Source organism: Benincasa hispida, chromosome 8 (assembly GCF_009727055.1).
Source record: "Benincasa hispida cultivar B227 chromosome 8, ASM972705v1, whole genome shotgun sequence".
Classification (NCBI taxonomy): Eukaryota; Viridiplantae; Streptophyta; class Magnoliopsida; order Cucurbitales; family Cucurbitaceae; genus Benincasa; species Benincasa hispida.
Window position 1 is genome coordinate 22,111,197 of NC_052356.1, and position 72,089 is coordinate 22,183,285.

The 72,089-nt window shown below is 36.1% G+C and overlaps 4 protein-coding genes across 4 annotated transcripts; 1 reads left to right on the forward strand and 3 right to left on the reverse strand.

Moving 5' to 3' along the window:
- Window positions 1-16,665: 16,665 nt before the first annotated feature.
- On the forward strand, window positions 16,666-16,980 carry LOC120083977. Its single transcript, XM_039039883.1, has one exon. The coding sequence runs from the start codon at window positions 16,666-16,668 to the stop codon at window positions 16,978-16,980; it is 315 nt and encodes a 104-aa protein (XP_038895811.1).
- Window positions 16,981-27,468: 10,488 nt separating this feature from the next.
- LOC120083978 lies at window positions 27,469-28,960 on the reverse strand. The gene is made up of 2 exons (XM_039039884.1): window positions 28,612-28,960; window positions 27,469-27,653 (listed from the first exon to the last, which is right to left on the reverse strand). The coding sequence occupies exons 1-2, from the start codon at window positions 28,958-28,960 to the stop codon at window positions 27,469-27,471; spliced, it is 534 nt and encodes a 177-aa protein (XP_038895812.1).
- Window positions 28,961-30,398: 1,438 nt separating this feature from the next.
- Window positions 30,399-30,998, reverse strand: LOC120083980. The gene has a single exon (XM_039039885.1). It carries the CDS (start codon window positions 30,996-30,998, stop codon window positions 30,399-30,401), a length of 600 nt encoding a protein of 199 aa, XP_038895813.1.
- Window positions 30,999-54,473: 23,475 nt separating this feature from the next.
- LOC120083449 (zinc finger protein CONSTANS-LIKE 5-like) lies at window positions 54,474-58,737 on the reverse strand. Its single transcript, XM_039039218.1, has 3 exons — window positions 58,036-58,737; window positions 57,460-57,609; window positions 54,474-54,927 (listed from the first exon to the last, which is right to left on the reverse strand). Exons 1-3 carry the CDS (start codon window positions 58,444-58,446, stop codon window positions 54,730-54,732), a joined length of 759 nt encoding a protein of 252 aa, XP_038895146.1. The 5' UTR covers window positions 58,447-58,737; the 3' UTR covers window positions 54,474-54,729.
- Window positions 58,738-72,089: the final 13,352 nt, after the last annotated feature.

A 72,089-nucleotide genomic window follows, 5' to 3' on the forward strand; every position in this document is an offset into this window, starting at 1 on the left:
CAAAATTTAGACATGCTTAACATCCACGAAAAACAACGAAGGTATCTAATATAACTATTATATTAAACAAAAGAAACCCTAGCATGCATACTATATATCATAACAATTATAACATACTGTCAATGCATGTAACATACTTCCTGCGGTGGGGTTTTAAATCTACATGGCATACTAAATGCATATACATGTATTTATTTAATTATCACATACATCTCATGCATAAACAATTAAATACTAACTATTATGGTTTTCATTTTGGCATAAATAAGTAAACAGATAGCTAACTATTACAAACAGATCATAACCATATTTGAACCACTCAAACCGCTCCAAACCGAACCCAAACAACTTGAACCAGGATGGACGAATCTGAATCGGACCAACCACGACCATTTGAGGTTGAACCAGATTGAACCTTGAGTAAACCGGTCGAACCGGTTGCTCTCAGTCCAACCCCAATATGCTGCTAAGGCCGATTGTGTAACGCCTAAAGATAATCGTCTAGCGTCGTTGCCTTGGGTTGAGAGGAAGTACACAATTGCATAGTGTTTGCTGAAAGCTAGACGATCGTTTAGCTCTATTGCATAGGACTAGACGATCGCTTAGTTCCATCGCAGTGCAATCGATTAGCTCCATCACATAGTACTAAGCGATCGCATAACACCATCGCCCAGTGCATTCAAGTAATCGTTTAGTATCCGCCGCAGCTAAACGATCGCATAGCTCCATCGTATAGAACTTCAGCGTGTCGTATAGCATTTATCTATACGATCGCTTAGCTCCGCGACCAAACGATCGCTCAATGCTATCGTGTAGCACTTCATCGCATCTTTAGCACGCATCGTTGCTAAACGATCGTATAACGTCATCGTTTAGCAAAATCAACTTATCGTTTAGTTCCCATGACTAAAACTAAAAGATTGCATAATGCTATCGTATAGCAAATGAATGCATCGTTTAGCTCCCGCAGGTACACGATCGTTTAGCATTTTTCATCACAACGACCAACGCATATTACTAAACGATCATCTATATTTTCTTCTCATCGTGTAACGTCTGGAGCTAAATGGTCGTTTAGCAATTGGACCTCAGCAACAAATTTAAGCAGAAGCTGAAAACTCTAGAACAGCAGCTCGACCTCCTTCACTTGTTTCTTCAATTACATCTTAATTTCAACTCTAATGACTCCAAATAAATTATAGACTCGGCAATTACAAATTTAATTAAGAAATTAAAGAGAATTAAAATGCCAAAACAAAGAAAACCATAGCAGTGCATCAGTTTCATATATCTCATGAAAAAACACCCACCTTGCCAAAATTAGACCAAATTGAAAGCTTAAACAACATGAAGTAGAAGTATCTAGAATCCATAAGCATTCTAATTCACTAATTTTGGCAAAAAACTAAAGCATGCTCTTCATAAAAAAATGAGATTTCAGAACATACCTTTGATGAACTCTCTAAGAAAATGTCTGTTCAGCTACTGTCTTCCCTTGAGATCAACATGAACCATCTCAAAGCCTTTCCTACTATGCTCTTGGCTTTAGGTAGAGTTGTGGGACTCAAGAACAACTTAAAGATGTAAAGAAACAAGAAAATCTCAAAACAACAAATTGAAGAAGACAATTTCTTCTTCACCGTGATTTTTCTCTTCGAATTCTGTATTCTCTTCTTCTCCAACAACTCCAATCTTCTTTATATATTTAGAAGAACATGAAAAGCAATGGACCATGGCTTACAGCTCATGCTTGGAGAATCAAAGTAGAGAAGATAATGGTTTGTGTGTGAGCATAATGATGATGGTAATGGAGAAAATCCATTTTCCATTTTGTGCAACCATGCAAAACATTTTTCCATTTTCTTTTTAAAATACAAAATTACTTTTAAATCATTTGAATTCAAAATTGATTTTCTTAAATTAATTTTAAAAAATTAATTAATTTATATCAAATATTAAATTAATTTTTGTACAATAATCATCTTCATATATTTAAATCATATTTAAATATTTATTCTCTTGTTCTGTTTAATTTGAATGTTTCAAATTAATTTATCAAGCTTACCCATTTATGAGCTAGTAGGTGGACCTCGTGGACCTACGAATCATGGGCTCCAATGATCCGAGATTAATCGACTAAACTCATTAGACAAATCTAACCCCCATTTGTTAACTAATGGGTGATTCCACTAAAGCCCATAGCTGGACTCCCTCATTGTAGATATATTATGTCCACTCGATATAACCATGATTAGTAAGTTAACCCTTCACAAGTTGCTCGTAATAACGGCTGGGTCGAATCTCTATTTTACCCCCGAAATTACCTCTTGTTCCTTAAGTTCCACTGATCCCCTAATGAACAACTGATTTCTGATCCATTCAATAAATCGAATCCCTCTCAGCCCATGAAAGGGTGAGGCCTCTTATCCAAGTCCCAGGATTAGCACTTGAAGGGAACAACCTCTCTTCTAACCCTAATCGGATAGGAGTGGATTCCCTCTTGCACCTTATGTTCCCAGCTATTCATCCGATCTTATCCCCAAAATAGTAAGCTTATTGAGTAGAGGAAATTGGTCTACTCTCACCGTTTACATATCAAAAGATAATCCCGAATAAATAGGAGTTCATAGTTAGCTCAAGATTAAGGTTAAGTTACCTAGGTCATCGCTTTGAAATAGTCAATCTTAAACCGTAAACAACGTTATAAAGAAAGAGTGACAGGTTTCGTGGTCCGATCTTGTATAAAATTTGCATAGGACACCCCCACTTCTCATGTCTAAACATGCACGAATTAGGATCACTTCCTATGTAGCACTTTACAACACTTTGTAACAACTATGGAGTAGGCCACATCCAATAGTGTTACTAGAATAAGGTACCCAATCTTATTCATATACTATAGATCATTTTGACTATTTACTCGAACCTAATCCACTTGTATGTCTCCACATAAAGTTCAAGTACTCATATAATAGTCAAGGAACCTAGGTTTATTGGATTTCTAAAAAACAATATATTCAACTACAACTTTATTGAATTCTCAAAACAAGTTCTAATGTTTACAAACTACGAGTTTTAGGACATAAAACCCAACATGGGGACGTCCTATGCAAAAGGGTTTGTACAAGATCGAACCATGAAATCAGTCACTTTTACTAACGTTGTTTACTGTTTAAGACTGACTATTTCAAAGTGATGACCTAGGTAACTTGACCTTAATCCTAAGCTAACTATGAACTCCTGTTTATTCGTGATTATCCTTCGATTTGCATAGGTGAGGGTTGGCTCAACACCGCTAGCTCTAAGGGACATAGATAGATAGCTAGGGACATAGGATGCAAGAAGGAATTCACTCCTACCCACTTCAAGGGATAATAGAGATATTGTTCTCTTAAATGTTGATTCTGGGTCTTGAACAAGGGGCCTCGTCCTCTTTCATTGGCCCGAATTGTTAATTAGAAGATCAGTGGGACTTAACGAACAAGAGGTAATCTCAGGGGCAAAACAGAAATTTGACTCAACCGTTATCTTGAACAACTTGTGAAGGGTTAACTTACTAGTGACGGGAGTTCAACTATGGGCTTTAGTAGTTAACGAATGAAGGTTAAATTCAGTGTAATGAGATTAGCCATTAAATCTCGGATCGTTGGAGCCTATGATTTGTAGGTTCGCGAGGTCCCCCTTCTAGCTCGTAAATGGATTAGCTTTAGAGTAGCATGATAAGTTAATTTGAAACCTTCAAATTAGAATTAAACGAATCAGTAATTATATGAGATATAATTACACGTTTAATTTCAAGAATTAAACGGAATTGGAGAATTAATATTTAAATATGATTTAAATATATGAAGGTGGATTTGTCTCAAATTAATTTAATATTTGATATTAAATTAATTAGAATTGTTTAAATTGTTTAAATAATTATTTATTAATTTTATTAAAAAAATCAATTTATGAAATTAACTTTAGAAAATTAATAATATTTTCAATTTTAGAAAACTAATTTACTTTTGAAATCATTTGAAAAATTAAAAAAGATTTATTAAACACAAAATGGATTTTCGATTTTTTCCATTACAGCTTCATAGTTACTCACGCAAAACCCATTACTTAGACTTCAATTACTCCAAGCATGAGCTACATCTCATGCAACCATCTTCTTTGCATGATAGTCTGCAATATATTGAGAAGATTGGACTGAAATTGAGCCGCTGAGAAATTCGTGGTGAAGAAGGTGTTCTTCAAGTGAGTTGCTACTGTGAGTTCTTCTCCAAGTTCCCTTAATTCAAGCTTATTTTGAGTCCCACAACTTAATCTAAAGCTCTAAGAGGATAGTGGGGAAGATCTTGAGGTGTTCTACAACAAGATTTGGAGAAATCTGCAGCTGGAATTGAGCTTCGAAGAAGTTCTACAAATGTATGACCTGAAACCCACTTGTTTCTATAAGAGCATGCTTTAGTTTCTGCCAAAATTAATGAATTAGAGTGCTTAATTATCCTAGTACTTCCGCTGCTTGCTGATACAATCCAACACATATGTTTCTTTATGAAGAAATAGAAAAATATTCAAATATAGTTATTTTAAAATTCATGGATTTCAATGAAATAAATGGATCCAAGTCACAATAACTTACTCTATATATGGTTGCATATCAATTGTATTCTCTAAGACATATCGATGAGCTTTGTATAAGAGTTCTTGTTCAGATATGTACAGAACTCGACTTGACAATGGTCTACAAATTTATGAATTGCCTGAATTGTCTCTTAACTTTTGACACCCAAGTCCGATAAGATCTACTCCCATAAAAAATCTGAACAAAATTCAACAGCTTCTTCTAATATAAATCTTTCAACAATACAACATTTCTGACGATGTCTATTCCTCATAGAGTTTTTAATCACTTTCATGAACCTTTCAAAGGGATGTTGGGATTGGTGTCCTAATTCTCCTAGAGTCTCGTTGTTTTGTAAAGATACACATTGTTCAATGAATAAAATAATTGTTATTTAATTCTGGTATTTACTTATATCCAATAAACAAAGCTCCTTGGTTATCTTATGTTAACTTAAGCATGTATATGTGATATACAAGTAGATCATGCCTTAAGTGTTAACCAAAATCGATCTGTAGTATAAGGATTAAGGTGGGATACCTAGTCCTGGTGACACTACGGATATGACCTGCTTTGTAGAGGTTTGCAAGTGTTGTAAACTACTACAAATGGTAGATCCTGACCATTCATGTGGAGACGTGGAGCGGGGATGTCCTATACAAAGAGTTTGTATAAGATCTGGACCACGAGATGACTAGAATCTGTATATAACGCCGTTGATACTAGAGACTTGCATATCACCTAAACAACCATAGGTGATATGACCTCAATCCTGAGTGTTTTGTGAACTCCTGCCTTTGAGGGCGGTCCTTTGATTAGTATGGGTGAGAGTGGCCAGATTGCCAATTCAACATGCCAACTGATAACTTGTAGAAATACAAGTTATTTATGCTGTTTTATTTAGATTATGTGGCAAAAAGAAGGAAAAGTTGCGTCGATAGTATAAGAATTGGCTTAGAAATACGAAAATTATAAAGTGTCGTGATTTGATGCTTGTATTTATGAAGTGGAAATATGGATGTTATACGTTGATGGAATTGGGTTGTGCACTCAAGTTTTCCCAGCAGAATCCAAGTGTAAATTCCTCTGAGTTTCCTGTTAAGTTCAGGGCTGAACACAGGGACTTGTGAAAACAGTATGCATTGGTAATTTTTATGAACTTTGCAGTAACCATGTAAATAAATAAGTGTTGGATTTGTTGTTTGCGTTGATGAAAAAGAAATAAATAAAGGCGGAAGATTTGAGAAAAGACAACTGTGTTGATAGATGCAATGAGTATGCGATGAATGGGTTGAGAAGATCTTTAGCTAGCGTTACTTGGGAATGCGTCAGACTATGCGATCATGTTACTACAATGCACAGCAAGTAATTTTCCAATGTAAATGCGATGCTCCTAAACCTAGGACACATGTGTTGAATGCAAAATGTCCATAGAGCTCATCCCTAAGTCTCTACTCTTGTCTTATGCGATGATGCAAAATGCATGAAAGCAAGGTGACCGCATACAATCATATCCTTTCTCTAGGATGCATGTGATGCATTGATAACAAATAGTGCTCATTCCTAGATTCAAACCTGACCTTTCTAAGTCTAGATCCTATCCTTAGACTACCCTCCGAAGTATCTCTAATGGACGTATGAAGCATACATAAAAAAGATAATCACAAAGAGTGAAGATTCCCTAGTTGTGCTAGCTAAACGCTTCTCAGCCCATTCAACTGATTTAGATACTCGTGCGTGAATAACAGAGAGTGAATAGATATAGAGAAAGAAATTACATTCTTATAAATGAGTTGAGTACAAAATGACAATGGAAGTTAAAGGTAGAAAGCCTGGTAGCAATTTCTTGCTGACAAAGGCTTTTTACACTGAAAGCTCTATTCTGATCTAAAGATGTTCCTGCTTCCGCAGGCGTTGGCCCTTTCTCTGTCCTTGGAACTTCCGGCACTCTCCCAGCTTACTAGAATGATCTACCGGCACAAATTTCTCCCTCGCGTCCGCCTTAAAATGAAAGAAAACTAAGAACAAAGACGTGCGAACTGAACAACTTATTGTAAAAACGGTGAACCCCTTTTCTGAAGAATGCATTTGGTATTTATAGGGCATCAATGGTGAAAATAGGCTTCTCTCTCCAAATTGTACAGATGGGATAGTTTTAATTTCTGATTGACGCGTCGAATAATTATCACCGATAAAGATTAATGTACTTTGTGACTGTAAGCAGCCACTATTGCGATATTTTCTTCCTCAATTTGTTCCTCTTTCAATCTTTGTGGAGTTACTGGTGGTTGAACTTCTTCTGTCTCAAGATCTAGAGGCTTAAGGGTGGACGCAACTTCAGGGTCTATTTTCTTGGGCTTCTCCAAACTAAAGGTCAGCAGGTCTTCAGTTATCACCGCATTCAAGTTGGTCGCAATGTTCTTCTCCCCTACTTTCGCAATCATGTCATCACTTAGCAAGGAGACTGCTAAGCATTGTTCCTTCTATTACACCCAACATTGCGAGGGAGCTCAGTTGAGCTGGGCAGCATTCCTAGCGGTTTATTTTTCAGCTCGCCCGCAATTTGTCCCATTTGGATTTCGAGATTTCTAATGGATGTAGCTTGGTTCTGAAGCACTAATTTGTTTTTCTCAATATATTGCTTTAGCAAGCTCTCTAAGGACGAAGATTGCGGTGGTTGTGAGCTGCTAGCTTGGCTTTGCGTTGGACCGTTGTTTGCGGGAAAAATCCGGGTGGCCCTCTTTTTTGTACCACAGGTTGAAAGCTTTATTGTTGATTTTTCCACACAAAATTTGGGTGATTTTGCCACCCGGGGTTATATCTATTGGAGTAGGGATTATCTCTCATGAAGTATACCGACTACGGGTTTGTTGGGCATTCCTCGATCGGGTGAGCATCAACACAAATGACACAACTTGCAGTCGTTTGAGTGATTACACTGACCTGCCCTTTCTTTGCTCCCATATTATTAATTGTGATGCCTTGTATTAAACTCATCATCGCAGTCATTTGATTTTGCAGGGATGCGATGGCCCCATTGTTTGCGTCATTATCTTTAATTCTTAATCTCTGATCGCTTTCCCTCCAATTCTCGTGATTTTTGAAAATCTGACCAAGTATACTCTTAGCCTCCTTATATGTTTTGTCGAGTAAACTACTAGCGACTGCTGCATTGGTAACGGTCTACGAATAGGGGTTTAATCCTTGGTAGAAAATTTCCATTTGCAGGCAATCTGGTAAGCCATTGTGTGGACAGTCTCTTACCAGCCACTTAAACCTTGCCCAAGCATCACTGAGCGATTCGCAATCTTCTTGTTCAAAATTTGTTATTAATTTCCTTCTCCTGGCATTCTCAGTTGGTAGGAAATACTTCATAACTTTTCCACCACCTATTCCCACGAAGTTACCTCCCCCGGTTCAAGAGAATATGCCCAATTCCTCGCCTGATCACACAAAGAAAAGAGAAACAGAGTTAGTCGAACATCCTCGGTTGAGATATTCAGGAACACAAAAGTGTTGCAGATTTCTATGAAGCTCCGGAGGTGGGCGTGCGAGTCTTCGCCACGCCTTCCTTCAAACTGCCCAACAGCCTGGATCATCTGCAACATTACTGCCTTCATTTCAAACCTTGATCCATCTAATGCCGGCCTCATGATTCCTGGAGAGAAATCATAGAGGTTAGGTGACGCATAGTCCCAGATCGGTCTATTGCGGTCATTTGCCAGAAGGATAGGATTGGCTATTATATTATTCGCGTTAGTGACCCTTACGTCCGGTTGCTCCGCCATTCTTGGTGTTCCTTCTTGTTGTTGGGCGGTCTCTTAATCTTCTTCTAAATGTCCTCTCAATCTCTGGGTCGTAATTCGCCAATGATTAAGAGTTCTGCAAAGAAATCAAAAAATTATCGTTAGAAAACTATTTTGCCGAAGTCCCCAACAACGGCACCAAAAACTTGATGCTTGTATTTATGAAGTGGAAATATGGATGTTATGCATTGATGGAATTTCATTGTGCACTTAAGTTTCCCCAGCGAAATCCAAGTGTAAATTCCTCTGAGTTTCCTAGTAAGTCTAGGGTCGAACACAGGGACTTGTGAAAACAGTATGCGTTGGTAATTTTTATGACAACTTTGCAGTAACCAAGCAAGTAAATAAGTGTTGGGTTTGTTGTTTGCATTGATGAAAAAGAAATAAATAAAGGCGCAGGATTTGAGAAAAGACAGTTGTGTTTATAGATGCAATGAGTATGCGATGAACGGGTTGAGAAAATCTTTAGCTAGCGTTACTTAGGAATGCATCATACTATGCGATCATGTTACTACCATGCACAGCAAGTCATTTTAATGTAAATGCGATGCTCCTAAATCTAGCACGCATGTGTTGAATGAAAAATGTCCATAGAGCTCATTCATAAGTCTCTACTCTTGTCCTATGCGATGATGCAAAAATGCATGAAAGCAAGGTGACTGCATACAATCATATCCTATCTCTAGGATGCATGCGATGCATTGATAACAAATAGTGCTCATTATTAAGTGCCTATCTCTTGTATTATGCATTCTAATTTGACTCTCCCGAGCCTAGATTCTATCCTGACCTTCCCAAATCTAGATCCTATCCTTAGACTACCCTCCCGAGTATCTCTAATGGACGAATGAAGAACACATAAACAAGATAATCGCAAAGAGACAAGATTCCCTAGTTGTGCTAGCTAAATGCTTCTCAACCCATTCAACTGATTTAGCTACTCATGCGTGAATAATAGAGAGTGAACAGATATACAGAAAGAAATTCCATTCTTATAAATGAGTTGAGTACAAAATGACAATAGAAGTTAAAGTTAGAGAGCTTGGTAGCAATTTATTATTGACCGAGGCTTTTTACACTGAAAGCTCTATTCTGATCTAAAGATGTTCCGCTTCCACAGGCGTCGGCCCTCACTCTATTCTTGGAGCTTTCGGCACTCTCCCAAGCTTACCGAAATGATCTACTGGCACAACTTTCTCCCTCGCGTCCACCTTAAAATGAAAGAAAACTAAGAACAAAGACGTGCGAACTGAACAACTTGTTGTAAAAATGGTGAACCCCTTTTCTGAAGAATGCACTTGGTATTTATAGAGCATCCATGGTGAAAATAGGTTTCTCTCTCCAAATTGTACAGATGGGATAGCTTTAATTTCTGATTGACACGTCGAATAATTATCACCGATAAAGATTAATGTACTTTGTGACTGTTATCGGCTGTCAACTTAATTTGGATTCGACTGTCATCAGCTTTCTATCTCATCGCTCTTAATTGGCCTTTCACCCAGATGCGCCTACCATGTTACGCTGACCAAGTTGCGGCGATCCTTCTTAGGCGAATGTTTGCGAGCACGATCAACACAAAGCCTTGCGGTGAAGTTGCGCTCGATCAAGAATGAAAAGATCAAGGCAAATGCAGCGCATGGGATGAATCGATCATGGATTCAAGAGATCAATGGATTTCCACCGCATGTGGCGATCAACAATAGATCAAAACAACTACACCGCATGCAGTGATCGATCGAAGATGTGAAGAGCAACGCATTCGCGGAGAATTTTGACAAGTGTACAACTTTTCTGTTGTACGATTCTGACAAATTGATCGTGGAACAGAGCGGACTTTTCATTACGCCATGGCAGGAATTATCGGAATTACATAGTGGGACCACCAACATAAAGAGTCAAGGTTTATAAATAGCTTCCTCGAATTCATTATTAAGGAGGATGGTCTGAAGAGACATTATAGATAAAATCCGGGAGAATGATGAGACAAGGCTGAAAGGTGATTCTCTAAGCAAGAAATTCTTTCCATTCCCGAAGAAGAAGCTCTATGCAAGAGGTCACTTCTACAAAGAAAGCAAGCCTGAGAGGGAAGCTTTCCACTCCATTTCATCCACACGCCAGCAAGCATAACGTCTCCGATTGGGATCTGTACCAAGACATTGGCACTCTTTCCGTGTTTTTTTCTATTCTTTCATTCATCTACTGTGTTCATCTTCTTTAATCTTTCATTCACAAATCATGTAACAAACGTTGATCTTTAGATTTAAATATCATTATCGTAATCATTATCATCTCTCTGTTCCTTTCCACACATTTATCATCCATTTTCTCCATCATGTGTCATTAATCCCCCAGGAAAAGGGGAAGGATTAAGCGAGTGAGTTAATCCTTGTTAAGGTAATCAGCTAAGTTTAGCTAAAGCATGCTCGACGACATATTCACCTGTAAAAGCATAAGTGAAGATGTTATTCTACCTATCGAGAGAAGGTTGGAAGAATGCGTTAACTAAAGCAAGAAGTATTTTCAGAGACGGAAACATCCTTGAATTCATTACGTTCTTCTCTGTTTCACCATAGATGTATGGGAACACAGCCGATCACTGAAAGGTGTAAGCCAAGGGAAAGCGGAACCTCAGTTGCATCCTTAACAGGATTGACGAACTTGCGATGTCCTCCCCCTCAACTCATTCTTTTTTTGATTCATTCACAAGACTTGCCACCGCATTCATTAGATTCTTTTGTACAACTTCACAGCCAGTCTTCACCCTGTATCATTAGTATTTTAGTCATTTATTTTATCATCGCAATTTACTTTAACACAATTTATTTTCATCGCAATTTACATTTCTACATAAACAAAATTCTTTATTCTTTATGATAAACCGGTCGCATTTACCACACTAGTATCACATCTAAACAACAATAATCCCCGTGTTCGACCTCAGGTCATTCTGAGAAACTTGTGTTCAAATTATACTTGGTTCTAGCGTAAGAAAACTTGTGACACGCACTACACGAACACATACTACGAAGCATTTAAGCATCATCGCATACACCTAGAACGTAGTATCGCAACAATATCTTTATCACAAAGCACTTTAGCGCATACAGCATCATCATATTCATTCATAAGCAATGCATTAGATAAAGATAAAGACTATATAAACTTAATATTACAATTTTTTGGCGCCGTTGCCGGGGACAAGAACTTGAATCATCATTCATCATAGTGCAACATATGCTTTCATAACAACATCACATTTTTATCGTTACCAAGTTTTTGATGCCATTGTCGGAGATTGGTTACGATTAGTGATAACGAGCAGAAATGCACGTTATCATAGTGCTAAGTTATTAAAAAAAAATGTTGGATTGCGTTGATAAAATATGTTAAATTGCATCCATTAAGCATAAATTCTATAATATTGCGGTCGCATGCGTTCAGCGCATTAGAACTATTGATTTTTGTGTTTTTGTGCAGAATATGCGATAACGCAAGGCGAAAATTGCGATCATAGGAAATCATTGGTTGAGCGCAACATCACCGCAAGGCCTGTCTCTTATACACATCTAGATGTGTATAAGAGACAGACTTGGTCAGCGCAACATGGTGGGCGCATCTGGGTGAAAGGCCAATTACGAGCGATGGGACAGAAAATTGATGACAGTCAAATCCAAATTAAGTTGATAGTCGATAACGGTCACAAAGTATATTCATCTTTATCGGTAACAATCATTCGGCACGTCAATCAGGAATTAAAGTTGTCCCATCTGTACAATCGGGAGAGAGAAGCCACCTTTCATCATTGATGCCCTATAAATACCAAGTGCATTCTTTAGAAAAGGAGTTGATCGGTTGATGGGTTAACCAGTTGCTTCTGTTCATAGTTTTCTTTTCCATTTTATGGCGGAGCAAGAGAAGAGTGGTGGTGCCGGAGATCACCGAGTGCAACTTGAGAGAGAACCTTAGGGCGTAAGAGCAGAGAGCGGCCGACTCTCGCGAGAGCGAGAATATCTTTAGAGCACAAGTAGAAACAGTGTAAATGCCTGGCAGCAAGAAATTGCTACCAGGCTCTTTATTATACTTGCATTGTTATTTATACTTTATCTTTGTATCTATTCAATGGAAGTTCTATTTCTACATCTGCTCACTCTCTTAATATGCATGAGTAGCTAAACTAGTTGAATGGGTTGAGAAGAACTAAGCTAACATGACCTAGGAAGTTCATTGCTTACGATTGTCTTGTTTTATGCTGTGCAAAATACTCTTTAGAGTTACTCGAGAGAGAGTCTAAAGAAAGAACCTAATGTCTCGAGAGAACTAGTTTAAAATCTGGACTCAAAAGAGCAAGATTAGGCTTGCATAAACAAGAGATAGGGACTTAGAGATAAGCTCTGTTTGTCAACTTGCATCGCATGCATCCTAAGAATAGGAATGATATTATGTGGTCGAATGTTTGTGTGGATGTCATCTTGTCATCGCATAAATAGGAAAAGAGGTTTATGTGTAAACCCTGTAGACTTATCGCATATTTATCGCATGCGTTCTAGCCTTAGAAGTCGTGGTATTCGCATCGAGAGGTGGTTTACTGTTGTATGCATGTTGCGTGATTGCATGTATGAACGCATTCTAGGGAGTGTTAGCCGAAATCTTTCTCAACCCGTTCACTACATATTCATTGCATTTCCCGTTTACCAACTCTTTTCAAACTCTGCCGCATTTGTTATATATTTTTAATCAACGCAATCAACAACCAAACACTTTATTTATTTTCCCAATTACTGCAAAGTTTTCATAAAACATTATCAACGCAATCTATTTTCACAAGTCCCTGTGCTCGACTCTGGACTTACCAGGAAACTCAGAGGAATTTACACTTGAATTCCGCTGGGGAAACTTGAGTGCACAATGCAATTCTATCAACGCATATCATCCATATTTCCATTCAACAAAATAACGCATCAATTAGTGTTGAATATTTTTGTGGTATTTTGCAAGACAGATCTCTATTGTACTGTCTGTTTATCGCGAAGAGCAGGCTAACGATTTATGAGTACTAGGATTGATCCAAAATTCTAGGCTGACCCAGAGATCGAGTGTACTTTTTGCGCAAGAGCACGCCAGAACCGAATTAGGCGAAGAAGAGCACACATGGCTAATAATGAGAGGCCCAATAGGAACCAAGGGGTAAATCGGCCAGTGTAAGACCCTATTTTTCTTGCTGCCAACCGCAATATCCTAATGAGGAACTATGCGGCGCCGAATCTATATGACTTCTCGCCCGAAATCGCAAGACCCGCGGTTGAGGAGAATGAAAGGTTTGAGATAAAGCCAGTCATGCTAGAAATGATCTAAAATGCAGGACAATCCGGAGGTCTACAAGGAGAAGACCCGCATGCTCACTTGACAACTTCGTAGAAATACGCAACACATTCTCCATACCTGGTGTGACTCCTGAAGGAATTAGGTTGTATCTCTTCCCACATACACTGCGGGATGAGGCTAAGATATGGGCTCATTCACTAGAGCCAAATGAAATAAACTCATGGGACCAGTTGGTTGCGAGGTTTGTGAAGAAATTTTTCCTGCCCGCCGTCAACACAAGAAGAGAGAGGGATCTGTTAAATTTTGAACAGATGGAATATGAAACTTTGAGCACCGCTTGGGTGTGATTCAGACAATTAGTGAAAAACTGTCTGCACATCAGATTCCTGATTGTGTTCTGATGGAGACTTTTTATAACGACTTGGATCGCTCAACACAAGCAGTTCTTGACACCTCTGCAGTAGGAGGGTTAATGGACAAGACGTATACGGAGCGAAGATCATCTTAGATCGCATTTCGTGAAATACAGATGATTGGATAGATAATGGGTATGGGGGAAGAGGCTCGAAATGAAGAAGAGCAAAATTGCCATTGTACCAGCTGATACAATAACCACCCTGGTCGCCCAGATGGCCACAGTAACCTCGCTCCTCCAGACTATGGTTTAATCAAGGACATCTCTCTCAAAGTGCAGCACAAGCTAATGCACTGATGCAAGTGGCAACAGTAAGTTGCATCCAATGCGGAGAGGGGCACTCAGTGGAAGTCTGCATGTTAAATCCACAATCCGTATACTCTATTCACAATGAACCATTCAGCAACACCTACAACCTTGGTTGGCAGAATCACCCAAATTTCAGTTGGGGAAGGAATCACAACCAGGGGGGCCAAAGGAATCATCAGAACAGTCATCTTGGGAATCGAGGTAATCCTCCGGTTTTCCATCATCAGAATCAAAGCCAAGGTAATTTTTAGAGTAGACGGCCACATGACCAATCATCCTCTTCTAACACCTCTTCTAGTACCTCGTCTTTGGAAACACTATTGAAACAATATATTGAGCAGAATGAGGCAATCATGCAGTCGCAATCTTCCTCCATTAGAAATTTGGAGGCGTAGGTTGGACAGCTTGCGATCGAGCTTAAAAGTAGAGCACCTGGTACACTGCCCAGCAGCTCGAAAGCATCGGGACCGAACGGCAAAGAACGATGTCAATCAGTGACATTGAGAAGTGGTAAGAAGACGGTCCCTGTGCCACCAGTACCAGATCCAGTAAAACGACCAGAGGACTCAATCACCAATAATGACCACTCAATCGTAAACAACAGATCTACCAGTTCAGAAGAAACTACCTCTACAAAGAATGAATCTCAACAAGCCTCAGAATCAAAGTCACCACAACCTCCAGCTCCTAAAACACTGCAAGCAAGGGACCTCAATGAACAGTCAAGTGATCAACAAGTACGACGGGATCCTCCACCTTTCCCGTCTAGGCTGAAAAAGAAAGATGATAGCAAACAATTCAAGAGGTTCCTAGATGTTCTCCGACAGCTACATATCAACATCCCCTTAGTAGAAGCATTGGAAGAAATGTCGAGCTATGTGAAATTCCTCTAGGACATACTCGCCAACAAGAGGAAGATCGGGGAAAATGAAACAGTCGCACTAACATATGAGTGTAGTGCACTCTTTCAGAAGTACATCCCCACTAAAATGAAAGATCCAGGGAGTTTCACGTTGCCATACTTAATAGGGGGTAAGGAAGTGAGAAATGTGTTGTGACTTAGGGGTAAGTATAAACCTGATGCCCTTGTCAGTCTTCAAGAAGTTAAACATCAGCAATACAAGACCAACCACAGTTACGTTGCGGTTGGCTGATGGATCAATAACGCATCCAGAGGGCAAGATAGAAGACGTACTTGTGCAAGTGGATAAATTCATCTTTCTTGCTAACTTTATTATATTGGATTACGAAGCTGACACTGAGGTGTCGATCAACTTGGGTCGCCCATTTCTTGCAACAGGGCGAGCGCTGATCAACGTACAGAAAGGAGAACTCACCATAAGAGTTGACGACCAGCAAGTAAAGTTCAACGTTCTCAATGCTTTGAAATACTCAGGTGATATGGAAAACTGTCAGTATGTTGGAGAACTACAAGAAGAACATTGGCACGAGTTTCGAGATTGGCACAATGTTGGAGGAGAATTGCGCCATAATACACACTGAACCAGAATTTGAAACAATAAAGTTATCTAAATGAGCAATGCAACGAACTAAGCCATCTCTGGAAGAACCACCCATGTTAGAGTTGAAGGCGCTACCAGTGCACCTCAAATATGTTTATTTAGGAGGCAACAACACTCTACCAGTTATTATCTCTTCCTCACTAAGCAAAGAAAAGAAGGAAGAACTTATTCAGATCCTTAAGAAATATGCAAAAGCCTTGGGATGGACCTTAGGGGACATTCAAGGGATCAGTCCCTCGTATTGCATTAACAAGATCCGTCTTAAAGAGGAAAAAACAGGATCCATAGAGAGGCAACGCCATTTAAACCCTGCCATGAGGGAGGTTGTAAAGAAAGAGACTGTGAAGGGGGCATGACAGTCGTCACCAACAGCAAAAATGAATTAATTCCTACCAGAACATCCACGGGGTGGAGAATATGAATAGATTACTGCAAGTTAAATTTGGCCACAAAGAAGGACCATTTCCCACTCCCGCTTATTGATCAAATGTTAGATCGACTTGCGGGAAATGAATTCTTTTGCTTTTTGGATGGCTATTTGGGGTATAACCAGATCCCGATTGCGCCGAAAGATCAAGACAAAACAACTTTCATGTGCCCATTCGACACATTTGCATTCCGTTGCATGCCATTTGGACTCTGTAACGCACCGGCACCTTCCAAAGGTGTATAATGGCCATATTTTCAGATTTCTTGAAGGAGTCAATCAAGGTGTTCATGGATGACTTTTCGGTTTTTGGAAACACCTATGACTCTTGTTTATCAAATCTGAAATTTTTTTTGAAGAGATACGTTGAAATCAATTTGTTTCTGAACTGGGAGAAATGTCGTTTAATGGTAGAAGAAGGAATTGTGCTAGGTCACAATATATCAAAGGCATGGTTGGAAGTTTATCAAGCAAAAATTGACGCAATATCCAAGTTACCACCACCAATCAATGCGAAAACACTTAGGATTTTTCTGAGACATGTGGAGTTCTATCGATGATTCATCCGCAACTTTTCTCATATCGCAAGACCCTTAAGTGCGCTCCTCAAAATTGACCGCGAATATGATTTTAATGACGCATGTGCCGAAGCGTTCCACACGCTGAAAAATGCGCTCATCACCGCACCTATTCTGGTTGCGCCCGATTGGATGCAACCATTTGCGTTGATGTGTGATGCCAGTGGATATGCAGTGGGTGCAGTCTTGAGTCAGCGCAAAGAGAAGATTTTTCACCCTATCTACTATGCCAGCAAGACGCTGAATGATTCACAAGAAAATTATACAACCACAGAGAAAGAAATGCTCGCAGTGGTGTTTGCACTGGAGAAATTTCGGAAGTACTTGATTAGATCAAATGTGGTGGTGTATATTGATCATTCTGCGATCAAATACCTCATGACGAAAAATGATACAAAACCAAGACTGATAAAGTGGGTATTACTCCTGCAAGAATTTGACCTAGAGATCAAAGATCGAAAGGGCACTGAGAACCAAGTCGAAGATCATTTATCACGGTTAGAAAATTGCGAGGTTCAGAAGAAAGAGAAAGAAATTGAAGAGAGATTCCCTGACGAGCAACTTATGACGATATGCGTTAATGTCCCATGGTATGCAGATATTGTGAACTTCATAGTTTGTTGCCAAGTACCACAAGACTATTCATACTAGCAGAAGAAGAAGTTGACACGAAGTCAAATTTTATTTTTGGGATGACCCTTTCTTGTATCAACTCAGACATGATCATATTCTGCGTCGATGCGTGCCTGAGCACGAAACCAAGCACATTTTAGAACTTTTTCATGAGTCCCCTTATGGAGGACATTTTGGGGGGTAGCGGACCGCCGCAAAAGTCCTATAGAGCGGCTATTTTTGGCCAATGCTATTCAAGGACGCCCATGACCATGTTGTGCAATGCGACAGATGCCAAAGAACAAGGAACATGTCCAGACGAGATGAAATGCCTTTGACTTCGATCTTAGAAATTGAATTGTTTGATGTATAGAGAATTGACTTCATGGGCCCATTTCTGCCTTCTGAGGGTCATCAATATATTCTGATTGCGGTTGATTATGTATCAAAGTGGGCTGAGGGCATCGCATGCGCTAAAAACAATGCGGCCATGATGGAAAAATTTCTCAAGAAAAATATCTTCACGCGATATGGAACACCCCGTGCCCTAATCAGCGATAGAGGCACACATTTCATCAACCACATCATCACCAACCTGTTGATCAAATTTAATGTCAGCCATAGAGTTGCAACTACATATCACCCACAAACTAATGGGCAGGCAGAAATCTCCAACAGAGAAATCAAGACCATATTGGAGAAGGTAGTTAGTACCTCCAGGAAAGATTGGTCACCCAAGCTTAATGAAGCACATGGGCATACATGACTGCCTTCAAAACTCCAATCGATATGTCCCCATATTCCCTGGTCTTCAGAAAAGCTTGTCATCTGCCTCTCGTGTTGGAACACAAAGCATTGTGGGCAAGTAAGAAGCTAAATTTTGATTTGTGAAGTGCGGGGGAAGTCCGAAAGTTGCAGTTGAACGAGCTGGTCGAGTGGCAAATGAATGCCTACGAAAATGCCAAGCTTTATAAAGAACAAACCAAGAAGTGGCATGACGACTGCACAAGCAAAAGAACTTTCTTCGTGGGTCAACAGGTACTTTTATTTAACGCACGTTTGCGATTGTTTCCAGGAAAGTGGAAGTCCCACTGGTCTGGCCCATTCTGCATCAACACTATCCTTCCCTATGGCGCAGTGGAGCTAACAACTGAGGATGGAAGTAGTGCATTAAAAGTCAATGGTCAAAGAATTAAGCCCTTCTATGGAGGCAATGTCGAACGACGCATGGAGACCATCGACTTAGGCAAGTAAGATTGACCTCTTGCAGGGATGCTATTGCGGTAACCCTGAAGAACCTCGTTCAATCAGCATCTCTACATCTATCTTTATCGCTTTCTTACCGCTTTCTTTACTACTTTCTTTATCGCTTTCTTTAATGCTTTCTTTACTGCTTTCATACATTAGTTTATTGCTTTAGTATTGTGTTATTCAACTTAGTTTATTACTTGCGTTAGTTAATTTCATGCTTTGTTGAATTGATTTACATTCATGCCTTAGCTTGCCTTAAACCTAATTGCTGTGAATGATTAATAAAAAGAAAATGAACACCGCAACATATTGTCAACTTGGTCTTTGGGGATAAGCGTTGCGTTGTTGATGAAAATATATAAAAATAATAATAATAATAATAAACTTTAATAACATCTGGTATGCATTGCGATAACGGGTGTATCTTGCGTTTATAGATACATTTTGCGCCCATCTTTCACAAATGCCTTGCATTGAGGGGTGTGTTGCGCATGTATGTACACTGTGCCCATCCTCAACAAAAACGCACTATGTCGAGGTAGTGTTGTGCTAGTAGAAATACTGTGCGTTCGTCCTCCAGAAATGCGTTGAGTTGAGGAGTATGTTATGCTAATGCATGCGTTGTGCCCGTCCTTCGCAAATAAGCATTTGCGGTAACGGATGCATTGCGTTAATCCTTAACATTGCACCCGTCCGATTAAAGAGAAATAAAACAAAAAGATAAAATCTTCGCATAGAGAGTAGTCGAATCGTTTAAGCTTTCGAGGGAATTATGATTTATCAGACGAAAGGACGTCCTTCCTACTAAATCATAAATGGGAGGAGTGCGGCGATAAGCTTTTTGAGAATTTCGAAGCCTGCCATGCAAAAATTGCATTGGGCCCATTAAGGCTCAACCTATAAATCTCACCCTCCTTCAACCAAGGAGCTTATTTGAATCTCTCACGAAAGAAACCCTAAGAATGTTCTCTGTATACCAGACCTTCTAATTCCCTTCCTTAGATAAAAAATTTTCCTAACTCTTCCACTCAACTGAAACCATGGCCGGACAATCTTCACACTCATCTTCCCTACCATCATCGCCTTCCCAAGCCCCCATCCCTACACGGGAGGCGACTTTCCTCATTGCTAGCCACCGCCTCGCCGCCCAGCCCAAGCCTGCCCAAAGAATTACCGAAAAACCTCGGTGAAAGTCCTCTGTAGCCAAACCACTCACCATCCTAGAGGGGCAAGCACAGAGAGTGCCCCTGCCACCGGAACTGAGGTGGCACTCTCATTACCGTCAACAGAAAATGAACTGAAGAGAAGAGACGATAAAGAGGTATTTGGGAGCATTTTGAATAATATGGAAAGAGGGGGGTGCTACCAGAAGCTAGAGTTGTAAACCAGCCCTTGCCTTCAGAGGAAGAAATGGTAAAAGCTTCGCAGAGAAGGGCTCTAGTTGTTGCGGATCCTAAGGACTCTATTCCAATAGACTCCAATGAGGGACCCATCAGGGACGTTTTGGAGGAAGTAGGAGCAAAGAACTAGTCGGAGACGACCGAGGGGAAGAAGAAGAGAAAAAGCAAAGAAAAAGGGTAGAAGAAGGTGAAGCTGCCCGACCGAAGAAGGAGAAGAAAGAGAAGAAGACGAGTCGAAAGAGACAATGCAGGCGAGAAGAGAAATGCCTGAAGAAGGAAGAGAAGAGGAAGAGGGTGGAAAGCCCAGATTTTGATGGAGAATCAACCATCGCAAGGGTGGAAGAGGGGGTGTCAATGCAAGCCAAAGCATCAGTGCAACCTTAAGTTTCATCAACGCATATCAGAATGGATGCGACTGAAGATAGAGAAGATTCAGACATTACCCCTCTGATGCGGCATCGTAAGAAGAATGCGCTGCAAGGGTCTACAAGTGACCCACTATTTTTTCAACGCATAGCAAAAGAAAAGGAGAGAAGAAAAACAGAAGAAGAGGAGAAACAAGAAAAGATGTCATGTGCACGCCAAATCATCGCATCAGACGATGTGGCCAGGAAACTTCACGATGAAGACATGCGCCATGACAACGCAAAGGCGGCAGAAGAAAAAGAAAAAGGCTCAAGGATGAGCACCGCATTTTGCTTGCCCTAGAGCAGTTTGAGGGAGAAATGAGAGAAGAAGAAGTATAATAAAATAAGAAGGAGGAGGAGAAGGAAAAATGACGCAAGGAAAATGTGCAACGCGTCAGAGAAAACAAGAGAAAAGAAGTGGTGGAATGGAAAAGGGAACAAGAAGAGCAACGCAAGGAAAGGGAACGCAAAAAAAGACAACAATCCTGCCTTGTGTCTGCTCAAGATAGGGGCAAAGCTAAAGTTGAAAGCAGCGAGCTTGCGTCGACCAGGAGGCATCCATCAACAAAGAAAAAAACGATGATCTGATGATTGAGATGGGTTTCTTCCCTGCGTTGACGCCACTACCAGATCTGATCACAAGTGTAGTGTTGGAACATGGGTGGGAGACTTTCTGCCAATGTCCCTTCATTAGTATTCCTGCAGTAGTGGGGGCATTTTATCATGGCCAACTCCTTGACACCGAAGATGGGGTGGTCATAGAAGGAAGGGTAGTGCCATTCAGAGAAAGGGACATCAATGAACTATACAAGTTGAAGAACATCATAAAAGCACCAAGTAAGTAGATAATTGATGATCCTGAAGAGGTACACATGGAAGATGCGCTGAAAGTATTAATGCAACCGGGCACTCAGTGGTCGGTATCATTAACATTAAGACCCTCACCTCCAACAAGCTACTCCCAGAGGCATGACTTTGGGTATAATTGGTGAAACGGCCGCATACTATATCGCACGAGGCATTTTCGATTGATGTAGACCAATTGATTGCGAAGCAGATTCGAGGCCTTTGTCGTGTGAGAGGCCAATACTTCTTTCCGTGGACGATTTCGAGCTTGTGCCTCTCTGTGGGCGTAGGCATTGACGAAGAACCCATGCCTGAAGCCCACGGCCTCATCCATATGAAGATCCTGAGAATGCTTCTCAAGGATTCCCCACATTGCCCCGAGCTTCCACCCAAAAGGCCCTGCATAAATTTGAATGCGCCGCAACAACCCAAGCCAAGGAAGTAGCGCAAAAATGATAAAGGGAAGGAAAAATTCAAAGAACAATCACCGCAAGAGCAAACCCAACTACCCTTGGACCCTTTGCCTTTAATCATTTGCCCACCTAGACCTCCAATAGAGCCCCTTTCCCCTCTTCCAAAACACTTCACCAACCTCCTCCTTTCTCTAGATTCAAACACCATAACCCCAGCACCATGCCTCAGCCATCCATCTCCACCTCACTTTCCACCTTCATTGCCATATGTTGACGACCAACACGGTTTGGGAGCAGGCCCTTCTGCTCAACCTCAAACCAATGCTGGTGAGACATCGACGGCACAACCCACCATCTTAACCCTTGTTGCTACCTTAGCAGAAATGCGGTCCCTCTTCTCTCACCAAATTAACTTCTTCAGCCAAGTAATAATAGAGTTGCAGGAGAGCAACGCAGTAATACAATGGTGCGGCAGGCGATGATTAATATTCAATGCAATATCTTTACCATCCGTCTGAACCAAAGACAGATGGCAGAGTGCAACCATGAGTACTTTAATTTTCTAACAACGTATCTACATGGTCCCATGGTGCCTCCCCATCTACAACAACCTCTGCAGTTTCAAGATGCGCCTCATTGAGCTCCTCCCCAACATTCTCCTCAAGATCCCCTGCCGTAACTCTAAATTTGTTGTGCCACCTTCTCTGCAATTTTGCTAAATTTTTCTTTGCGGCCATTCATTCATTATTTTTTTATATATAGAAGCTATACCTTGTATTCTTTTGTACGTGCTAAAATTTTGTGTTGCAATGTTTGTAATTCTTTGTATACTTAGACAAATTTTATACAACTGAGTAATTATTCTTTCCATATGCGTTAGCCTCTTTACTTATCATCCTTTGTCAATTATTGCGGTAATTCTTGTCTTTTATTTTGCGTTGTTATTTGCACTGCCATGATGAGTAGTATGCATACCCTTAGCAGAATTTCTTTATACATTGCATTTTCTGACTAACACTAGGACAATTCATCGCAATAGCTCTACTTCAAGACTCTGCTCAAACCTTCTTTTCAAAATTTTGACTAAGTGTTTTGACTTTTCTTTCCAAACAACGCAATGAGAACATTGCACATCTCTAAATTTGGGGGTGGGGAAGGTCTGAGCAGATGCGATCAAGCGAATGTGATCATATCAGGCAAATGCGTTCATTATTATAAAAAAAAATTCATAAAAACTCCTCTGTTAGTGTAAAGGAAAATCCCAACCTGATAAGAATTAAGTCATGAAAGAAACCTGCTCGTAGTTGGATGTTTGCATGACACCCATGAGAGCAAGCCAAAACGAAGGTAGGTTTCCAGGATCGACGCAATATGAAAAAAAAGAGAGAGAGAGAGAAAATAAGGATAAAAGAGACAACTCCTCTGACCAGCAAAAGTAAAACTTGGCTAAGGATCAAGCGTTGAAGTTGAGATTGGTACACAACCGAAGTTGGATGCTCGCATGACACACGTGGGAGCAAGCCAAAACGAAGAGTGTAACCATGATCAACAGTCTCTATACGATGACGCAAACCAGGCCACCGCATAAAGACGCACTTCATTTTTTTTGCAAGAAGAGGTAAAACATTCTTCTCAAAACTAGAAGGGAACTTTAGGTAGAGGTTTGTTTTAGATGAGAATAAAGTAGAGCATGTGAAGAATTGTTAAAGGATAGAAAGAACTTGCGGTGTTGAGAAATTTTATAGAGGTGGAGAATTCAGAGTAGCCGATTGACGCAAAGTTAGGATGGGAGTTCAGCGGAATTAATCACACCCCCAAATTTAGATATATGCTTGTCCTCAAGCATATCTTCTACTAAGGCAATAATGCTTAATTCCTATCCTAAATGTTTGCGTCGATTGGTTGCTCCGAATGTGTAACGCATAAAATTTATCTTATACTTATACTTATGTCATACAATGCATGGATGATTATAATGCAAGATACAACTTGTAAGTGCATAATGCGATGATGCAATGATATGTGATACTACTTCTAGATGTATGCCTTATTAAAAAAATGCTTGTAGTATGCTATGCGTTGTCACAAGTTTCCTTGCGTTGAAACCAAGTATAATTCCACCGCGAGTTTCTCGGAGTAATCCGAGGTCGAACGCAGGGATTATTTTAGGTTAATTGTGTTACGTTCGCGATATATGTGACCGGGGGTTTTTCAATTTAATAAAAGTGAGGTTTGTACTTGCGATAAAGTAAAACATGCGTTAAACTAAAATTGCGATAAAATAAGGTTGTGCAGTAAAATAAAGTGCAATCAAAGTAAACCTAAGCTATGATGATACAAGATATAGGTTACATGATACATAATACCGAGTTTGAGACTGACTATGAAGATTATACAAAGAATCGTGTTATGGGTGGCAAGGCTTAATGTATCAAGCAGAAAGAGAAAAGATAATTAGTACAAACATCGCAAGTTCATTAATTGCGTTAAAGATATAACTACGGTTCCGCTTTCCCTTGGTGTACACCTCTCGATGATCGGCCGTGTTCCCACATCTCTATGGTGAAATAGGGATGAACGTAATGAACATAAGGTTACTTCCATCTCTGGAAGTACTTCTCACTTTAGTTAACGCATTCTTCTAACATTCTCTCGACAGATCAGAATGGCATCTTCACTTCTACTCTCACATGTGAAGATTTTGTCTAGCATGCTTTAACTAAACATATTTATTCCTTTAGCACAAATTAATTTACTTGTTTAATTCATTCTAATTACCAGATTAAGAAAACATCGTGGAGAAAGCGATTAATGGAGGAATGGAAGTAGACAGAAATATGGAGATGAAAATGATCAGGACATTTAATTATAGAATCAAGCATCTGATACATGGTGTGAATGATTTAGACTAAAAAGATGAGATACAATTGATGATAGAGATAGAAACAAACACAGAAGAGTGCCAACGTCTTGACACAGATCTGGATGGAGAAATCGCTTGCTGGCGTCTGGAATGAATGGAAGGATGGGCGTCCCTCTCAGGCTTGCTCAACTGGTAGAGTTGATCTAGGTACAGAGCTTCATGGCGGGGATTTGGAATGATTCGCCCTGAGACTCACCTCTCGGCCTTGCCTCTTTTCTTCCTGGATCTTCTCTCATCAGCACTCAAATCAGCCTCTCTCTCAATATACAAATATCAAAATAGCCTCATATCAAGTATAGTTTTCAGTGAATTCTCTGAAGGTATTTATAGATGAATGCTCTGACTCTCTACCATGTGGTTGCCACTTTATTGTTATAGAAATTCCGAAAATGGTGGAATAAATATTTCTTCAGTTATACAATCAATCCATTGAAAATGCGCAATGGTTAGTTGTACACGTGTCAAAATTCTCCGCGATTGCATTGTTCCTTTGCATCTTTCGATCGTGTGCCCGCGTGCGGTGTTGTTTTTTATTACCGCATGCAATTGAAGTTGCATTGATCGCAAAGCTCTTAATAGATTGTCGCATGTGCCGTCGTCGCGTTGATCGTCTATTCATTCCTGAAAGATGGGCGCAATGCGATGTAGATGCGTTAATCTTTTTTCTCTTGAGCCATGAACGCATATGGTGACTTGATTTCCTGCAAAAAATACTTGAAATATTCTTTTCTACCATCGTAATGGTGTTAGTGTGTGTATTGACGATAATTTATAATTCTTGCATTTCTTAGCTAATTTTCATAAAATTGATGCAACTTTCCTTCCTTTTGGCCGCAATATCTAAATAAAGCAGCATAAATAACTTGTATTTCTACAAGTTATCACACCCCCAAATTTAGATATATGCTTGTCCTTAAGCATATCTTCTACTAAGGCAATAATGCTCAATTCCTATCATAAATTTTGCATCAATTGTTTGCTCTGAATGCTCCACTTAGGCACATTACTTAACAATGAAATTTCCTTCTATCCTTGCTAATTCATATCAAAGCCCTACTTTATTCTTTTATACTACAAATTTCTACTAAAAAATGCTTTTCTAGTTTTAAAAAGGGTGTTTACCTCTTCTTTATCAAAACAACTTGATGTGTCTGGATGCGATGGTCAAACTTTGCATCATTTATTAGAGACTATTGGTCATGGTTACACTCTTCATTTTGGCTTGTTCCCACGGGTATCATGCGAACATCCAACTTCGGTTGTGTGCCAATTTCAACTTTAACTCATGAATTTCAGAGGAGTTGTCTCTTGCATTCTTTTATTTTTCTTTTGCATTTTTCTCTCTTTTCATATTGCATTGTTCTTGGAAACCCACATTCGTTTTGGCTTGCTCTCACGGGTCTCATGCGAACATCCAACTACGAGCAGGCTCCTTTCACAACTAACTCTTATCAGGTTGGGAATTTTTTTTTTTTTTTTGAGATAATGAATGCATTTTTCTTAATGACCGCATACTCTTGATCTCATCTGCTCAGACCTTTCCCACCCCCAAATTTAGAGATGTGCAAGGTCCTCATTGCATTGTTTGGACAGAATAGACAAACAGTTAGACAAAATTTCAAAAAGAAGGTTTGAGAAGAATTTTGAAGGGTAAAAGGTAAAGCACTGATAAGCTACGAATTAACTAAGTGTTAGTTAGAAATTATAAAGTATGGAAAATGTTTCTAAGTGAATGCATATTATACATCATGGCAGCGATATGAATAATGCAAAAAGAATGGTTAAGAATATCGCATAGTTGACAAAGGATGATAAAGAAGAGGCACAGACATAAAGATAGAATTGCTACTTAGTTGTATTGAAAATTAACTAAGTATACAAATAATTACAAATAACGCAATACAAAAAATTTTCCTGTATAAAGAATCAAAGAATTTAATTAAACAATAAAAAATAATGAATTGAAATTATCTTTTGAATTTGATTCAAATGGGTGCACAATTAAAAATTAACACCGTGTTTTAATTAACACAAATGCATTTTTGCTGAGGATAGGCAACAACGCATGCATCCTCGCAACACACCCCTTAATTCAATGCATTTCTGGAGGATCGGGTGCACGGTATTTCTACCAGCTCAACACTACCTCAACATAGTGTATTTTCACTAAGGACGGGCAAAGGACACATATCTGCGCAACACACCCCTCAATGCAATGCAGTTGAGTGTAATGGACGCAAGGTGTCTCTTGTTATCCCACAATGCACCCATCATTGCGTTACATACCAATTTTTATTTTTTATTTTTTATTTTTTTACTTCATCAATAACGCAAGTCTTGACTTTGCGATGTTTAATGTTTCATCCAGTCATTCACAAAAGTTAAGAACAACGCTACTAATGCATACAAATTAAAGAAATTAAACATGACATGGAAATACTCAACTGAATTAAATTGAAGATAAATACAGAAAGCATTAAAAGCTAATTCTAATATGCAGTAAATAACACAATTTAGAAAGCAATAAAGGAAAGCTGTAAAGAAAGCAAGTACACATAGATAGGGATGCTGATTGAAAGAAGTTTTCAGAATTACCGCAATCACATCCCCTGCAAGGGTTAATCCTGCTTGCCCAAGTCAATGGTATTCATGCATCGATCTATGTTGCCTCCGTAGTAAGGCTTAATCCGTTGACCATTGACTTTAAACGCGTCGTTCCCATCTAAAGTTTTTAGTTCCACTACGTCATAAGGAAAGATAGTCTTGATTCGAAATGGCCCAGACCAGCGAGACTTCAAATTCCCTGGGAACAATCGCAAATGTGCATTAAATAAAAATACCTATTGACCTTCGATGAATGTCCGGTCATTTATGCGGTCGTCATGCCACTACTTGGTTTTCTCCTTATAGATCTTGGCATTTTCATAGGCGTCCCTTCGCCATTCGACCAACTGGTTCAGTTGCAACTTTCGGACTTTCCCCGCACTTGCTAAATCAAACTTTAGCTTCTTGCATACCCACATTTCCTTATGTTCCAACTTGAGCGGCAGATGACAAGCTTTTCCGAAGACCAGGGCATACGGGGACATGCCAATTGGTGTTTTATAGGCAGTTCTGTATGCCCACAGTGCTTTATCAAGCTTGGCCGACCAATCCTTCCTGGAGGTATTGACTACCTTCTCCAAGATAGTTTTGATCTCTCGGTTAGAAATCTCTACCTGCCCATTAGTTTGTGGGTGATAAACGGTTGCAACTCTATGGCTGACGTTAAATTTAGTCAATAGGTTGGTGATTATGCGGTTGATAAAGTGAGAGCCCTCATCGCTGATTAAGACCCGTGGCATCCCATATCGAGCAAAAATATTCTTCTTTAGAAACTTCGCCACTGTGGCCACATCATTCTTGGCACTTGCGAACCTCTAAGATTGACGTCAAGGGAATTTCATTTCTTTTAGACATATTCCCCATTCTCTAGCATTTATCGCACTGAACAACGTGGGCATGGGCATCCTTAAACAGTGTTGGCAAGAAATAGCCACTTTGCAAGACCTTTGCGGCAGTCCGCTACCTCCCAAAATGTCCTTCGTAAGGAGACTCATGACACAGCTCCAAAATGTGCTTGACTTCGTGCTCAGGAACACATCAACGCAATATGTGATCAGGTTCAAGTCGATATAGGAATGGGTCGTCCCAGAAATAAAATTTGACGTAATGTCTTAGCTTCTTCTTCTGCTGGTAAGTATAGTCATCTGGTATTTGACCACAAACAATGAAGTTCACAATGTCCACATACCAGGGAACATTAATATCTACTGACATCAGCAGCTCATCGGGGAATCTTTCCTCAATATCTTTTTCTCTCCCTTGAACCTCACAATTTTCCAATCTTGACAGATGATCAACAACTAGGTTCTCAGTGCCCTTTCGATCTTTGATTTCTAGGTTAAACTCTTGCAGAAACAATACCCACCGTATCAGCCTTGGTTTTGCATCCTTCTTTGTCATCAGATTGATCACAGAGTGATCAGTATACACCACAACGTTTGTTTCGATTAAGTACTGTCGTAATTTCTCCAGTGCAAATACCACTGCGAGCATTTCCTTCTCCATGGTTGTATAATTCTCCTGCGCATCATTCAACATTTTACTCGCATAGTAGATCGGATGCAATACCTTGTCCTTGTGCTAACTCAATATTGCGCCCACTGCATAACCGCTAGCATCACACATCAACGCAAATGGTTGCGTCCAATCCGGTGCAATCAAAATGGGTACGGTGATGAACGCATCTTTCAATGTGTTGAATGCTTCAGTGCACGCATCATCAAAATGATATTCACGGTCAGCTTCAAGGAGCGCACTTAGGGGCCTTGCGATCTGGGAAAAGTTGCGAATAAATCTTCGATAAAACCCAGCATGTCCCAGAAAGCTCCTAAGTGTTTTCACGTTCACTGGCGAAAGTAGCTTGGAAATTGCGTCGATTTTTTCTGGATCGACGTTCAATCCTGCCTTCGAGATCTTATGACCCAGAACAATCCCTTCTTCAACCATAAAGTGGCATTTTTCCCAATTCAGAACAAGATTCATTGCTACACATCTCTTCATGACTTTCTCGAGATTAGCTAAACAAAAGTTATAATTATTGCCGAAAACTGAAAAATCGTCCATGAATACTTGGACTGACTCCTCCAAGTAATCTGAAAAGATCGCCAACATACATCGTTGGAAAGTACCTGGCGCATTGCAGAGTCCAAATGGCATGCGTCGGAATGCAAACGTACCAAATGGGCGCGTAAAGGTTGTCTTGTCTTGATCCTCCGGTGCAATTGCTATTTGGTTGTACCCTGAATAGCTGTCAAGAAAGCAGAAGAATTCATTTCCAGCAAGTCTGTCTAACATCTGACCAATGAACGGGAGTGGAAAATGGTCCTTTTTAGTGGCCAAATTTAACTTGCGATAATCCATACAGATTCTCCACCCCGTGGTTGTTTTTGTGGGAATTAATTCATTTTTGTCATTAGTGACGACTGTTATCCCCCCTTTCTTTGGAACACACTGCAATGGGCTCACCCAGCTGTTATCAAATATCGGGTAGATGACACCTGTTTCCAGCCACTTCACTATTTCCTTCTTCACTACCTCTCTCATAGCAGGGTTCAAGGGACGTTCCCTTTCTATCGATCTTGTTTTTCCTTCTTCCAGACGAATCTTGTGCATGCAATACGAGGGACTGATTCCTCGAATGTTTGCCAAGGTCCATCCTAAAGCCTTTGCATTGTTTCTCAGGATCTGGACAAGTGCATCTTCCTTCTCCTTACTTAGCAAAGCAGAAATGATGACCATGTAACGTGTTGTTATCTCCTAAGTAAGCGTACTTGAGGTGCACAGGCAACGACTTCAACTCTAGCACGGGTGGTTCTTCCAAGGATGGCTTAGTGCATTGTGAAGTTCGTTCAGATAACCTGAGTGATTCAAAATTTGAATCAACATAAATTGTGGCACAATCCTCTTCCCATATTGCGCTGATTCCAAATTCTTCTTCCTTCAATTATTCTAGGGGTTCGTGCCAAGGTTCTTCCCATAGTTCCTCAATATATTGGCAATTCTCCATATCACTTGGGTACTTCAACGCATTGAAAACGTTGAACTTCACTTCCTGATCGTCAACTCTGATGGTGAGTTCTTCTTTTTGCACATCGATCAGCATTTGCCCTGTTACGAGAAATGAGCGACACAGGATGATAGATACTTCTCTGTTATCTTCATAATCCAATATGATAAAGTCCACCGGGAAGATAAACTTGTCCACTTGCACGAGTACATCCTCTATTTTGCCCTCAAAATGTGTTATCGATCTATTGGCCAACTGTAATGTGATCGTGGTTGGTCTTGCGTTGCCGATATCCAGCTTCTTAAAGATCGATAAGGGCATTAGATTTATGCTCGCCCCTAAATCGCACAGTGCATTCCCAACCTTCTTCCCTCCTATTGAGCAGGGCAATGTAAAACTCCCAGGGTCCTTCATTTTGGTGAGGATATTGTTTTCAAACAGTGCACTGCATTCATACGTTAATGCAACTGTTTCATTCTCCCTGATCTTTCTTTTGTTAACAAGTATATCCTTGAGAAATTTTACATAGCTCGGCATTTGTTCCAAAGCTTCTATTAAGGGAATATTGATGTATAATTGTCGGAGAACATCCAAGAACCTCTGAAATTGCTTACTATCATCTTTCTTCTTTATCCTGGATGGGAAAGGTGGAGGATCCCGTCGTACTTCTGTTTTAGTTGACTGTTTGTTGAGGTCCTATTCTTGTTGTGTTTCATTAGCTGGAGGTTGCGTTGATTTAAAATTCAAGTCTTGAGGAGCTTCATCTTTTGTAGGTATACTTACTTCTGGACTGGTAATTTTTCCATTACTGGTTGATTGGTCATCATCGACACTTAGATCTACTGGTCTTGTTGTTGGATCTAGTACTGGAGGCATAGGGGTTATTGTTTTACCACTCCTCAATGTTACTGCATGGCATTGCTCTTTACCTCATGGTCCCGATGCTCCTGAACTGCTAGGCAGCGTACCAGGTTCTTTATTTTTCAACTCAATTGCAAGCCGTTCAATCTGTTCTTCCAACCCTCTAAAGAAGTCAGCTTGCGATTGTCTAATTGCCTCGCTCTTTTCGATATAATGCTTCAATGAAGTCTCCAGAGACGAGGTACTGCAAGAGGTATCGTATAAGAACAGTTTGTCATAGGGTGGTATACTTTGAGAGTTACCTGGACTACAGTCCAGATTAATGAAGATCGGAAGGTTGCCTTGATCCCCTTGATAACTATTCTAATGGAATCTATGGCTCCCATGGTTGTGATTCCCGTCCCAACTTAAAGTTGGGTGATCCCACCAACCAGGGTTATAGATGTTACCAAATGACTCATTATAGATAGAATATACAGCCTGTTGATTCCACGGGCAGACTTCTGCTGGATGTGTCTCCCCACATTGAACGCAATTCATTGCGGCCACGTGCGTCAACGCATAAACTTGCGTTGAACCTTGAGAGAGATTTCTCTGTTGATTAGCCATCGCCTGAAGGAGCGAGGTCATCGTGATCATTTGATCTACCAGTGTGCTCATTGTATTAGTCGACACATCAGCACTTTCTACTATTTCTTGCTCCAAACCACTTTCCTCAAACCTGGTTTCAATCCACTCATCAGAATGTCGCGAAATACGATCTAATATGCTCTTAGCTTCCATATATGATCTGTCCATTAATCCTCCTACTGCGGAGGCATCGACAACTGCTTGCGTTGATTGATCTAAGCCATTGTAAAAAGTCTCCATCAGAATGCTATCGGGAATCTCGATATGCGGAGAACTCTTCACTAACTGTTTGAAATGCACCCAGGCGGTGCTCAAAGTTTCATAACCATTTTGCTCAAAATTCAACACATCCCTCCGTCTCTTTGCATTGACGGCTGAAGGGAAGAATCTGTTCATGAACCTGTCAACCAACTGTTCCCATGTGTTAATCTCATCTGGCTCTAACGACTGAGCCCACCTCTTTGCTTCATCCCGCAGTGTATACAGGAAAAGATATAACCTAAGTCCTTCTTGAGTCACACCAGGCATGGGGAATGCACTACACATGTCTACAAAATTCGTTAAATGCGCATGTGGGTCTTCTCCTTGTAATCCTCCGAATTGACCCACATTCTAAATCATCTGCAGCATAATCGGTCTTATTTCAAATCTTGCATTCTCCTCAACCGTTGGTCTTAAAAATTGCGGTAAATTAAAATATGCGGTAAAGTAAAGTTGCGGTAATAAAATAAAATGCAATAAAAGTAAACCTAAGCTACGTTGATACAAGATATAGGTTACATGATACATGATACCGAGTTTGAGACTGATTGTGAAGATTATTCAAAGAATCGTGTTATGTAGTGGCAAGACTTTATGTACGAAGCAGAAACAGAAAAGATAATTAGTACAAACATCGTAGGTTCATTAATTACGTTAAAGATATAACTACGATTCCACTTTCCCTTAACATACACCTCTCGGTGATCGGTCGTGTTCCTACATCTCTGTGGTGAAACAGGGATGAACGTAATGAACACAAGGTTGCTTCCATCTTTGGAAGAACGTATCGATTTAGTTAACGCATTCTTCTAACCTTCTCTGGACAGATCAGAATGGCATCTTCACTTCTGCTCTCATAGGTAAAGATGTCGTCTAGCATGCTCTAGCTAAATATATTTATTTTTTTAGCACAAATTAATTTACTTGTTTAATTCATTCTAATTACCAAGGGATTAAGAAAACATCGTGGAGAAATCGATTAATGGAGGAACAGAAGTAGATAGAAATATGGAGATGAAAATGATCATGACATTTAATTATAGAATCAAGCGTCTGATACATGGTGTAAGAAGATGAGATACAATTGATGATAGAGATAGAAACAAACACAGAAGAGTGCCAACATCTTGACACAGATCTGGATGGAGAAATCGCTTGCCGGCGTCTAGAATGAATGGAAGGATGAGCGTCCCTCTCAGGCTTGCTCAACTTGTAGAGTTGATCTAGGTACAGAGCTTCATGGCAGGGATTTGGAATGATTCGCCCTGAGACTCACCTCTCGGCCTTGCCTCTTTTCTTCTGTTATGCAATCAATCCGTCGAAAATGCACAACGGTTAGTTGTACATGTGTCAAAATCCTCCACGATTGCGTTGCTCATTTGCATCTTTCGATCGTGTGCCTGCATGCGGTGTTGTTTTTTCTTACCACATGCGGTTTAAGTTGCGTTGATCGCAAAGCTCTTGATCGATTGTCACATACTCCGACATTGCGTTGATCATCTATTCATTCCGGAATGATGGGCGCAATACGACGTAAATGGGTTGATCTTTTCTCTTGATCCATGAACGCATGCGGTGACTTGATTTCCTGCAAAACAAACTTGAAATATTCTTTTCTACCATTGCAATGGTGTCAGTGCATGTATTTGACAACAATTTATAATTCTTGCATTTCTTAGCCAATTTCCATACAATTGACGCAACTTTCCTCTCTTTTAATCGAAATATCTAAATAAAGCAGTATAAATAACTTGTATTTCTACAAGTTATCAGTAGAGCATTTGGAGTAGACGATCGACGCAAAGTTAGGATGGGAGTTGAGCGGAATTGCCTTAGTCGAAGATATGCTTGAGGACAAGCATATATCTAAATTTGGGGGTGTGAACACACCCACTAACCCCATTCGTGTAATAGATTATATGGCAAAAAGAAGGAAAAGTTGCGTCGATATTATAAGAATTGGCTTAAAAATAGGAAAATTATAAAGTGCCGTGAACACACCCACTAACCCCATTGCGGTGGTGAAATGGAATGTCCAAGTCTTTGCTTTGCAGGAAATAGGTCACCCTGTGCATTAATTTCTTGAGGATAAAAATGAACAACGTATCTACTCAGCACGCGACAATCGATCAAGAACGAAAAGATCAATGTAATTTCAGTTCATGCGACGATCGATCATGGATTCAAGCAATCAATGCATTTCCACTGCATGCGGCGATCAACAATAGATCAAAATAACTACACTGCATGCGGTGATCGATCGAAGTTGTGAAGAGCAACGCATTCGCCACTCTAACAAGTGTACATCTTTTCTGTTGTACGATTATGACAAATTGATCGTTGAGCAGAGCGGACTTTTCCATTAAGCCATGGCAGGAATTATCAGAATTACACAGTGGGACCACCAACACAGAGAGTCAAGGTCTATAAATAGCTTCCTCAAATTCATTGTTAAGGAGGCTGTTCTGAAGATATATTACAAAGAAAATATGGGAGAACGATGAGACAAGGCTGGAAGGTGAGTCTCTGAGCAAGAAATTCTTTCCATTCCCGAAGAAGAAGCTCTGTGCAAGAGGTCACTTCTACCTGGAAAGCAAGCATGAAAGGGAAGCTTTCTACTCCATTTCATCCACACGCCGGCAAGCACAACGTCTCCGATCGGGAACTGTGTCAAGACATTGACACTCTTTCCGTATTTGTTTCTATTCTTTCATTCATCTACTGTGTTCACTTCTTTAATCTTTCATTCATAAATCATGTATCAAACGCTGATCTTTAGATTTAAATAACATTATCGTAATCATTATCATCTCTCTGTTCCTTTCCACACATTTGTCATCCATTTTCTGCATCATGTGTCATTCATCCCCTGAGTAAAGAGGAAGGATTAAGCAAGTGAGTTAATCCTTGTTAAGGTAATCGGCTAAGTTTAGCTAAAGCATGTTCAACGGCATCTTCACCTGTGAGAGCAGAAGTGAAGATATTATTTTGCTTATCGAGAGAAGGTTGGAAGAATGCATTAACTAAAGCGAGAAGTATTTCCAGAGATGGAAACAATCTTGCGTTCATTACGTTCATCTCTGTTTCACCATAGACGTATGGGAACACGACCGATCACTGAAATGTGTAAGCCAAGGGAAAGCGGAACCTCAGTTGCGTCCTTAATGAGATTGATGAACTTGCGATGTCCTCTCCCTCAAATCATTCTTTTTCTTATTCATTCACAAGACTTGTCACCGCATTCATTAGATTCTTTTGTACAACTTCACAGCCAATCCTCACCCTATATCATTAGTAGTTTAGTCATTTATTTTATCATCGTAATTTACTTTAACGCAATTTATTTTCATCGCAATTTACATTTCTGCACAAAACAAATTCTTTATTCTTTATGATAAACTGGTCGCATTTACCACACTAGTATCGCATCTAAACAACAACCATCCCCGTGTTTAACCTCAGGTCATTCTGAGAAACTTGCGTTGGAATTATAATTGGTTCCAGCATAAGAAAACTTGTGACACGCACTACACGAACGCATTCTGAAAACTTGTGACACGTATTACACGAATGCATACTACGAAGCATTTAAGCATCATCGCATACACCTAGAACATAGTATCGCAACAATATCTTTATTGCAAAGCACTTGAGCGCATAGAGCATCATGATTCATTCATAAGCAACGCAATAGATAAAGATAAAGATTATATAAACTTAATATTATAAGTTTTTGGCGTCATTGCCGGGGACAAGAACTTGAATCATCATTCATCATAGTGCAACATATGCGTTCATAACAACATCACATTTTATCATTACCACCAACCTTTTTGGGGACTTATCTGATCTGGGAGCTGGGAACTCAATCGACAAGATGGAATTCACTCCTTTCCTGAAGCAGAGATAAGTAGAGAGATTGCTCCCTTAAGGGCTAATTCCGGGGCTTGAACATAGTGGCCATAGCTTCTCTTTGGAATAGAAGACTCAGTCATAGTAGGACAATGACTTATGTTTATTAGAGGGATCAGTGATACTTAAAGAGACAGATGTAACTACGGAGGCATAATGGTTATTGGCTCAGCTGTACTTACGAGCGATATGTGAAGGGTTGTCGCACTGCTGATTGGTTAAGATGGACACATATATACCTGTAGTAAGGAGAGTTCAGCTTTCGATCTTTAGTGGAGTGCCTGGCAGTTAACAGATGGTGAATCCCGTGACTAAAGAGTTTAGTCAGTTATTCACGTACCGTTGGAGTTTCGGATCTATAAGTCCATGAGGTCCCCTTGGTAGCTTGGATTCTGTTGAGGATCAAGTTTTTGGTATTGATTTGAAATGTTCAAATTGACAAGAGGTATTTTGATTATATATGATATAATCGGTATGATGCATGAGATACATCTAGTGGAGGATTGATGTAAATGAGATTTACATTAAGTACCATGGAATAGAAAAAGAACTATGATCTATATGTTTCATGAGATGAAATGTTAAAACTATAGGTTATAAATATAGTTTGAAAAGTTGGTTATCATTTATATTTATAATAATATTAATTATTGGATAATTAATATCTTTTCTTTTAAATAACCAAAGTAGTAGGTGGTTATTGGATCATGGTAACCGTGAGTTTAAAAGGAAAGTGGTTTCTTATTTTGAAAAGAGGTTTTTACAAAAGTTTAAAAAGGAATTTGAGTTTTCTCTTCGGCGAAAAGAAACTCACGAAAATCGTCAAGTAAATACAGATTTACTAAACGACGGCTAGACAAGCTAAACGATCGTGTAGGTGAAAGCTAAACGATCGTGCAGTGTTTACTAAACAATCACTAGCCCAAGGTATACGATGGTGTAGAGTCTATAGGTGATAGACCGAGTTAAACGATAGAGCTAGACAATCGCATAGTTCTATCTAAACAATTAGGCATCGACCTATACGATAGGTCTTCGACTTCTCCCACTTGCCCAGTCATGTACGCGATCGTTCTTTCCTCTATTCGTCAGCCTCACGCCAAGTCTAAATAGAGCCCACCCTCTGGATTCTCACACCGAGAACACCAAGGTCACCTTGTTGGTGGTGTCAGACTCAACTCGACACCGTCGAGGATTTCTGGTGGCCATTCGTGGTGCTGTGGAGTTCGTTCATGTTTCGGAGGAGTTCATGACCGAGGAGATCATTGAGGACGAGCGTGAAGTGTTCGTGCTATGTTTGTTCGGTGTTGCGGTCGTGTAGATCGAGCACTCATGGTTGCTATTGTTCGATCTGATTCGCGCATCGGAGCGTGGAGACGCATCCTCATATGTGTGTAAAGTTTCCCTCTATACATTTGTATTTATTCATGCTGTAATTTCTGTATAATCGCATAACCGTTTGTTTTGAAGTTGACTGTACATGTTTTTGATTCATGATTGTAATTTCGAATAGTCTTATTTCGCTACTCATGGAAATCATCTCTTCCGATTTCCTACAAGGGATACATCCATCGTAAATATATAGGCCCACAAAGTTTGACTTCTCTAACAATTTGTTCTATGAGATGCACCATTATTGTGAAGAATGAGGGAGGACTTCTCTAATAAACATAATATAATCACAATCTCTTCTTGTAGCTTCTCTAATTGTATAGCATCTAGGATTTTGTTACATATAGAAACTAAAAAAAAAATACAAAGACGAGTTATAGCATATCGAACATATTTTGGTAGAACAAATCTGATGACAATGGGGAGTAATTGTTGTAAGAGCACATGACAATCATGAGATTTTAGACCATTGAGTTTTAAATCTTCCATTGGCACAAGATTTCTAACATTGGAAGAATAATCCTCAGGAATCTTCGTGTCCGATAATATCTACTAAACACAACGCTTTTCTTCTTTAGTAATAGTATAACAAGCAAGGGGACGGAAGATTTTTTTATCCCCATTAATAAGTGTAAGCTCTGGTCGAATTTTTAAAACAGCTAAATCATGTCTAACATTCAATTCATCTTTTGTTTTTCTTGGAATATCAAGAAGTGTACCTATGATATTCGTGCAAACATTTTTCTCGATATGCATCACATCTAAACAATGTCTAACATGGAGATGTTCCAATAAGGAAGTTCAAAAAAAGCAGACATCCTATTCCAACAACCTTTGGTACTTCCTTTTGTGATTTTTTTTATCTTTTTTTTTTTTCTCTTTGAAAATCAAGATCTTTAGATTTTTCAAATACAACGTCCCCGGAGAAAGGTCTGGAATACTTCCAAGTTCTCTCTAACCATCAAATGATATCTTTTGACGTCGAAAAGGATGATTATGTGCTAGAAATTTTTTATGGCCAAGGTATGCCATTTTTTTCCCATGTTTCAGTCTTAATGAAGATGTGTTAGCTCCATAAATTGGATATGCCTTACAACCTTTGACACTACATCCACTAAGGTTTTTATATTCTAGAAAACCATTGATCCTCAACAATAGAATTGTTCTTAAGTTGAATAGTTCCTCTCGATATGCATCATAACATTGCACACCACTTTTCCACAAAAGTTTTAAATCGTCAATCAATGGCTCTAAGTATATCCCAATGTCATCCCCTGGTTTTTTTTTTACCAGAAATCAATATTGGTAACATCATAAACTTTCTTTTCATACACAACCATGGGGGAAGATTATAAATGACCATCACAACTGGCCAACAATTATACTTAAAGCTCATATCACTAGGTGGATTTATTCCATCTATTGACAATGCTAAACAAAGATTCCTAGGTTCAAAACCAAAGTCCGACCACATTGTGTCAACTAACTTCCAAGCTGGGGAGTCTATAAGGTGACATAATTTATCATACATTTCTCTCTCATTAGCATGCCAAGTCAGGTTTTTAGCACATTCAACACTTCTATCCATTCATTGAAAACGTTGTATAGGTGGAAAATACCACATTATTTTGGCAGGGATTTTCTTCTCCTTATTTGTGTCTTTACTATATTTCCACATTGACTCACCATATTCAGGACACACAATTGCATTGGCATATTCCTTTCAATACAAACAACAATCATTAGGGCATGCATGAATATTTTCATATTCCATTCCTAGTGCACCTAATGTTTTCTTTGCTTCATACATTGATGTAGGGAGGTCATTAGTAGAAGGTACGATATCCTTTAATGCTTTTAGTAATTATGAAAAGCTAATGTAGCTCCATCCATGTCTAACTTTTAAGTTATATAACTTTACTAATGTAGACAACTTGGTGAATTTTTTGCATCCTTCATGTAATGGCTTCTCAGCATCATCAAGCACTTATCAAATCCATTCCGATCTTTTGAATATTGTTCAAGAGCAATTTCAACCATTTCTTTTATATTTCCAACATCATTCTCTTCATACCTACACTCAGAGGATTTTCCATGCAAAGATGAACTAGGAAGTTCTTCACCATAACAAAACCAAATCTAATAACTTTCATCAATGCCATTAAAATATAAATGAATAAATGTTGTAATGAATAAATGGTTTACTAAATTCAAAATCTTAAGAGTTAAATGTGCTAATGTTGTAATGAATAAATGGTTTACTAAATTCCATGCAAATGTGCTGATGTTATAATGAATAAATGGTTTACTATTCAAAATCTTAAGAGTTAAATGGTGTAAAGAGCAACTACAACTACTTTTCTATTATGCTAAAGTAGAGACCGATGATTTCAAATGGGATCAAATATTTTCAAATTCTAAATGTGCCCATTATCAACCAAACAATATTAGCAATGATAAGAATAAAAAGAAGGAATTGTGTGTTCTTTAAGCTAGGTTGGAAAATAAAACCTTAATAGTTTTGCACGTAAGAAGAAAAAAGTACAAAACAAAGAAAGAGATTATAAACCACACACTGTTAATAAAAGAAATGAATACACAATTAAAAAAATTCAAAATTAGAAATGAAATATTCTATTTATCATAATGAAAAATGCGCAATCAATACTATAAAAGAGATAACACAATCTTAATATCATAATTAGATGAAAGTTAAGAAAATAGAATTGAAAATGTAAAAGAGTTAAGGTTCTCACGATGCTAGATTAAATTTCTACCAAATTTGACATTGAAGTAAACTAAATCCATACAGACAAAAGGGATTAAGCCATGCAAATCAAAGCTAATAACAAATATCCAAAATTCCAAATGAAAATTTTCATCAACAAAATTGAATTGTGGAGGAATATAAGAACTTAAAAGGGTGAATAAAACTTACAAACCAGAAAACATAGTCGTAATATCGACAGAAAAAATGTAGCAACGATTAGCACAATGTTGAACGTAGCTGCAGGGGAGAACGATTAGCACAAACCAAAAAATGTTGAACGGACGAAGAATGGATAGAATGTCGAATGGACGTTGACAGAAAGAACGGACGGCAACAATTTTGAAGGTCGAATGGACAGCGGACGAAGGGCAATGATTTTGAAGGTTGAATGGATGAAATAATGCTTGAAGGTTGAACGGAAGAAAAATGCTTGAAGGTTGACTAAAATATGGCCGAACGGGGAGGAAAATCTAGAGCATTTAACCCTTTTACTTCTTTAAAATAATAACTCAATTATTTTTTATATTTTATTCGTGTCAAGTAAGAGCTTATTATACTTTACACAAAAAACATGTCAAGTTATGGTCCACATGAAAAAATCCGAAATATTCTATCAATCTCCGCTTTTTAACCCTTTTACTTGACATTTTCTTTCCTAAAAGGTCATTACTTGTCGTTTTTTTCCAAAGAAACGTCAAATAATTAAAAACTATAAGTGTCAAGTAATGTAGATTTTGTAGTAGTGTGATTAGATAAAGAGATGATCATAAGTATATAACTGAGGACAAGCTAAGTATCTCTAATTGATATGAGACCTTTTGAGGTGAAGACAACAACAAAGGTACAAGGATTTGAGATAGTTGGAAGATCGTTGCCCTTAACATTTATTATAATAATCCTGTTCCTTTATTCTCCGGGTATTGAGGTGCTTTAATAAGGCCTTAAAGGTAGTAACCTTTCAAATTTTGTGCTTTAATTGCCAAGGTTAACGTACTAGAATTCCAGGATCTAGGTTAGTATTCGGCATCTGATGACTCCGACATTTCTCTGCATCACTTCCGACATATCAATATGAGTTCTTTCAGCATATTTTATCCTCAATCATATGTTTTATAAGAACTTCTCACATGCTTCCTAAAAAAATTTTCAGGGGATTAACCAACATAAACATTTCTTTTAAACATTCTTTCATAGTTTTAGGATCTCTGACTTTCATTCGGTTGTGATCTCAGTTCATTCATATAATCTTATTGAACTCGGACATTACACATATTCTCTCTCTTGATGGTATCAACATAAACATCAAAGCAACATGAAGAGAAATAGAGAGGAATATATTATTAATAATTTCTAAAACTATTGCTTTAGAGGATCCAAAGTTAAATTAAAAATGTTAACTGGCCGAGCTAGATCCTGTCCTAAGCACAAAACATTATAATTTAATCATGATGCAATGTGTAAAGAAAAAACACCAAACAAGTGGGAGTGGGGGTTCTATTGGTCCATTATTTCTGATATTCAATTGTAAAAAAAAAAAAAAAGGCCATTGAGGGCAGTGGGCGGGCCACTGTCGCCGCCGCCGCCGTCGGCCACATTCCCTAAAAGTTCATCGCCAATTAACTATTGTCTAAAGCTGATTTCTAATTAAGTTTTTCAGTGCCATGATTCAGTAACATGGAATCAACTTTCTCTTTTTCTATTAATTGTTTAAACAATAACATATGGTAAGAAGCGAAAATAAATATTGAAAAATGTTTACAAATAAAAAAAAATATCAAACTATTTATAAAAATAGTAAAATAAATATTGATAGACTCTATTAACGTCTATCAGTGATAGAAACTGATAGAAGTCTATTATCGATAAAAATTGATAGAAGTTATCCTGTCATCAGGGATACAAATGGATAAAAGTTTAAAATGATTAAATTTGTTATTTTGGATTAATAATATTTCTTATTTTTAATTTTTTTTTATAAAGGAAAGTAATAAATGTTGGATGGTTGGTGGGTTGGTGGTGGGGCTTTGCTGTCTGAATGAATCTCACATGTGGAGAAAAATTAATTATTCATTATTAATTATAGTATCAGTGTTTGATACTTTTTTTTTTTTTTTACTTTTTATTATTTATTTTATGTAGGTTAAGAATGAGTCCATATAGACCCTTTTTATTATGCTGACTTTGTAAGCTTCTAGGTACATTTAGTAGTACTCAGAAAAACAAATCATTTAGTAGTTTAAATTAAGATTGTATCGAACAATCATGTTATTTCTTCTTTAATTAATATTGATTTCACTTGTTAAATTTTTTACAAATTTTTAAATTCACATGTGAGATGAAATGTTAAATTAATAATATAATTAAATTTAATATAATCGACCTATTAAGTGGGTAGTTTGATTGCTTGTAATTAGCTTAATTTTTAAGCTTTTCTTTTCAAAAATTATTTTTGCCATTGAAGTTTCAAAATCAGCATTTTATTAGGAGAGTTTTTGGATTTAAATTATATTTAGTTTTGAGTAATATTTGGGTCTAGCTTGGACTACATAAAAGATGGATGTACCTCGAAATATATCCAAATAATTTTTCTTTTCTTTTTGATGTTTGGATTTAGTTTGGTAAAAAAACATTTTTAGTTCCTATATTCTTCCACACTTTAATTCTTGAACTTTAATAAATAACAATTTATTCCACATACATTACAATTTGTAACGATTTTAGTCCGTATCGTAAAAAATATTATTAAGGTTTAATCAAATGTCTTATACTTGTAAATTGATAAATCGATGATTTTTTTTTATGATAAAAACTAAATTGTTACAATTTTCAAAATATAAGGACTAACACATTACCAACTAAAGTGTGAGGACTAAATTGTTAATGAAAATTTAGGAACTAAGATCATTTTTACAACTCTTCAAAAGTAACCCATCAATGATACTGTAAAAAGTGGGCCCGAATTGATTACTTTTATTGTCATTTACTTGCTTTTCGTGATCATAATGAGATGTGTGTCCGTCTTGAAACTTATAATCAAATTGTGTAACCTTATTGAGGAATGAATGGTGCTCAGATTGAAAATTACGTGGACCCATACCTATAAAATCATCGTTACGGATATTATTACTGTAAAAATATGAAAAATTATGAATTTTTCACATTTATTATTATATTTATCATTGTCATTACTATTACTGTTACCGTGAGGGTCAAATAGTAATGATAACGATAACAGTAACAATAAAATGTGACAGATTCATAATTCTAAGTAAACGCGATCAATAGCAATCCAATTATGTTTGCGATTCAAGTCTATTACGATTCATCCATCAATGAAATCTCATTCTAATTACACCAATTTTCATTACGATTTGATAAACATGATCTAAATTTTTTTTTTTAATTGATTTAAGTTTCTATTTAGTCATTTAATTTAAAAAGTGTTACTTTTCAATACTTAGGTTTAAATTCTATATCCATTTAGTTTTGAGATTCGAATTTTGTTTTTTATTTATATTAAGTTGAGTTGAAGTTTTTAGATGAAGTTTCTCATTATTATAACTAATTAATAAATAAAATAATATAACATATACTTATTTTTATCCTATAATTTTAATAAAATTTTGTTAGCACTTTTTTATTTTTTAAATATAATATATATAAATGAATTTTAGATATGCTACTTTTATTTAAATTGAAACGTAAATTATAAAATTACACAATTTAGTAATTGATAAATTGCTAACTTCCTCCACATGCCGTCTACAGTTTTTTTTTAAAAAAACAATTAAACTTAAAAATTCCTATAAACAAATATCTTTTTTTCTTAAGCCTATATTTTTATTTATCTACTCTTAACTAATAATATTTCAAAATATAAAAATACTTTTATGATTTTAAGATGAAAAAAATGTATTTTAGACTAACTCATATTGCACTTTTGTATTAAAACAAAAAAAAAAAAAACCATTACGATTTAAAAAATGTTTTTAAGATTAAAAAAATTAAAACTTTTAACAATATTTGATTCTTAAATTAATTACACATGTTTAAAAAAAAAAATCATATCGATGTATCTAAATAGTTTCATGATCACTTGAATTTTTGTTGCTTAAGTCTTTCGGTAACATCTTAAATTTTTATATAAGTTTTAATCTAGTTGTCTTTATTATCTGGGTATTATTTTGAATGTTGATGTTAAAATTAAATTATTGTAATCGAGATAATTCAATTTAAATGAAGTGTTCAAGATTTAAAATTTGAATTTAATTCAATTGATGGATTTCGTTTGAAATATTGGAGAAGATTTGAAAATTTTGGATTAATTAATAAGAGGTTTATGGATTTAAGGGATTTGAAAATTGGATTTCATTTAATTTAGATAGCGATTTAATAAGTAAAAGGAAAAATATATTTATATATATATTGGGAGTTAGGGTTTAAAAAAATTGTTTATAAATATATAGTTTGGGACTCCTCGTAAAGTACGTAAAAAAGGAGAAATTTCTTCCTCTCTTCTTCGTGTAACACAAGCCGCCCTCCCTTTCTCTTTCTCACTCAGCCCTTAAATGATGGCACGCCGTCGAAGTTTGCACACTGCTCATTCGTCTTCGCTCAATCTCAATCGTCGCTCGTTTCACGTCGTACCTCAGCCACGTGACTAATCACTTGATCGCTAGCGTTTGTCACTGCTGATTCACATTGTCTTTCGTCGTTGTTTACATCCTCCAGCCAAGATGTCAAGAAATTACAACGTAGTACTTATCTATATTAGATGCACGATTATAGTGACTCTCGTACAATTTAACCACTCAACAAAGACTCTAAGCTCCCCTTAGGTGTGAGATTTCCTCTCACTGTGTCTTCGGCTCCTCCTAAATTGTATTACTAGTGAAGTAAATCTTAGACTCCCTATAAGATTGAGACTTCCTCTCTATAACGTTGAGCTCCCATCAAGCTGTGAGACTCCTTCCCACTTTGGTTGTATCTTTCCCTATAACGCAAAATCTCCTTTGCTTGAATAACTTAGACTCCTCCTAAGTTTGAGAATGTCTTCTCAACAAATTGTCTTGTCCTCGAAGAGAGGAATACAAAGAATGTCTTCAAGAACAGGAGAACTCAAATTGTCAATGCATTACACAGTCGACCGAAAACACTTAGTGTTCTTCCAAGATATGAGCTTAAAAGAATAATACGGGTGATGTCTTCAAAGAGTAAAGAACCCTTTAAATATGAGTCACGGAAACAAAGTCGGTCAACCTTAAATTCCATAACAATCGGGAGCCAGAAAGGAAAAGGATATCGACAGAATATAACAAAAAAGGAAAAAAACTAATAAGGAAAAAAATATTACAGAATCAGCATTTCCAAAAGCATTTCTTTTCTCGAAAGTAAAAATGTAAAGACAAATCTCAGAACATCTGAGACGCTTAAACAAATATTATCAACCATACAAAACCTAACCGGTCTGAATTTGGATTGGGGGTTAGGCCTTAAAGGTTAAGTTTAAATTTGTATTTAAGTTATAGGGTTGATTCAAAATTTCTAATGGTTTAATGGAGATTAGTTGTTTGGATAAAATTAATTAAGCTTGATATCGAGGTAAGTGGTTTACTACTAGTTCTCCCTCGAACCCAAAGTTCATGTTAATATTGTAACGTCAAATGCATGCTTCTATTGTGATGAAATTATTTGCTACGATGGTATGATGTATGGACTATCAAGGGTATCCTGGAGAGCTTTAGTTATGTTACTAAGTTTTTTATATCATGTTTATGGTTTGATACAAAATCTGGATGTCGTATGTTGCATGCTGGACTGATAGTGACTGTTAGTACTTCTATTGGGCTGTGTACATCTCATGTTTGTGAACCTTCGAGTTTACTTCTTATGTTCATGTTTCAGCATCCCTACGGGGTTGTCATCTATGCTTATAATTGCGACCATCAGAGATCACTACCTATGAAAGTGTGCCTTTAGGTTCGTCTTTTATGTCTATGTCTATGCTTATACCTATGATATGTGAAGTACACCTGTGTCTCGATAGGAAGGTTAACAAGATCACCAAGTGGGCCAAATAGTAGGTCACTTACTCATTATCTTTATATTCACCCTTTTCTCTACATGTTTTTCATGTAAAGGGAAGGACGGAACAACGAATGACAAAAAAGATATGTAACTGAGTCTTTGGGACTTGACATCACTTCTGCATATGTTTTTCTCAAATTTCTATATTTTAGTTTAAGATTCACACATTTAAATTCTTTGACTATCCTATTTTGTTGTTTATTTAATTTATATTAAATTAGAGTCTAGGGTACTTTGAACAATAATTTTTTATTCTTTAAAGCTTTATTTTTTTTCCTTAAACATACAAAAGACCTATTTTCAAATTATGCATGCATGTAATAACATCCCTTCAGTAAGTGTTAGAGAGCCAGGTTGTTACACTTTTTATATATTTTTTAATTATTAAGTATTTAAGTGTGCTGGTGAAAACCTTCCAAGCATAAAATAATTGAGAAATAAAAGACATACAAATTGTAGCACTTAGGACCAAAACGTTTTTACCAACACACTTCAAACTGGAGAAAAACTACAACCCACTCGAAATAAATTTATTATGTAAAACATTAAAACTTTTATAATTGATTTTGAATGGTAAGACATAATTGGATAACATAGTAATAGATGCAGCATGACCAAAAAATAACAGTATTTGGGCAAAATGTAGCACCTAGGACCAAAACGAGATTACAAAAGAGGGTTAACTTTTCCAAGTCCATGTACTCGACCTTAGCTAAGCCTAACACTAGCTAAGACCAAAACGGGCCTATGGTAAGTTGCTCGGCCTCAATGTTGACTGAGGTCGAGCTTACCAAAATGGCAAATGAGGCGTGTCCGAACCTAAGGAGATAAATGTTATCCTAATATATGCCTAATACTCTATGTATGATTGCCTGTAAGTCATCTATTCTTATAAATATATCATTATAGCTAAAGAGAAAGTATGTCAACTGTTATTCTCAAAGTCTAAAGCTTCCATGCACTATTTTACTCTCTGACTTAAGTATTGGAGTGCATGTGACAAACACCAATACATCGGTGTGCATATTTTCCTTTATATTGTAGATCATATTCATTTCCCACTAAACAAATTTACTATTATCATCGCACAAAAATCAAACTCTTTTCCCAGTTAGGATTTTGGTATCAATTATTACAAACACACATTCCATTAAATGTTTTGTAACTCAAACGATTACAAATCAATGTCATAGGCTAGCTTCTTTTTATAGTGGTTGAAGTCAACTTCTATAACCTTTCCAATTGGGATTGCTCTCTTTTAATACTTTGCTAAAAATCATATAAAGTGTTCTATTAAAGAAAATACATGAATGTTCAAGAACCAATTAATCACGTTTAAAGTCTAACACCTATTAATTTAAAAGGGAAGAAATTATTAAAATAACCATGAGGTCTGCAGCGGAAGCGGGATCGTTCCCCATTTCGATTTTTCATAGAACTAAAATTTACAGAACATACAATTATGCATAAGACATAAATTTTATCGCATGCTTCTTAATAAAATAGAATAACTTACCCTTGAAGAATAACTTCTTCACGAAATTTCTCCTCTCAGGTCACGAACAACTATGAACAATACGTAGAGAAACATATCTCAACGTGGACACCACCACAAGTTGAACCTTCTGTATTCTCCTTTTCTACTTAGGGGTTGAGAATTTCAGGAGGTGTAGACTCTGAAATCTTTTGGGAGAGGGGGAGAGTTTGAGAAAGAGAGGTAAATTTTACATGGAGATCTTCAACATCCAGAGAGACACACTTCTCTATCAATCTTCTGTAAAGAAGATGAAGAGGTGAACAAAACCAACCACTCCCTACACGTACTGCATTAGAGAGAAAAGAGAGGGAGAGAGTTACAACTCCTTGCCAAATTAATTTTTAAAAATTTAATTTAATACTATAAATAAATTTAATAAATAACAAATTATTTAATATATATGTGTGTGTGTGTATGTGTGTGTATGTGTGTTGTAACAACCTTATCATATAATATATATTAAATTATATGTTATATCATATATAACACATAATCTATAGTTTTTATATTGTATCAAATACAATATAACCTATAGTTTTTATTTATCTTAATAATGCATGATATTTAATATAAATCACATTTATATTAAATTTAATTATACAAATCTCATCCATATAATTAATATTCGAATGATATTTAAATACTTAATTTCTCTCAAGATAAACTTTATACGATAATGTATCAAATACATTATATTAGTTATAACACATATAATCAATTCAAATTACATATAATTACTTCCCTAAATTAATTCGAACAATTCAAATAATCAAAAATTAATTCTTAATAATTCCTATTGAGCTACAGAGGAGACCTTATGGACCTATAAATTGAAGCTCCAATGGTACTTGAATAATTAATTAAACTCATTTAATTAAATTATTCAACATCCATTAACTGTGGGTCATTGCACTAAAGACCGACAGCTGCACTCTTCACACTACAAATATATTTTTATGTCCATTGAATGTAACCAATCAACAGTGCGATGACTTTTCACAAATTGCTCATAACTATAGTTGGGTCAAAATTACCATTTTACCTTTTAGTTACATCTAACTCCTTAAGAACCACTGATTCCTTTAATGAACAATAAGTCATAGTCCAACTATGACCAAACCCCTCTCGGGCCAAGAGAAGAAGTGACGCCACATTGTTCAAGCCCTAGAATCAGCCTTTAGGAGAGCAATTTATCTACTTACCTCGACAATGGGGAAGGAGTGAATTCTTTCTTGTGTAGTTGTGCTCCCAACTCCCCAATCAGATGAGTCGCTAAAATGGTAGGCTTATTGAGTCGGCAATCTAGCCACTGTCATCCATACAAATCAAAGGACTACCTTCATAGGCAGGAATTCATAACTCACCTAGGATTCAGGTTATTTCACCTGTGATCATCCTAGTGAAACGTAAGTCTCTACTATTAACAGCGTTATATAATGAGGCTATTCATTTCATGGTCCAGTCTTATATAAACGCTTTTGAATCAAACACCCCCGCTCACATGTCTCTACATGAATGATCAGGATTAAATCATTTGTAGCACTTTATAACAATTGTAACATCTACAAAGCGGGTCGTATTCGTAGTGTCACTAGAATAAGGTATCCAGCCTTATCCATCTACTACAAACCATTTAGATTATGACTTAAACATGATTGACTTGTATGTCTCTACATACATGTTTAAGTTATAGAAAATAACCTTGGATGTTAGTTTATTGGTTTTGTGAGTTAATGTTACTAAGTGTCGAATAAAATATCTCATATTTTATTAAATAAATAAATCATTTGTATATTACAATTACAAACTACAAGACCCATGAGATTTAGGGCATCAACCCCGACATTTATTTGACACATCTTAATGTTTAATAGTTACTTAATACTAAACATAACTATAAAAGTTTAGAAGAAAATTTGGTTCCTTTATTTTAGAGAATCTTAGAATTTAGTTTCAGTAGTTTATAACTAGACTTCAATTTTTATAGTTTGATAAAACCCTCATAAATAGTTCATATGGTAAGGATGAATGTTTTATCAAACCGACGTACCAAAGGCCATTTATGAGATTTTATCAAACCAAGAGGACTAAGTTATAAATTTTACAACCATAAAACTAAATTCTATTTTTTTTCCAAATTATAGAGACGATAGTTATAATTAAATCTTTTTTTAATTCACAAAATGAAATTTTGGAATGTGGTTCCTCACACATTATGCAGTTGTCTCAAACAACATCCTAACAAAAACAAAGAGAATAAGAAAGTAATAGAGAGTAGATCAAGAATAAACACACATAGATTGGTAATCTAGTTCATTGATGAACCACCGACATCTGGGGGGACAGTGTGCTAGGGAAAAAATAACTAACTAATATATAATAGTCAAACAATTACAACATGGTACTTATCTGTAAAATTTACAGTGACACACATATAATTCATCTTAGCTAACCACCTAGGCTCCTCCTAGATGTTAGACTTCTTCTCACTTGAATTTAGGTTCCTCCTAAGTATGTGTATATTAGTGTTGAAACACTTAGGTTCCCTAAGACTCCCTCTCACTGATATCTTTCCTTTTACTTATGAACCCCTTCACGTGAGAACTTAGAAGGTTTTGAGAGTTCCCTTCTTGATGAATAATACCTTAAGCTCCATCTAAGGAATGAGAAATCCTTCTCGATAAATAATGTCTTAGGCTCCTCCTAAGACCAAACAACCTTCCTTGCTATGAAACGCTCACTGTAAGATCAAATAAAGAACATAAGAACACAAACAAAGCACAAAACCTTCTTCTTGAATTCAATGCAATGTAGTATATTTTCTATCAAACACACTCAATGATCTTACAAAATAATATGCGTAGCAACCCTAGGACAAGGACAACTTAGGCTTAGATACCATAGTAGAATGATGGAAAATATCCTCACATAAAATCATCAGCTCATACAAAAGGCATAATAAGTTAAATAAGAAAAGAAATATTCGGCAGATTTGACATCTTGAAAAACAAGCTCAAAGAAGATACCACCAAAGACAAAAGTGGAGACAACTTCTAAAATCCCAAAGAACAAATGTAAGAAATCTTAAACAAATATTTTTAGTCAATATCACATTTCTAACCCAAAATTTTAATTTAGTTTGCAACAATAGTAACTATCATCACTTTGGCCCTAAACTTGAGCCTACACAATTTGTAATCGTGGAACGTCGCTATTTTACTTTATATCCCTCTCCAAGTGGGTTGAATTGTCGTTCTAGATCCAAAAAGCATACGAATTTTTATTTTTATTTTTAAGTACAAACCACGCCATCTAAATGTGGACGGTTACCTTCATTTCCCACATAATTGCACTTAAATGGACATCTATAGGTAGCTCTAACCTCTAGTTTTTTTTTTATTTTTTTCTTTATTGAATGGAGTATCAAATCTTTAACCTCAAAATCGATAGTATAAATTTTATATTAGTTGAGTAATACTCATATTTTGACAGCTTTAATAATAATTATGAAACAAGTGAAAATATTATATATGTCCATTTATTGAATTAAAAATATATATATGTGACCATACCAGTTATATATTTTATTGTATTTATATTCGTTAAATTCAAAAAAGAAAATCTTCATTTAGTTATAATTAAATTTAGACAGACTTCATAATCATTAACATATTTGTATGTTAGTTGACCTATATTTTAGACTTGAAGAGTTTGAAAAAAGAAATAAAGATTACATACATACAAAAGTTTAAAGGCAACGCATGTATCCCATCTAAAAATATAGTTTTCGTCTTCTTTTTCCAAGAAAAAGGAAAGGAAAGAAAAAACCCAAAATTGTTCTAAAAGTCATCAAATTTAATTGGGTCCTAAAACATAAATTTGAATTATTTCTAAATTAAACAACTTTTCTTTCTAGTTCAATAATTGTAAGGTAGAAGAGTTCCAATCGTATCCTTTGAAATGGCAATTAAAGTCTTAAACATAAACTCTCATTAGTATTATTTTTATCATTATTATCTTTTCTTTGATTCTATTTGGTATGGGTGAATTTGAACCTGATAAAATAAGGTCAAAGGCGAGAAAAGATGTAAGAAGACCAATTCAAGATAAAGTGAATTTGAGATCAAATAAGTTCTTGAGTTCTGACTTTGATATTTAAGTCATTTTTCTTTGTTTTGCAGATCTTCCCTTTTAAAATTACAACTTTATCGTTGTTGTCACGTGAAAATCATATATATTTTTTCCTATGCAAAATTTGGCATCAAATGACATTGGATACACAATATTAATAAAGTAGAAGCTTCATAAAAGATATGAGTTGGGTATAGAAATATTATTGTGTTGAGTTAGGGAGGTGAAAATGAAAGAGCACTTGATTTTGTTTTGTCAAACAGTACATGGAATTAGGCAAAATAGTTTATATTTCAAAGTATCCTTCATCAGCTTCAACATATATTGTGAAAAGTAATTGTGTGATTGTGATTGTCATCTCCAAAACCACTTTGCCCTTTCCTGTTTCTTTCTCAACTATAATGACTTTGCCTTCATCATTTTTACATTCTTTCTTTTCTTTTCTTTTCTTTTTTTCTTTTTAAAATATATATAATCATATGGGCTTTAAAATGTAGTTTTTGTCTCTCAACATTTTTAATCATTTTTTCATTGGAGATAGACAAATTAATTTTGCTCATATATATGGAAAATTACAATGGATAGAAAAAAAATTACCAAACGAGACCTACAAAACTAAATTCCCTTTGACAATCTATGTCTAGGTTTTTTTTTTTTTTTTTTAGTTTAAACGTGGGAAGAGAGGATTCGAACCTTAAACCTTTTCGTCAAGAGCACACAGTTTAGATCAATTATCTTATGTTCAATTTCGTAAATCACGACTAATTCTTACTATAAAATATTGTCTAAATTTATTAAAAATGTAATATTTATTTTTTAGTACAATTAGGAGTAGGAAGATATTTGAATCATAGACCCCTAATTATTAACACACTTGTATGTCAATTGAGCCATACTCGATTAAAAATGTAATATGACTCTGCGTAATAATTATACGAAAATATAACGTATATAAATCGAATATATGAAAGTTTCCCGGACTAAATTAATTGATACTTAAATTTGTTTTTGTTTTGTTTTGTTTTTTTTAAGAATTAAGAATTTAATATTTAAAGAGACGGATGTATAAAGTAAAATTAAAATGAAGTATCAAAATTAAATTTTCAAAAGGTTAGGAATAAATTAATAAAATATCAACCACTAAAATTATTATGCAATCGAATTCTATATGTTTAGGGTGGAAAGTGCCTTTTAAAATATCATTTTATTCTAATATTTTCTATATTTATATTTTAGTAGGCAATAAGTTTGTCTTGTTTAGAGCTTAGTGCCTATTTAATAACATTTATATATTTTAATGTTTGTGTATTAGTTCTTTTCATTAAGAAAGAAAAAAAAATCTACACTTCCTTTCATAGCCTTTAGATTGTTTTCTATTTTTCTTAAAAGAAATTAAAGCAAAAGATACATTTTTAGTTCAACTTGATTAAGATGTTTTTCAAAACATTTTGCAAATATATTTTAAAAACATAAGGCTAGAAAAAACAAAAAAAATCCAAATAATACACTCTAAATTTGGACACTTTACTAATTAAGTGAAGAACATGATGATTAAGATTAAATTTAAATCTCATTTCAGTCATATTTTATTATAATAAAATATTTTTAAAATCTTTTCCAAGGTCTGTTTTAGTCCATGAAAAATAAATCAATTTATTCCTAATATCTTTAAAATGTTTATTTTAGCAACAAAACTTACAAGATGTAATAATTAATTGAGCAACTACATTGCTAGTTTCCGAATTTTGAAGAATATGTTGAGTTTTAAAAATATACTTTTTTAATCTTTACATTTTTTTAAAAATAGGTGCATTTGGTTCCTGAACAATTATTGTTTTCATTGTTTTTAATCATATGAAATTTTGAATTATAAAATATGTTAAAAAATCATTTTGGAGCAAAGTCGTAATTTTTAAAAATTAATTTTCTAATTCAAAATAATAAAAAAATAGATTATTGTAGTTACCTAACTTATTTTTAAAAATTCAAGGACTAAAACGATATATTTTGAAAATTTATAGATCAAATGAATCTAATCTAACAAATTAGAGGATTAAAAAGGTATATTTTGAAAACTCGGATACCAAACACATATTTTTCAAAATGCAAGACGAAAAAGGTAATTTTTTCTTAATCTTGTCTTTGGTACTTAATATTAGCTCACTCCATAGCTTCCTTAATTAACCAATATTGTCAAATAATATAGGTTTGATTGGCTCCCTATTTTCTAAAGTTCAAATGTGTAAAATATATTTGGAACCGAAACAGATATTTTGAAATTTGTAAATCTAACACGAAACTTAAATATGTAATGGAGTTTGGAAAAGATCTATTTTTAAATATAGAAAAATGAGCTAACTTATTTATAAATATAACAAAATATTATTGTATATCAGTTATAGACAGTGATAGATAGTGACATTTTACTAAATTTAAAAATATTTCTAACTGCTTTACCATTCAAAACAATTATCTTTTAGACAATCAAAGCAATTGATATTACATATACATAAATATGCATAATAATACACATACGTGTTACAATGGTTCATTCATTAGTGGACTTCAATTTACAAAAATCAATGACATAAAAGAAGAACGATATTTATACCATTTCAAAAGTCGATAGTTCGATTTTCCTTTTGTAATTTGACAATTGTAAGATGGAAAAGCGAACATCGATCGACCTAATTAACCGAGTAAGAACCAAGGAAGGTGATCCATGAGCCATCGTCTTGAGTGTCTTCCTCTACCATGGCATTGTCATAGTAGCTCCAAGTCTCTACCGGTGAGCTGGTGGAATTACTATTTTCAGTTTCTTCATTTCTTGCAAATCTTCCTCTTATTCGCCTTCTACTATCTGCCAATGTTTTCCTACATTCATACTATCAAATTACATAGCAATGATTAGATTAGCAAGTGATAATTTCGATCGTAATGAAAATTGGTATGTTCGTAATGGAATTCTATTGATGAATCAATTGTAAAGAACCTAAATCACAAATGTGGATTGTTTTTTATCGCGTTTATTTAGAATTATGAATTTTGTTACATTTACACTTATCGTTACCGTTATCGTTACCTCTAAGAGGTCAAACGATAAAGATAACAAAATTCATAATTTTTTTTAGCAATGATCGGTAACAGTGATAATTTGATACAATGTATTACAATTAGATAAAATAAGGCAAATATACAAGTAAAAAACATTTAATTTTACTTATAATTTTCTTCTTAATCCCATCATTTATTTCACTAAGAAGATGGATTATGAAAATATAAATAAAAATTATAGTTAAATAATAAAGTTTAGTCGTAACTAATTAACATGTTTGAATCCAACAGGTCTTTAAATAATATATCTATGAACTTTCAATTATGTATCTACTAAGTGTAACTTATTGAAAATATATCAAATAATTCTCTAAATTCTCATTTTTGCGTCTAATACATGTAAAATTGAATTTTGTGTCCAATAGGTTCACAAATTTTAAAAGTTGTTAAATAAGCTAAGAAACCTATTTAACATGAAATTGAAAGTTTAAGGACTTATTAGATACAAAAATCGAAAATTTGACGACTAATTAGATATTTTTGAAATTCAAGGACGTATTAACTAGATACGAATATAAAATTTTTGAGACCTATTATATAAACACTTTTCAAAATCAAAGGGACCTACTGTATCAAGATGAGGCACCAAAGTTATAATATTAAAGTATTTTTAGCTTTATTTCAAACAAAACTTTAATTGAAAAAGGAGATTATTCAAGAAAAATCCCATAAAAATGTGATTGGAGTAGAAAAATAACATATGACTGTTGCTGGCTACATATGAATAGTATCCCTATCCACAATCATTTATCACTCCACTTTGTCTTTAACTTCCAATATGATACAATTATTTTAGATGCATCTTGTCCTTATTTCTTCTCTTTCTAAATCATATTCAAATAGAAAATAAAGACAAAAATATAAAAAAATAAAAAAATAAATCACTAATTATTTGCCTACATATGTTTCAAAACTCAAGTGAAAATTTGATGGTCATAAATTTGAGGTAATGATTTTGTTTTAAATTTTCTTTATTACACATACGTTGATCCTACAATATATAATTAGTTCTTGGAATATATTTTACGATATATAATAATCCCAATTATAATTTATGAGCTTGTCATAGGTAATAATTTAACATAAAAGGTAGAAAAGATAAAAGAAAAAAGGGAAGGAATGAGAATATTATTTTTATGATTAAAAAAATAGGTTAAATTATCCATTCACTTATTCAACTTTTAAGTTCGTGTCAAATATGTTCCTCGACTTTAAAATATTTGTGATATGTACATAAATTTTCAATTTTGAGTCTAATAGATTAATAAGGATCCCCTTTGATAACTATTTGAATTTTAAAAAGTTAAACTTATAAATACTCATTTCACCTCTAATTTTTTTTCTTTTGTTATTTAGTTTCTACTATTGTTTCCAAAAACCAGAACACGTTTAGAAAAGAAAAAAAAGTATCTAGAAATTTGACTAAGAATTCAACTCTTTTACCTAACAAAGATGAAAACAATAGTAAGAAATCGAAAGAAAATAGATTTAATTTTCAAAAGTAAACAATAAAAAACTTGGTTACTAAATTGGGCAAATAAGTCCTTAACATATTCTCTTTTTTTTTTTTTTTTTTTTGAAATTTATGAATCAATTTTTTTGTTCAGAGAATAGATTGGTTAATCTTAAAAATGAATATGCTTGGAACTTGTTAAAACACAAACTTTAAGATCCCGTTTGGTAAATATTTGATTTTTTTGTTTTTTTTTTTAAAAATTAAGTCTATTTCATCCACATTTGTTACAATGATTTGCATCTTTCTTAATTATAATGGTTAAATTCTTAACCAAATTCCAAAAACAAAAAGAACTTTTTGAAAGCTACTTTTTTTTAGTTCTCAATTTTTTACTTGGTTTTTCTAAACCATTGGTGAAACGTAGATGATAAAAGAAGACATTTGAAGGTAGAAATAGTGTCTATAAGCTTAATTTTTTAAAAAAAAAAAACAAAAAACAAAATGGTTACCAAACGGGACCATAAATTTTTATTTTTGGTTTTTGAAAACTAAGCTTATTTTCTTCTCATTTTTTACCATGATTTGTATCTTTCTTAAGTACAATGATTGAATTTTTAGCCAACTACCAAAAACAAAAATAAGTTTTTAAAAGCTACTTTTTTAAATTTTCAAAATTTGGCTTGGTTTCCAAAAGTAGATAACAAAGGAAGAAATTTGGAGGTAGAAGTAATGTCTATATATTTAATTTGAAAAAAAAAATCAAAAACAAAAAATCAAATGGTTATCAAATGGACAAAAGTAATTAAAGTTGAATAATAATAATAATGAGAAAAAAAAGGATAATTACCTTAATCTTCTTATTAAAATTTCTCTGGTTTCTCTTGGTTTTATATCTCTCAATTCTCTCTCTCTTCTCTTCGGGACTATACCGACAAGCTTTGGTCATTCTTTCTATTATCAAACTGCTTTCACTTGAGCATCCCCTTTCTGTTCTTCCCTGATTAATTTCCATCATCAATTTAATTAACTTAATATTCATATTAACAAATTTAAATATATAGTTTCTATAAAAAAAAAAAAAACATATTTTTACTTAATTAACGGTAAAATAAATAGATTTCAGAAACATATATATTAACTACTATAGTACCATTATATTTGCCCATATTGTAAAATTATTTAACAAATGTGGGACAAATAATTGGTGTTTGACTATGATTTTATAAAGATATGGAGGTGTCCGACCTAAGTTGAAAGCGACTTTTGACAAACAAAAAACATAGACAAATTTTTTTACTTTCACAAATGGATACTCAAAGAGAATAATTGTTAAGATACAAGTGTGAAAGAACAAAACTATATTTTGTAAACAAAAGGCTTGCATTTTTGCAGCCAGTTTTGGGGAGCTATTAGCAAAACTCACCTGCAAATCACCGGAGCTGTAAACCCTTCTCACGGCCGGCCCATCGGCATCGAACAACGACGAACTCCGAGCACCTGGTCCATGGCTTACCCTATTCTTTTGGAGCGAGTGGCTACTCATGCTTCGGTGTATTAGGGCAGGCTGTGATGTCGGAGACCCGTAGCTACTACAAGGTCCACTACTACCACTATAACTGACCTCCGAGGGTAAAAACCCCGACGACTCGAGCACTAGATCCAGCTCGCTTAGCTGGCTATACGTCGGGAGTAAGGAGGAGGAAGAGGTATGAGAAGAAAAGAAATTAGGGAACGATGGAAAAAGTGGTGGTGACACAGCGTGGTCGGGGGAGTGGAGGTGGCAGAGAGAGGCGTCGGCGGTGATGGTGCCGGTGACGGTGGAGAAGGTGTGCATGATGAGGTGGCAGAGGAAAGAGGAGGGAGAAGAGTTTGAATTTTTGTTTGTGGAATGAAAGGAAGGGATGGGAGATAGGGGGGGTTAAGTAGGGATATGGAGAGAGCGTTGACAATTTCTTGGAGAATCCAATAATAATAACAATCTTTATTTCTTCCCAATCCCTAACTCAAGTTGATTTCATTCTCTATTTATGAAGACTTCTATCATTTGCACAATCTTTTTGACTAAAAAAAAATGCTATTACTTTCTATCGAACTGAGAAAAAGAAGTATACTTTCTCTTTCTAAACGTTTCAATTGTGATGAATTTGTTTCTTGGCTCTCAAAGATATTAATATCTCTATCCCTTTCAATATAAGTTGAAAAAAAGGTCTTCCTTTCCAAATTTTTGGACATATTCCAATTTGTTCAAAGGGTCAACTAGGCTCTAATTTTAATTATAACAAAAAAAAATGTGTCTATATGGTATTTTTAATTAGTTAGTTAAATTTCTACTTTCAATTTGTGTATTTGCCTTAAAACTTGTGTATTATTTAGTGTATTTATGCAATTTTCACCACTGTAGATTGAAGTATTTCAATTTTAGTTTTTAACTTATATGTTTTCCTAAAATGGGTTTTGGAGTGATTTGGGCATAGTTTCGTTGTTTTTCTTTGGTAAAAAAATGTTAGTTGCATGATATTTTCCTCTTGATTGGATTAAATTGGATAAAATGACTATGTATGAGTCCAACGACTAGCTAAAGTGTGTTTTGAAGTGATTTGGGTTGATTGATATGAACTTTTACGATTACTTTTGGTTGTTTTGCAGATTTTGTGCTAATGCACTTGCATTCCCTGAAAATATGTGTTTTGAAGTGATTTGGGTTGATTATATAAACTTTTACGATTATTTTTTGTTGTTTTGCAGATTTTGTGCTGATGCGCTTGCATTCCCTGAAAAGATGTGCCTACATCGAAAAAATTCTAGAATCGTGCCCAATCTTCTACTGTTGCTATTTCAGTGGTCAAAGATGTTGTTCAGTGGTAAAATTTCTTTGGAGTCATTCAGAACATGAAATTCGGTTATTCTCCAATCATCATAGCTTATATAAAGGCATGGAGGCTTCACTTTTGGACCATCCTTGAAAATCAAACACTCCTAAGAGGAGACTCCACCACTCCATACAGAAAACCTTTAGGAATGAGGGTTCTTATGAAGCATCTTAGTTTTAGGTTATCCCTACCCCTCGAAAGGTTGTGGAGAGTGTGGATTCATCCTTAAGAAAAGTGAATCCGGCTTAGAGAGTATTAAAGTGTGAGAGTTTTCCTTAAGGGGTCCTTGACTGTATTTTTTCTAGCATTTCTATTAGTTCCCTTTTGCATTTTTCATTTTCTCGTTTCCTTACTTTAAATCATTTATTTTTTAATCATGACTTTTGGATCAATGAAATTCATTCATTCCTTCTTAGCTCTTAGCTAAATCTCTAAGGAATTCAGTAATGTGGATATACCCTAATTTATCTTGAGCACTTCCTTTTTGATTTTAATTGCAAATGTGTTAAGTTTAATTGGACACTTAGTGTAACATAATAGTTGAGTCTTAATATTGAGAAGGTTAGGATATCGATTGATTTCACAAAGGAGTACGGGACTGAGAGCTTAAACATAGAACTGTCACGTACGCTTAGAGATAAGGTACATTATAGGATAAAAAAAATTGTATGAAAATGATCTAAGATTAAGTTAGCCATAGAGATATAGGTCTAATGTCACACCCCCTCCCGTTCTTATTCCTCAAGCCTGAAAGGAGGCGTGAAGACAACAAGCACCACCCTTTTGTGATATTTACTATCCATCACCCTTGTTTACTAGATAACTCTTATAACACAAATATGTCTAGTTTCAAGTTAATTTGATTAACTACAACTATTTATACTAGGTATGTTTACAAACATATTTGTGATTCTTTCTGAGACCTAATAACTTCCTATTGTGTTTCGCTCCACTAAAGTGGAAGATCCTAACCTTGAGTGGCACTTTCAGAACATTCCCTTCTGCTACCTAGGGAGGAACAAAGCATTGGAAAACATGAGCTAAAAGCTCAGTGAGTGGTACGACTTTGAAGAAACTAGGTTTTTCTTTTAGAAATTTATTTTGAAACAATATCATAGGCAAATAATAAAAACAATGTCAAGAAATAAGACATAACCATCCTAGCTTGATAATTGAGATAATATTGGCATGATCTTGTGTTTTCCAAGTAAACCCATCCAACCCAAAACGCAAGTGCGAGGAAATTCCAATACTCAATATAGTTTACCGAATGTGCACATGTCGATCCCATTAGACGTGCTCAAGACACGCTAACATTTACCCAGGATACAATTCTAGTTTCTAGTAAAATCCTTATAAGCATGCTATCAAGAAAAAGCCTATTTAAATAGTCATTTACATAAAACAACGGAAAACCAATGATATAAATCTGAGAAGACACATTTTCTTAGCATGCCAACCTTACCAAACAATACATACATATATCATAACATATATTTATATAAGTACAACCAAAACATTTGAAAATAAAACTACTCAAAACATTTGAAAATAAAACTACTCACAGTTCATCAGCAGGAGTTTCTCTTTCCTGAGCTTTTCCCACATACCTAGTTCTTCCCTGATCCTGAACCGATGTTAATCCAAGAATCAACTTAGAATACTATATTTTTAGGGCTAAAATAACTTAGAATACATTTTTGGTTTTAGCTCTATCTTACCAACTCCAACAGATTATAATCTACACCTTAGAACAAACTAAGATAGTGGTGGGCATAAGGGTTGCTCTCCTGTAGACTGGTTAAGTGCATGGAACTCCTCTTCAATGCATGGTAGGCATGATCAACGCATGGTTTCCCTTCTTCAATGCATAGGCCCCTCTTTTTCCTCCTCAATTCTCTCTAACTTTCTCTCTTTTCAAGCCTTCTTGATGAAATTTGAGTTGTCAAATGAAATGGAGTCTCCTTGGGTATTTATAGGTATCCAAAAGGGGTCATTGTCATCTTTTCTATACTTCCAATGCATGACACCTTAATTGCGTGATAAGTCTATATGTTAACACCATGCAAGGTCCAACGCATCCCCCTTGACACCTTCTCCTTACATGCAGAGCTTAAATGTCTTCACCGTGCATAGGCCAATGCATAACTACTTTTGAGATGTCATTCCGACCTTTTACATGTCCTACCTCGACCAAGACTTCATTTGGTTGAGCCATGTACCCCACTTTGCTGTCAATCCAACCTTGCATTTGCTCAATCAATGCATGGTAACTTGTGTTGGGTGTATGATTGCTTCACCAACCACCCTATATAGATCCAACATCACTCACTATATGCCCACATGATGTTCTAACACATGTTCCCTAGGTTTGGTCGTATGATTTACTAACTATGCTATCAACTTGTTGTTCATGACATAGCATAGCTTCTTCTTTAGCTCATAGCAACAGTTATGCACCGAACCTATACTTTTTCTCCTAAGTATGTGCCAACTAGGGCAATTGTGTTTCCTTGGTATAACTCTTTCCCAAGGGGTTGTCTTATGCTTCCATCGTGCTCCACATAGACCCAAAATGAAATCCATAAAATTCTCTATGTGCCAACCCTAGCCCTGTGCGTCCAACCTTCCTTTTATTCCTTCTTCCTTTGTTTCTATCTTCTTCTTAAAGCATAGCTTTCTTCTTTAAACTCAAAGGCATAGCCATGTGTCCTGTTTACCTTAATTTTCTTCTAAACATATGCCCATCTATGCGCCCATATGGCCATTTATGCGTCCAACACTCCATTCTTTATGGTTTCCTCCACTTGTAGTGTCCTATGTTGTCCAACACTTAGTCAAAATCTCTCCCTTGAATCCTTTATGCACCTACCAATCTCTCTTTATGCATCCAACCTTAACTTCCTCTCTTGGTAGTGCATAGTTCAACGCATGGTCTTCCTACATAACAAATTCTTTCCTCACATGTTTACTTAATCCTAAACATAACACTTCTCATGCATCCAAAACCCCCTGGTATGCGCCTAACATGTCCAATCCTACCCTAGCTTGCATCCAAGCCTTCTCTCTCCTCCCACAATATATTCCACTTGAAATGTCTGATCCAAGGTTAAGTCTCTATTCCTCCTATCGTTGGTACTTAGTCAATTTTTTCCATTTTTCCTAGACCAACTTGGAGTTCCTCTAATTCACAGCATAGTTTGAATATTTAGCCAAATTTCCTATTATGCTATGAGTTCATAGCATAATTTACATACTTATTCAAAATTCCTACTTCAAACTACTGTGCTTCCAACACCTAGAAATTTTCTTAAATACTTTTATTTAAAGCATAGTTTTAAGTATTTAGTTATATTTTTCCCCTCCAAGGCTTGAATTATGAGCTCATCTAACTACTTAAACTTCTCAAGGAACTTGATACAAGACCAAATAGAAGACGTTTTCTGTCTATACTAAGTTACTAACAAACTGATACGACTACATAAGCTCAAGGCATAATACCCTTTTGGTTGAAACCAGACTGTAATCCTTAATAATCAAAACTTGCTTGCTGCTTTTGTTCATCAATCAAGCTACTCATCATTCATTTACATTGGTTCCCTTGGTTTCATTGATTGCTTCATGTTTAACAAAATTAAATTTAGTTTTAGTCTCATGGGGTAATATACTTAGAATATTCTCAAGCTATTACTTGCAACAATGTATGCTTGCACTTAAACTATATCTATTAGTATCTTCACCAGTCATACACATTTCATCGATCAACAAGCCATGCCCTTTGGCTCAATGAGATGAAGAATTATCCCAAAGTGACTCTAAAACCCTATCAAAACAACTTAGGAAAACTGCTCCTATAAGTACCTCATTATAGCTCCAGGAAAAGCAAATCCAATCTCCACTCACAAACTCTTAACTTATTGCACTTATTCACTTTCTGATAAGCATCGGAGCATGTGTGTCAAGCACTGCACCTATGTGCAAGTTTTTCTTATTTTACAAGTCGCTCTCTTCTTCTATCAAACAAATTTACCCTGGTTGTCACATGAAGGTTAAGTGCATTTTATCTTGTCTACATTTTTGTTTCAATAGTTGTTGCCGTCAAATTTTGAAAATTAGTTGCAACTTTGATTTGGTTTACCCTAATGTTTATGAAAAAGTTGTGATCTCAATGGCTATTTTATCAAATTTATAACAGTCTCTAAACAAACTTGTAACAGATCTACTACCTATATAAGTAGCTCTTTTCAAATATTTAAAACACAAGTTAAATTTTGTAAAGGTAGAGTCAGAAAACTTATCTTGAAAGAATTAATAAAAGTTCTTCTTCCTTTCCCATAGACGTAGGCACTTTTGGCCGAATCACGTACATTAAAGTGTTCATCTTCTTCTTCTCCTTCTTCTTCGTTGATTTCATGCTACAAGTCTTCAACTTTCACCTTGCAAATCTCACAATAAACAAAAGGGAGTTAGAGAGAGTAGAGAGACTTTAATCTCTTTTGTAGAGAGTGAGATAAGAGTTTCTTACCCCAATAATTTTCTGTACTTTGATTCATTCTACATAGCAGAAGAGAAAAAGAAATCAATGCATGTGTCCTTCATTCAAGTCCTCATCGTGGTCTTTTCTTCGTCATGCATTTTACCTACCTCTCTTAATAACCTGGATCAACTTCTTCAAGTAATTGGGCCAACAATTCAAAATAAAAGCCAAACAAAGTGGTATCAAAGCACAAGACTATCAAGAAGGTGGACCTTCAAGAATCGAGATTCAAGATTCAATGCAGCATGGCAGTAGCAAGGTTTGAAGTGGAGAAATTTGATGGAAATGTTGTTTTTGGCTTGTGGAAAGAAAAAAAAAAAAAACATAGCCATCCTTGGTCAACAGACGACTCACAAGGTTCTTCTTGATCCATCTACTCTACGAAATACAGTCACAACTCAAGAAAAGAAAGATTAGGAACTGGAAGCTTATAGTACTTTAGTTCAAAATCTGAGTGACAACTTTTTTAGGCAAGTACTTGATCAAGAGACAACCTACAAGATTTGGACTAAGCTGGAAGATCTATTTGTAATTAAGGATCTTCCAAATAAGATGTACCTAAGGGAGAGGTTCTTTACATTTAAAATGGACTCATCAAGATCTCTTTTAGACAACCTTAATGAATTTAAGAAAACTATTGCTGAATTTAAGAACCTTAGAGAGAAAATAGGTGATGAGAATAAGGTCCATGTGCTTCTAAACTCCCTACCAGACTCATACTGAGAAGTGGATGGAAGGGACACTATAACCACTAATGCCATCATCACAGCCTTAAGAATAAGAGAACTTGAGTTGCACAGAATGAAGAAGAAACAACCAAGTGGTGAAGGGTTGTTTGTGAAAGGGAATTTTAAGCCCAATCAGTCCAAGAGAGGAAAACAATAGCACACTGATGAAAACAAGCCTAAATAGAAGATTAAATGAAAATATGTAAGAAGAAAGGCCACCTGATTAAGGATTACGTTATTCTTAAAACTAAGAATCAGGAAAAAAGAGAAAGAAGCTGAACGCAAACAATCTGAATCTTCAGTTGTAAAAGGGTCCTATATTTACTCTGATGCACTAGCTTGAACACAACACAAGGTTAATCATGTAAATCCCCTTAGGAAACATGATTAGGTCTTTGACTCTGGATGCACCTACCATATGACCCATTTGAGACCTTGGTTCAACACCTACAAAGAAATTGATGGAGAAATGGTCTACATGGTTAACAACTAAGCTTGTAAAATTGAATGAATTGGATCAGTGTTATTAAAATTCAAAGATGGGACTGTGAAACACCTTGGAAATGTCAGACATGTGCCACTTCTCAAGAGAAATTTGATCTCCTTGGGAATTCTAGATGCAGTAGGGTGTGAACACAGGGGAAATGAAGGAACTCTTGAAGTTCTTAAAGATTCTAAGGCGGCCCTAATTGGAGAGAAGGTCGATGACCTATTTATGGTAAGAGGAGTTGAAATGATGACAGAGGCCTATGCAGTGACCACTAATAAATTGATAGAGGCTGACATTTGGCATAGGAGGTTATCTCACATCAGTGCTGAAGGGCTGGAAGTACTATCTAAATAGGGCATACTACCTAAAGAGACTTCTTATGAACTTACTTTCTATGAGCATTGTGTATTAGGCAAGGCTACCAGACACAGTTTCACAAAGACACAACATTAAAGCAAATCTATCCTAGACTAGATTCACTCTGATCTATGGGGACCAACCCCAACTTCAAGCTTAAGTGGCTCAAGGTATTTACTTTCTTTTACTGATGACTTCTTAAGAAAAAGTAGGATTTTCTTTCTTAAATATAAAGATCAAGTTTTTGATAAATTCAAAGAATGGAAACTCATAACAGAGAAGCAAACCTCAAAGGACATTAAATACCTAAGGACAGATAATGGATTGCAATTTTGTAGTGAAGAATTTAATATGTTTTGTAGAGAAAATGGAATCAGTAGGCGTAGGACAATTAGGTTTACACCTCAACAGAATGGGGTTGCGGAGAGGCTGAATAGAACAATCATTGAAAGAGTAAGATGCCTATTGTCTGATGCTATTCTCACTGAGAAATATTGGGTTGGAGCTACTGCCTATACAATTATACCCTAAATAGGTACCAACACACATCCTTAAACTTCTTAACACCCGAGGAGAAATGGTCCAAACATCCTCCTAACCTATACAACCTAAGGGTATTTGGATGTGTTGGGTACATACACAAAAACCAAGGTAAACTCAAGTCTAGAGTTGTAAAGTGTATGTTTGTGGGATTCACAGATGGAGTAAAGGGGTTCACGATGTGGAATCCTATTGAGAAATGATTCATTCTCAGTAGAGATGTTACATTTATAGAAAAGGAAATGTTTATGCAAATGGAAAATATGACTGTTGAAATTCCCAAGAGCCCTACTACTAGAATTGAGGTGGAGAATCCAAAAGGTACATCAACATATGTCAATCCTCCAAGTGATTTAGAAGAAGAATAGGTAACAATAAGTGAGCAAGGAAAAAATGTTGCAGCTCAGCATGATTTGAGTCAATACTCATTAACAAGGGATAGACAGAGAGGGTGATTGTTCCTTCAACTAGGTACACTAAAACAAACTATATGAACCTAGTTTTAAATGCTATAGTGGCCCCAAGTGACTAAGAACTGACTAGCTTTGATAAGGCAGTGAGTTGTCTTGATGTAAGAAGTTTGATTGAAGCCATGTGTGAGGAAATGCAATCATTAAATGTGAATAGCACATGGACCCTAGCTCTTCTTCCTAAGGGATGAAAGCCAATAGCATCCAAATGTATCTACAAGCTAAATAAGGGAACTACTGATCAGAAGCCTAGATTTAAGGTAAGCCTAGTGGCTAAGGGATTCATACAGAGAGAGGGCATTGATTATTTTGAGATATTTTCACCAGTGGTAAAACATACCTCTATTATGCTTTTACTATCTTTTGTTGCTCAGAATAACCTAGAATTAGATCAGCTAGATGTTAAGATCGACTTCTTACATGGACATCTAGATGAGACTATATACATGGTGCAGCCTAAGGGATTTGAGAAAAAGGGGAAGGAGGACCTTTATTGTCTTCTAAATAAGTCTATCTATGGAATCAAACAATCCACTAGGTGCTGGTACAGAAGGTTTAATGACTATATAGAGATTATTGGGTTCTAGAGAAGTACCTATGACATTTTTACCTATGTCAATTCAACTTCTTCTAAGGAAAAAGTATATCTATTTCTCTATGTTGATGACATGTTGCTAGCAAGGAGTTCTAAAGATGATTTAACTCATGTCAAAGATCTTATAAAGAAAGAGTTTGACATGAAGGATATGGGTCAGTCAAGAAAGATCCTAGGGATTGAAATCACAAGAGACAGGAACACCTCTACTCTAAGCATCAAAAGTATCAGTCAAGCTAGCTACTGTGATAAAATAATCAGAAGATTAAACCTATCGAATGCCAAACTAGTGACTATTCCTATTGTACATCATTTTAAGCTATCTTCAACAAACACTCCTATAGAAACAGACATTGGACACTTAACTCAGATGCAATCTGAGCCTTACAATCATGCTATGGGTAGTTTAATGTACTTGATATCTAAACAAGGACTGATCTCTCCTACTGTGCTAGTTTAGTGAGTAGATATATGCCTAACCTTGGAAAAAAAATTGGAAGGCTACTGAATGGATTCTTAGGTACCTAACTTGGTCCAAGAAGTCAAAGCTGACCTACCAGAATACACAAGAGACAGAACTAGAGTTGTATGGTTATGTTGACTTTTATTTTGCAGGGGATTTAGACAAAAGAATATCCCTATCAGGCTACTTATTCCTATATAGTCCTAACATGCTAAGCTGGAAAGAAAATTTACAGTCAATCACAATGCTTACAGAAGTAGAATGTATGGCACTAGCAGAAGCAATAAAAGAGGCATTATGGTTAAAGGGCTTGATGACAAACTTTGATATATCACAAACAGTAGTTAAAATTTACTGTGGTAACCAAAGTACAATCCATCTTTCCAAAAACCCACAATATCACTCAAGGAATGAACACATAGATATTAAGTATCATTTTGTAAGAGACAAAATCGAAAAGGGTGAAATAGAAGTGCTGAAGGTACATACCTATGAGAATGTTATTGACATGCTTATAAAGCCCGTCACAGAGCTCAAGCTCTTGAAGTGTCTTGAGCTCATCAACTTTTGTTTACCTGAAAAAGGATAAACAAACATCAGACTCATAAGGGAGAGTGCGACATGCATTAAGATCAAGGTGGAGATTTAAAGAAGCTGTGATCTCAACGGCTATTTTATCAAATTTTTAACAGACTCTAAACAAACTTGTAACAAATCTACTACCTATATAAGTAGCTCTTTTCAAATATTTAAAACACAAGTTAAATTCTGTAAAAGTAAAGTAAAAAAACCAATCTTGAAATAATTAATTAAAGTTCTTCTTCTCTTTCCGTGGGCGTAGGCACTTTCAAGTCGAACCACGTACATAAAGTGTTCATCTTCTTCTTCTCCTTCTCCATCGATTGCATGCTACAAATCTCCAACTTTTACCTTGCAAATATCACAATAAAAAAAAGAGAGCTAGAGAGAGTAGAAAGGACTTTGATCTTGTTTGTAGAAAGAGATAAGAGTTTCTTACGACAATAAATTTTTGTACTTTGATTCATTCTACATAACAAAAGTGAAAAAGAAATCAGCGCACGTGTCCTTCATTCAAGACCTCATCGTGGTCTCTTCTGTTGAGATTGGTGTCCTAATTCTCCCAGAGTCTCGTTGTTTTGTAAAGATACACATTGTTGGATGAATAAAATAAATGTTATTTAATTATGGCATTTACTCATATCCAATAAACAAAGCTCTTTGGTTATCTTATATGAACTTAAGCATGTATATGTGATATACAAGTGGATCATGCCTTAAGTGATAATCTAAATAGGTCTGTAGTATAAAGATTAAGGTGGAATACCTGATCCTGGTGACATTACAGATACGGCCCGCTTTGTAGAGATTTGCAAATGTTGTAAACTACTACAGATGGTAGATCCTGACCATTCATGTGGAGACATGCGAGTGGGGGTATCCTATACAAAGAGTTTGTATAAGACCTGGACCACGAGATGACTAGACTGTGTATATAACGTCGTTGATACTAGAGACTTGCATCTTACCTAAACGACCATAGGTGACACAATCTCAATCCTGAGTGTTTTGGGAACTCCTGTCTTTAAGGCGGTCCTTTGATTAGTATGAGTGAGAATGGCCAGATTGCCAACTCAACATGCCTACCGTTTTGGGGACTTGTCTAATCTGGGAGCTGGAAAATCAATCCACAAGATGGAATTCACTCCTTTCCCAAAGCAGCGATAAGCAGAGAGATTGCTCCCTTAAGAGCTGATTCCGAGGCTTGAACGTAGTGGCCACAGCTTCTCTTTAGAAGAGAAGACTCAATCATTGTAGGACTATGACTTATGCTCATTAGAGGGATCAGTGGTACTTAAGGAGACAGATGTAACTACAGAGGCATAACAATTATTGGCCCAGCTGTACTTACGAGAAATCTGTAAACGATTGTCGCACTGCTGATTAGTTAAGATGGACACATAATATATTTGTGGTAAGAAAAGTTCAGCTGTCAGTCTTTAGTAGAGTACCTGACAGTTAACGGATGGTGGATCCCATGACTAAAAAGTTTAGTTAGTTATTCACGTACCGTTGGAGCTTCGAGCTACAGGTCCTAAGGTTCCCTTGGTAGCTCAATGGATTCAGTTGAGGATCAGTACTTGGTGTTGATTTGAAATGTTCAAATGACAAGAGATATTTTGATTATATATGATATAATCAGTATGATGTATGAGACACATCTAGTGGAACATTGATGTAAATGAGATTTACCTTAAGTACCATGGAATAGAAAAAGAACTATGGTTTATATGTTTCCTGAGATGAAATATTAAAACTATAGATTATAAATATAGTATGATAAGTTGGTTATCATTTAAATTTATAATAATATTAATTATTGGATAATTAATTATTTTTCTTTAATAACCAAATGAGTGGATGGTTATTGAATTCATGTTAACCGTGAGTTTAAAAGAAAAATGGTTTTCCTAATTTTAGGATGATTTATAAACTGGTTAAAAGTTTTTCCTAAAAAGTTTTGAGTTTTCTCTCCGTGCAAAAGAAACTCACGGAGTCGTCAAGTAAATACAGATTTACTAAATGATGGCTGGGCAACTAAAAGATCGTGCAGTATTTACTAAACAATCGTATAGTTTTGCTAGATGATTGCTTCCCCAAAGTAAATAATCGTGTAGAGTCTGTAGGTGACAGACCGAGTTAAACAATGAGCTAAACGATCACATAGCTTTTGCTAGACGATCACATAGCTTTATCTTAACGATATGGCATTGACCTATACGATAGGTCTCTGCCATCTCCTAGTTTCCCAGTGGATGCGTTATTTTATGATGTGAAATTATGGAATGAGATGCAGTGATGGAAATGCGTCGAGCAACAAGTTTTCTCACCAGAATCCAATGCAAATGTGGTGCCCCTAGTTTTAGGACGCATGTGTTGAATGCCACAATGTCCATAAAGCTTATTCATGAGTCTCCACTCTTTTCCTATGCGATGATGTAAGATGCACAAAAAGACAAGATGAATGCATACAATCACATCCTATCTCTAGGATGCATTTGATGCGTTAATAGTAAACAGTGCTTATTCCTAAGCTTCTATCTCTTGATTATGCGTTCTAACCTGACTCTCCAGAGCCTAGTTTCTAACCTGACTTTCTCAAGTCTAGATCCTGTTCTTAGACTACCCTCCTGAGTATCTCTAATGGACGAATGAAGCATACATAATACAATATAATCGCATAGAATGAAGATCCCCAGTTATGCTACTAAGTGCTTCTCAACCCATTCAACAGATTTAGCTACTCATGCGTAATAAACAAAGAGTGAATGGATATAAAGAAGTAAATTCCATCTCTATAGATAAGTTTGAGTACAAAATGACAATGGAAGATAAAGATAGAGAGCCTGGTAGCAATTCCTTGCTTCCCAAGACCTTTACACTGTCAATTCTATTCTGTTCAAAAAATAAACCTGCTTCCACAGGAGCTGGTCCTCTCTCTGATCTTGACACTTCTGGTACTCTCCCAAGTTCACCGAAACGATCTATCGGCACAATCTCGCTTTCACCTTAAAATAAAAGAAAATCTAAGAACAAGGCTATTCTAACTATGGAGAAAATTATCTAAGTATCCGAACTATCTGAACTTGTTGAACTATCTAAACTTCTTTTCTGAAGGTTGCCTTTGGTATTTATAGAGCTTTGGGGTGAAAGGTGGCTTCTCTCTTATGATTGCACAGATGGGATGGTTTTAATTCTCTAACTGATGCGCCGAATATTTGTCACCAAAAAGCTGAGTGTATTTGTTATCGTTATCAGCTTGTCAACTTAATTTGGATTCGACCGTCATCAGCTTTCTGTCCTATTGTAATTAATTATGCTTTTCAACCAGATGCGCCCACCATGTTGTGTCGACTCTATGCGAAAATCCTTCTTGAGCAGATGTTTGCAAGCACAAATCACCGCAAAGCCTTGCGGTAATGCTGCGCTCGTCCATTGATTTCTTGTGATCGTGCTTTCCACCTTGCTTCAACGCATATTCTGCATAAAAATACAAAAGTTAACTGTTTTTATGCGATGGACGCATGCAACCGCAATGTTATGAACTTAGTGCTTTTAGACGTTATCTAACATATTTTATCAACGCAAACCTTCATTGTTTAATAACTTAACACTATAATAACGTACATTTCTGCCTGTTATCACTTGTCGTGCATACGATCGGTGTTTCCTCCTTCGTCTACCTCATACCAAGTCCGAACAGAGCTCACCATCTGGATTCTTACACCGAGAATACCAAGGTAGCCTTGTTGGTGGTGTCTTACTCAACTCAACACCATCGAGGTTTTCTGGAGGTCGTTCATGCTGTTGCTGAGGAGTTTGTGACCGAGGCGATCGTTGAGGACGAG

Coding starts and splice junctions, on each gene's coding strand:
- LOC120083977 (XM_039039883.1), top strand. CDS start 16,666: ATGGCCATATTTTCAGATTTCTTGAAGGAGTCAATCAAGGTGTTCATG.
- LOC120083978 (XM_039039884.1), bottom strand. CDS start 28,960: ATGGAGAAGGAAATGCTCGCAGTGGTATTTGCACTGGAGAAATTACGA. Junction 27,654..28,611: donor TGTGAACTTCATTGTTTGTG/GTCAAATACCAG, acceptor GATTGTTCCCAG/GGAATTTGAAGTCTCGCTGG.
- LOC120083980 (XM_039039885.1), bottom strand. CDS start 30,998: ATGCCGAGCTATGTAAAATTTCTCAAGGATATACTTGTTAACAAAAGA.
- LOC120083449 (XM_039039218.1), bottom strand. CDS start 58,446: ATGCACACCTTCTCCACCGTCACCGGCACCATCACCGCCGACGCCTCT. Junction 57,610..58,035: donor ACAGCTCCGGTGATTTGCAG/GTGAGTTTTGCT, acceptor GAAATTAATCAG/GGAAGAACAGAAAGGGGATG. Junction 54,928..57,459: donor ATTTTAATAAGAAGATTAAG/GTAATTATCCTT, acceptor GTAATTTGATAG/TATGAATGTAGGAAAACATT.